The sequence below is a fragment of the Urocitellus parryii genome, chromosome 7, assembly GCF_045843805.1.
Source record: "Urocitellus parryii isolate mUroPar1 chromosome 7, mUroPar1.hap1, whole genome shotgun sequence".
NCBI lineage: Eukaryota > Metazoa > Chordata > Mammalia > Rodentia > Sciuridae > Urocitellus > Urocitellus parryii.
In genome coordinates, this window is record NC_135537.1 from 131,862,130 (window position 1) to 131,934,218 (window position 72,089).

The 72,089-nt window shown below is 42.2% G+C and overlaps 2 protein-coding genes and 3 pseudogenes across 2 annotated transcripts; 3 read left to right on the plus strand and 2 right to left on the minus strand.

Moving 5' to 3' along the window:
* Positions 1-20,656: 20,656 nt before the first annotated feature.
* LOC144255876 (olfactory receptor 1E2-like) lies at positions 20,657-21,667 on the minus strand (annotated as a pseudogene).
* An 8,276-nt stretch (positions 21,668-29,943) lies between these two features.
* LOC144256180 (ras association domain-containing protein 5 pseudogene) lies at positions 29,944-30,891 on the plus strand (annotated as a pseudogene).
* A 1,161-nt stretch (positions 30,892-32,052) lies between these two features.
* Positions 32,053-32,758, plus strand: LOC144255942 (bcl-2-like protein 1 pseudogene; annotated as a pseudogene).
* A 13,602-nt stretch (positions 32,759-46,360) lies between these two features.
* LOC144255783 (olfactory receptor 1468-like) lies at positions 46,361-49,840 on the minus strand. The gene is made up of 2 exons (XM_077800683.1): positions 49,830-49,840; positions 46,361-47,318 (listed from the first exon to the last, which is right to left on the minus strand). Exons 1-2 carry the CDS (start codon positions 49,838-49,840, stop codon positions 46,361-46,363), a joined length of 969 nt encoding a protein of 322 aa, XP_077656809.1.
* A 4,787-nt stretch (positions 49,841-54,627) lies between these two features.
* On the plus strand, positions 54,628-55,569 carry LOC144255886 (olfactory receptor-like protein DTMT). The gene has a single exon (XM_077800930.1). It carries the CDS (start codon positions 54,628-54,630, stop codon positions 55,567-55,569), a length of 942 nt encoding a protein of 313 aa, XP_077657056.1.
* The last annotated feature ends 16,520 nt before the right edge of the window (positions 55,570-72,089 follow it).

The window sequence follows — 72,089 nt, forward strand, 5'->3', positions numbered from 1 at the left end:
CCTAAGGATCCTGAGCACTGCTTGGCAAAGATGTCTATCACTAATATCCTAGGGGTATTGATTACTCCTGTGTGTAAGGCACTATTTGCAAGACCCTGAGTTGTCTGAGTACTGCTTGGGAAATTCCTTTGTCAGTACTTAATATCTTATTCCTCATGTGAATTCAGCACTCAGTGTTCTCAGATGTCTCTTGTTCTGATGTGACATTGGCCCTGATCTCTAGGTTTTTTGGGTTCTTCTCTGTTCATGTAAACAGGGCCTTATGTCCTGTGACTCACTGTGTCCTCTCCCCTGGTGGTCTGAGAAGTGTCTCCAGGTAGTCTGTTGGGGCTCTGCCCACCCTCTCTCCTTTGTATCCAGGATGTTATTGATGTCATAATGGGTGGGGGAGGGGCAGGCACAGCTCATTGGAGAGGTGTCAGTACCCTCAATACTGACTGTCCTCCAGTCTAACCTTTCGTTAGACCTAATGACCTCTGCCCCCACTGGTTCAAGTCTGAGACCTGAAGAGCCCTGGCCAAATTCAGTTTCTGATTCTTATCCCTTGAATTGAATGATTCCATTGGGGGTGCTGTCCTGGGCATCAGGGGTTTGGGGTCACAGTGTAACTGTGGAGTGTGAGAGCCCCAGTTTCCCATCTAGTTCCTGCTGGTGCCAGGGGCATCTCTGCCTGCTGCTTTCTAAATAGGGACCCCACACCTGGGCTCTAAACCTTGTTTCCTCTGTGCTCAGCCCCGGGAAGCCTGGGTCTCCCCTTTCTCTTCTCCCCTTCTCCAGCCCTCCCCAGGCACATGCAGACTGCCATGCTGCACTGGGTCTTCTGACCCCGACAGGAGTCCCATAGGCTCCTGTGTGGTGCTCATTGAAGGGTGGGAAGAAAGTCCCACCACAGGCCTGGGATCTCTCATAGTCCTCAAGCTCCTCACCAGTGGCACTTGTGACCAGGCAGAGCCTGCCCCTCCAGCACAGGCCAGCCCCAGTGTCCCCAGGGCTACAGAGCTGGGGCATGTCCTTATTACCAACTTTCACCCCCGCCACAGACTTCCCCAGGGGGCTGTGGTTTTAAAGGAGCCCTGAGGTGTCTGGGCCCCATGGGGATGGAAAGAGACCATGGTTTGGCTTCAGGGACCACAGCTCAACCACCAGACCAGCCTCTGCCAGAAACCGCAGCACTGAATCAGAACCCACCTGAGCAGACTTCCCGGAAGTCCCAGAGCAACTTCACTAGGATGTCCACGGCTGCCTTGCTTTCGTCCTTTTGTGCTTATGGGTTTGGGGGGTTTTAGTGATAAATTCACCCTTTGGTTTTGCACACTTAAATTATACATCTGTTTTGTTTCAAAGGAAGCTTTGGCTCTAGGGCCCTCTCTGCTCCTTTTCTGGTAAGCTCCTCTTATTCAAGGTTACTTAGGGGACTCTTCACCAATCCTCAAGTTAACTAGCCTGCACCCTTGAATGTGAATCTGCTTTCCTAAATAAATTGCCTCTCTGAAAAGAAAGGAAGGAAGGAAGGAAGGAGGGAAGGAAGAAAAAAATTAACTCTCAGACTGTTCGGGCATGGAAGACTTTGATAAAGACTTGCACATAGTATCCTAAAGTTAAATCATACAACCACATGACCTCAGCTTGTTTCAGCAGATCACAGCATGACTCAGATCTAACTGCCTGTGTATAGACTTGGTACTTACATACATGGTGCTTTGACTCATGGCTAAAATCTTAACCAAGCAAGATCTCTGACAAATGGGTTAATTTCGATTTGTCACAGACAATAAAGTCGACTTCAAAACTGAAACACGTTTGTTTTGTTTTGTTTTTGTTTGGGGCTGGGGGTTTCCTGCTGTTCAGTATTATTACAGCAATTTTTAGGGTTTTAGGTTAAAGTATTAACAATGCTTCTCTGGCATCTCAAAATTTCATGAGAAGGTAATCAAGAAATAACTTAAAAAATAAATTTGGTGGCCAGTCACTATGGCACACGCCTATAATCCCAGCGGTTCAGGAGGCTGAGGGAGGAATGTGAGTTCGAAGTCAGCTTCAGAAACTTAGCAAGGTGCTAAGGAACACAGTGAGACCCTGACTCTAAATAAAATACAAAATAGGGCTGGGGATGTGGCTCAATGTTGAGTATCCCTGAATTCAAACCCCAAACCAAATAATGATAATAATAACAATAATAATAATTTGGTGAGGATAAATATATGTGATAGGAATAAAACATCAAAATAATTTATAAGTGAGTTAAAATACTAAGCCATCCTCTGCTAAGTATGAATCAAGTACTCAGATTCATGAAGTCTGTTGAAAGGCACTGCATTTGGGTCTGTTCCATGTGGTTCACAGATTCTTGGTACAGAAAAACACTGATGTCATCAAGGATAATCTGATCTTTTGAGAATTACTATTCTAGAGGAACAATGTAAGTATCTAGAAAAAAAAACTTTAATTAGAAAGCAATCTCATATGGAGACATACTTCAGTGGACTTTGAGCAATGAAGTTTTAAGATATTTAAGGATCATTTTTGTCATCCATTTTAAAATATCTGGAAGTCAATAATTTGTAAAAGGACAAGTTATTGAATACTTAAGCTTTAAAATAGCCACCTTCTATTTTAGGTAGCAGTCAGTTTGAAGGAAACATATTTTGCTTTGTGGTAGATGGGCTAAGGAAGGCTATTCTAATAGAGGCAGCAGCTCTGGCTCTTCCTGCCTGTTGAGAACCCTTTACTATGTGGCCCAATGCCAGCAGGGACGGCAGGGACTTCTCTGCAAAATGTCAGCTTCTGCTTTATTTCTATCACTCCTTTGCTTACATTAGATTCTTTAAAATGTACTTTTTAAAATCCATTTGGTGTTTCAGGAACGTCTTGCAGGATTCAAAAATAAAAATCTTAAGCTAGGCCAGGTGGCACACGCCTGTGATCCCAGCAACTCGGGAGGCTGAGGGAGGAAGATTGTGAATTTAAAGACAACCTCAGCAACTTAGTGAGACCCTGTCTCAAAATAAAAATGAAAAGGGTTGGGGATGAAGCTCAATCTCCAGGACCAACAAAAAACAAAAATCTTGACCTTTTCATACCCAAATCTGTTGTGTGCTGTTGCTGTTGCTGGTGAGTGACCAGCATTTGCACCTGCACATGGCACTGGTCCATCTGGAGTGTACACATGGTAGGCATTAGAGGGTTTGCAGCTGAACTGTCCCCTCAAAGTCCTGTGTTGAAGTCTTGGTCCTCAGGGCAGCAGTGTTCAGAGTGGGGCTTGGGGGAAGTGATCAGATCAAGACAACTCTGACCTCACTGACAGATCAGTCCTTTACTGGGTCATCTTGGAGGAGAATACTGGAAGGTGGGGAGGAAGGACGAGGGGCGTAGGGAGAGGAAGGGTGATCTCATCCCCAGGCCCTCCCTCTCCCTCTCCTTCCCAGCCCCCAAGAAGCCAGCAGCTTTCCTCTGCCAGGAGCTCCCTCTCATGGTGCTCTACCAGGGGCCCAGAGTCAATAGAGCCAGTGACCATGGACTGAAACTCTGGAACTCTAAGCCAATATAATTATAAGTCAATTTCTCTGGTGTTTTGTCACAGGGACAAAACTCTGAGTAATAGCGTCTGCATCGCCTTACAGGACCATGGACAGCTCCTGTAATGTAACTTGATGATGGGTTCCAGGTAGGTTCAGCCTAAGAACCACTCCTTCTAACTCTGTCACCCAAGTTAGACCCAAAGGGCCTTTCCACACTGACTTCCCCTCTGATGTGGGACCACATCAGACTAAGGATGAGGCAAATCCCCTTGGCATTGAGGGACCAAACCACCTGGTGGAAGATCAGCAAAGTCTTCAGAGAAAGCCCCTCAAGAGGAGGAAATTGTCAAGAGTCAAAATGGAGTCACTGGTGTCAGCCCAGAGTCCTGAGGCATCCTGCACCAGGCACAGTCACTGGGCTTCCTGGGCACCTCTGTGCCCGGGCTCCTTCTTGCCTCCTGCTCTGCAGTTGGTGACAGTGCTCTGTGTTCAGGAAGGAACATCTGCTCTGCCCCAGGTGCCTTGATAGGGTTCCCACTGCAGTCCAGCAGTAAATGGCCAGTCAGATGACAGCACCTCCAGAGCCCTCAAGACTGAGGATGGGAATGGGGAGCGGGGTGGACTGTAATGGTGCCAATTTAAAGTTAGAAAATTTCTAAGAAAGATTTTTTTTCTCAGTCCCCAGGCATTTCAAGAAAACCTGTTAATCCTAAATTGGTGTTTGGGGCTACTGGAAGAGAACAAATGAATTCTACATGTTCGAGAAGGATGTGTACTTTGGGAGGAAATACATGGCCTTAATGCTTCCTGACCTCCTCCCCCAATTGAATGTTGAAATTTGTGGAGCACTGGAGAGAGGATTCGGTCTGGGGGGCAGAGGCTCTATGGGTGGCATTAGTGCTCTCCTGAAAGAGGCCCAAGGAGCACAGCTTCTGCCATGTGAGAGCACAGCCAGAGGTGATGTCTGCCAACCAGAAAGTGGCCCTCTCCAGACACCAAGTCTTCCAGTGCCATGACCTTGGACTATGAGCCTGCGGAACTGAGCATGAATGTCGGCTGCGTGTTAGTCAGACTTGGATCACTGCACAAAATGCCCAGTGCAGCTAACTTTATGAAAAGAGGAGGCCAATTAGCTCAGTTTTGAAGGTGGAAAACCATGGCTATTGCCTCAGCTCAGTTCTTGTGAAGGCCTCATGATGATGGCGATGGGGACCTAAACAGCAGGGGTGTGTTGGAGCAAGCATCACATCTCAAGTGGGGGGCAGGCAGGCTCTGGCCACTGACCCAGGGATTGCCCTAGTGTTACACCTGGGAACCTTGTTTAGAGCAACTTATTCTTTTATGTCTCCAGATTCCTAAGGCTGTCCACATGTCATCCCTCTCCAGGGCTCTAACTCTAGTCCTGTGGGCCAGCTCTGCTATTCTGTGCCTGTCACATCTGGCTCCCTGGGGATTGCTTCCTGATAAGCAGCCATGAAAGAGCCTTCTGTCACCCCAGGGATTCCTCACCCCCAATCCCATTCTCACCTTCTTCCTCCTGGCACCCCAGGAGCACCCCTAGCACAAGACCACACTTTGGTGTAACTGGTCTGGCACTTCTGCCAACAGGCAGGGACTGGACACAGCCCCTGAGTGTGCATCCCAGGGGCTGCTGCTTTCAGCCCAGAACCCTGAAACACAGGTCCAGGCAGCCTCTGGTCTCTAGCCCTCGGGAACCCCTTTGCATTTCCAGGTTCTGGTGAGGTTTCTGAAGCTGGGCCTTCCCAGAGGCCTGGGCTTCCTGCCTCAAGTGTCTTGGGCCCACAGGGGTCCTGCAGCCACTTGTGGGATTCAACATCCTCTTTGTTCTGGCAGCACTGCCACCAACTCAGCTCCAAAGATTTTCCCCTTTATTTATTTTTATTTAATTTATTTAATCAATTCATTTAGTAGTACTGAGGATTGACCCCAGGGGCACTGACTGCTGGGTTACAGACCTACTTTTATTTTATTTTGAGACAGGGTCTTGAAGTTGCCCAGGCTACTCTAAAACTTGTGATCCTCCTCCCCAGCCATCCAAGGTGCAGGGATTACAGGCCAGAGCCACTCAACCACTGATGGCTTTTTAAAGAATCCTCAGCATCTTGTCCTGACCAGTAGTGTAAGGGTTTGTCAAAAATGACAGAAGGGCAGGGGTCTGGGGGTAGGAAGGACAGTAGAATGAATCGACATTATTACCCTATGTACATATATGACTATAATACCTGTGGGATTCTACATCATGTACAAACAGAAGAATGTGAAATCAGACTCCATTTATGTATGATACATCAAAGTACATTCTACTGTCATGCATAACTAATTAGAAAAAAATTAAAATTATATTTTTAAAATAAAAAACAGGACATTCCCTTAAAATTCTCTTGTTTTCCATTTCAACTTAATAATAAATAAATAAATAAATAAATAAATAAATAAATAAATAAATAAATAAGTAAATAGATAGATAGACAGATAGTAGTAAAGATAAACCCACAACTCACAACTTGCCTTGGCGTCGCCCACCTGGCCCCGGAGGTTTCCTTCCTGAACCGGCCGTCCTCTGGCCTGCGAGGTTTCCTTCTCGACGGTTGGGGGCGCGCGCGAGTTTTCCTTCGGAACCTTTAGGGGTCGCTAGGCAGCGAGCACGCGGCGACCCACCTCCCTGCTCCCCTCTGGACCCCGCGGAGGGCTGCTGTCTACTATGGCGCCCGCTCAGGCTTCACAATGAGACTGGGGTGCAAAAGGTGCGGCGTCACCCACAAGGGATGAAGACAGGGCGGCTTGCAGCTCCCTCCCCCAGGCTTCAGACCCTGACCAGCAGGGCGCTAGCTTGAGGGAATGCCTCTGCTCTTGAGCCTCTTCCTCCTGGCCACGCTTCTGATCCCAGCCACCAGGAAGGCTGAGGCAGAAAGATCTCAAGTTCTGGCCAGCCTGTGCAACCAATCGAGACCCTCTCTCAAAATAAAAAAGGCTGGGGATGCGACTCAATGGGTGGCATTAGTGCTCTCCTGAAAGAGGCCCAAGGAGCACAGCTTCTGCCATGTGAGAGCACAGCCAGAGGTGATGTCTGCCAACCAGAAAGTGGCCCTCTCCAGACACCAAGTCTTCCAGTGCCATGACCTTGGACTATGAGCCTGCGGAACTGAGCATGAATGTCGGCTGCGTGTTAGTCAGACTTGGATCACTGCACAAAATGCCCAGTGCAGCTAACTTTATGAAAAGAGGAGGCCAATTAGCTCAGTTTTGAAGGTGGAAAACCATGGCTATTGCCTCAGCTCAGTTCTTGTGAAGGCCTCATGATGATGGCGATGGGGACCTAAACAGCAGGGGTGTGTTGGAGCAAGCATCACATCTCAAGTGGGGGGCAGGCAGGCTCTGGCCACTGACCCAGGGATTGCCCTAGTGTTACACCTGGGAACCTTGTTTAGAGCAACTTATTCTTTTATGTCTCCAGATTCCTAAGGCTGTCCACATGTCATCCCTCTCCAGGGCTCTAACTCTAGTCCTGTGGGCCAGCTCTGCTATTCTGTGCCTGTCACATCTGGCTCCCTGGGGATTGCTTCCTGATAAGCAGCCATGAAAGAGCCTTCTGTCACCCCAGGGATTCCTCACCCCCAATCCCATTCTCACCTTCTTCCTCCTGGCACCCCAGGAGCACCCCTAGCACAAGACCACACTTTGGTGTAACTGGTCTGGCACTTCTGCCAACAGGCAGGGACTGGACACAGCCCCTGAGTGTGCATCCCAGGGGCTGCTGCTTTCAGCCCAGAACCCTGAAACACAGGTCCAGGCAGCCTCTGGTCTCTAGCCCTCGGGAACCCCTTTGCATTTCCAGGTTCTGGTGAGGTTTCTGAAGCTGGGCCTTCCCAGAGGCCTGGGCTTCCTGCCTCAAGTGTCTTGGGCCCACAGGGGTCCTGCAGCCACTTGTGGGATTCAACATCCTCTTTGTTCTGGCAGCACTGCCACCAACTCAGCTCCAAAGATTTTCCCCTTTATTTATTTTTATTTAATTTATTTAATCAATTCATTTAGTAGTACTGAGGATTGACCCCAGGGGCACTGACTGCTGGGTTACAGACCTACTTTTATTTTATTTTGAGACAGGGTCTTGAAGTTGCCCAGGCTACTCTAAAACTTGTGATCCTCCTCCCCAGCCATCCAAGGTGCAGGGATTACAGGCCAGAGCCACTCAACCACTGATGGCTTTTTAAAGAATCCTCAGCATCTTGTCCTGACCAGTAGTGTAAGGGTTTGTCAAAAATGACAGAAGGGCAGGGGTCTGGGGGTAGGAAGGACAGTAGAATGAATCGACATTATTACCCTATGTACATATATGACTATAATACCTGTGGGATTCTACATCATGTACAAACAGAAGAATGTGAAATCAGACTCCATTTATGTATGATACATCAAAGTACATTCTACTGTCATGCATAACTAATTAGAAAAAAATTAAAATTATATTTTTAAAATAAAAAACAGGACATTCCCTTAAAATTCTCTTGTTTTCCATTTCAACTTAATAATAAATAAATAAATAAATAAATAAATAAATAAATAAATAAGTAAATAGATAGATAGACAGATAGTAGTAAAGATAAACCCACAACTCACAACTTGCCTTGGCGTCGCCCACCTGGCCCCGGAGGTTTCCTTCCTGAACCGGCCGTCCTCTGGCCTGCGAGGTTTCCCAACTCACAACTTGCCTTGGCGTCGCCCACCTGGCCCCGGAGGTTTCCTTCCTGAACCGGCCGTCCTCTGGCCTGCGAGGTTTCCTTCTCGACGGTTGGGGGCGCGCGCGAGTTTTCCTTCGGAACCTTTAGGGGTCGCTAGGCAGCGAGCACGCGGCGACCCACCTCCCTGCTCCCCTCTGGACCCCGCGGAGGGCTGCTGTCTACTATGGCGCCCGCTCAGGCTTCACAATGAGACTGGGGTGCAAAAGGTGCGGCGTCACCCACAAGGGATGAAGACAGGGCGGCTTGCAGCTCCCTCCCCCAGGCTTCAGACCCTGACCAGCAGGGCGCTAGCTTGAGGGAATGCCTCTGCTCTTGAGCCTCTTCCTCCTGGCCACGCTTCTGATCCCAGCCACCAGGAAGGCTGAGGCAGAAAGATCTCAAGTTCTGGCCAGCCTGTGCAACCAATCGCGACCCTCTCTCAAAATAAAAAAGGCTGGGGATGCGACTCAATGGTTGGACACCCCTGTAAGGTGGACGCTCTCCAAGCCTGTGGCACACCCGGCCAGCCCATTTCCATCCAGGAACCGGCCTCATCCAGGGCCAATGTGGGTGGAGTTTGCCAGCCCCCATGCCTGGCCAGGGAGACTGCACCAGCCAGAGGAACAGGGACTGTCCCGCCAGGAGGTGTTGGTTGTTGCTATGGTAACATTAGCAGTGACCCCAGTAACTGTCCCAAATGGGGTCACCTTTGCTCAAGCAGCAAAAGCAGGGGCAGTGCCTGCGAGGATAGTCACTCAGCCAGTGGGCCAGTGCTCGCTAAGTCGCACTACCCTTCAAAGGGACAGTGAGACTGTGCAGGGGTTGACAGGCAGGTAGGATGGGTGTGAAGGTGTGAGAAACACAAAGTCCTGTGGTCCATTTTCAGAATGAGTATTTAGCTAATCTGGTGTAAGAGCCAGTTGCTGCCATTTTAACTACAGCCCTTCCCTTTTCCACAGTTTTAAACTGAGCCAATCACATAGATGGTAGGCCCTGAGGGCTTCTTATCAGAGCAAGGGGCAGTGCTGCCTTAGGGTTAAAAAGAGGCAGCCTGCCCAGCCAGGGTGCTTTCTCACTGAACTGTTCCAGAGCACATCCTTCTGCAGAAGTAATGTCTGCCTTGCTGAGTAACTTGAGCAGTGCCTGATTTCTTGCAGCACAGGGTATTTCCAACAAGGGGCTCACCAGCCTGAAGGCCCAATGCAGCTGCAAGGCAGGCACTGCAGGGAGACTGAACATGGGGTGGAGACACTGTGACTGAACCTGGAGCCTTTCCAGCTCAGACTCTTGCCTCACTGGCTGCAGGTGCCTCTGAATGTCAGCTGCCCGACCTTCACCATGCACTCAGCACCCTGGCCTGAGCAGGGAGACAGAGCTGGGTTTCTATTACTGTTTATGCATTGTCTCGGTCTAATATTGAGATTCCAGCTGGAGTAGCCAGTGTCCTCCTTGAGCAGCAGTTAAGTTCAGTCCCCAACCACTTTCCTCCTCCTGTTAACAGGAAGCTCTGCCCTAATAGCCCCAGGGCCCAATACAGGACAATTAGGGGCAGTCCTATGCCCCTTTGTCCACCCAAATTGTTCAAATTAACCAACCAACAGAGAGCAGGAAAAACCTAGCTACCCCTACCCTGTGAGCCATTGTCAGCCCCCACAGCTCCAGAGGGCCGTCACCCAGCCCCAGGGACACCCCCTGTGGCCCTACCTGGCAGCCTCCTCTTGGTTAGAGCTCTGCCTTCCATCTCCCCAGGGTCACTCTGGGAGTCCACATTGAAAGACCCTTTAAGTCTTCTGTAACAGGGCTCTGGGCAGCCTCTGGCCCCAGCCCCAGGAGGATGAGGCAGGGTGATCCACAGGAAGATGCCCCGAGTGTGAGAAATAGAAAGTCTGGTGGCTCTTTTTCAGTTTGGTATTCAGCCCTTATTGGATCCAATCACAGCCCTTTCCTTTTGCCCACCCTAATTCTAAAATTAGCCAATCATGTAGATTACATCCTGGAACTCCTCTGAAGGATGTGAAAGGAGGGTACAGGTAAGAACAATGGAAAGAACCCATATGGATAAGTCTTCTTTTCCTTTAAAGAATTTTAGGCAAGCAAATGAACAGTGGCAACAGGGTGTAAGAATATGTAGTTAGTATTCTTCAGTTACAGGAAGCACACCTGGAGGCTAAGGGTAGACATTAATGAACACCATCAAGGCCTAATTCAAATGTAAAAGACCTGAGGCTCCCCTGTGGGCTGGACTATCCTATGGAACAGTCCAGCCAACTCCTTTATCCCAGAGGTGGAAAACCAGAAGGTGGGGGTGAACCCAGATGGAAGTTATAGGAGGACGTGGGGGTGAACCTGGATGAAAAGGAAGACAGTGGCTTTGATTCTGAGTGTTTAACATAGCTTTTGCTCCATGCTCTATCCAGAACCATGTATAAACTCCTAAGTTGACACACCAAAATGGGTTTTTCTGCTATCAGGCTTCCTCCCACATGGCGGGACCTGTCCCTTCTCCCTTAAGTAAATCCTGATCCTTTTACTCTTCCCTTTTATCATTGCCTGTCGATCTTATTCTTCAATATTCAGGTGACAAGAACCAAGAGGAAATTGGCAAAGTCCTCCATGAGGCCACTGGAAGCCACAATCTTGCTGGGCACTGGCCCCACCAACTGCCATGGAATCCTGTGATGGACACTTGGGCCTTGCCTTATATGTCAGTCTCAGGGGCATTTCTTGTCTGCCACATGATGTCCTGTGGACACAGGATCATTGCCATCACCATAACTGCCATTCGCCAGCAGGATGGGTGGCACCAGCTCTGCTCAGCTTGATCTGAGGGTCTGACTGTGCAAAGGCATAGTGTCCCTGGAATTGATGAACAAAACACAGAGACACACATCAGGCAAACACACACCTCCTTACACATCACACAACCCAATACACACATCACACACACCCACTCAACATACAGTACTACAACTCACATGCCACAAAGCACACCATCCTGTCCAAACTGTGCTTCACAAACAACACACGACATGCACAGCACCCAACTATCCACACACAAACACAGCACACACATGTCATGCACGCAGCTCACACACACTGCACACACACCACATACATAAACATTATACTACACACCTATACCATTCTTTGAACATTATTAAAGCTTTTTTGTGGCTCATTAAATGATCAGTGTTTGGAAAGGTCTGTGCATGTGTGTCTCTGTGTCCTGCGGCTGCGCATCAGGTTCCGGGGCCATGTGGTGTGACTATGGGGGGTCTTGGGTCCCATAGTCACATAGAGGAGGGGCTCATGCCCCTGGGGCCTACCCTCCTGGGCCCTGCTGAGCCCCTCCCATCCCAGCTGCCTCTGGTGATACACTGAGAGATCAGGGCTGAGCTTTCATGCTACCTGTCAGCCAAGGACACCCCTGGGCACCCACAGGACAGAAGCCACACCACACAACTCAGTATCCCCATGCTCTAGAGCTGTGGGCCAAGTCCACCCATCACCCAAGTGGCCTTTCCTTCTGCTGGTCCAGATTCCAGGGACTTCCCTCCCAAGGACTTTGCCTGGTGTCCTTCACATTTCTCCAATGCTCATGCCTCCCCCTGGAATGCAGAACTGGAGAGGGGAATATTAACCATGGGGTGGTCCTCCAGGGTGGGCTCAGAGGCCCTCCTCTCTGGACTCTCTCTCCAACTCTAACTGTGCCTCAGCGACCTGCCCAAAGCCCAGGAGCTGCTTGGGGTGGTCTGGGCAAGTGGGGAATCCATGTTTTTAGGGGGACATGCTTTGGGGGCCTGGTACAGGGGGAGAAGGGATGAAAGGTGGGGAGTTCAGGAGGGGACTAAGGAGACCCTGGAAGCTGGGACATCGCAGGCCCAGGCTGCACATAGCCACACCTGCTGTGCAGGGGACATGGACAGCACCTCAGTGAGGGGCCCAGGGTCTGTAGACTGGGGACCCTTGGGAGCCCTAGAAGGGGAGCAGGCACTGGGGAGGAACTTTTTTACTTCTGGACCCAAGAATCTGGAGTCCCTGTTGACTGACTGGGGCATTCACCAGTGTCAGAGAAGACAATATAAAACAGAAAAATGAATTGAATCACAATTTGGCCAAAATGGAGCATGAAGCTGATCTGCCTCTGCCTGTCCTTCCATCTGCAGGAAGGAAGCCAGGAGACAGAGGGAGAATCTGATCTTCCTCTTCTGTCCTACAGAAGCACTGCCATCCACAGGAACAAAGCTGGGAGATCAGTTGTGTAGGCTCAGGGGACCCTGCTGGGGACATGATCAGTTCCCTCCAGCCCTACATTCCTTCCTGGGCCAGGGCTTTGATCTGGCCAAAGCTTCCATCCTGGGCATGGGACGGTTGACTGCAGGGAGCTGGGATGTTGGTAGGAAATGGCAGGGATTGAGAAAAGGGCAATATGGAATTTCTTTGAAATTTTCTGATTTTTATTGGGCCTTGTCTCAGTCTCTTTGTCTTGTCCATCCTGCAGTCTTAAGGGATGTGGGGCTCCCAGTCATCTGGCCCTTTATTGAGATCCCCTCAAGGGCACCCTGAGCTTGTGAGTGAAAAGAGCCAACCTGCAAAGATGCTCACTGCTTCCACCTAGTGGAAAACTTGGGAAACCTGCTCCGAAGCCTTGGCAATGCCTGCTTTGGGTAGGGTTGGCACCTGCCCATCTTTATTTGACAATTCCCCTGTCTCTGAATAACCTTTTCTGAAGACATTACTGATTGTGTATCAAGTAGTCTGGGCCCATGTCGCTGGAATGGACTTGTCCTGTCCTTTGGTCTGATCTGGCCCCTCATCAGAGGAGAAGTGACAGACTGTTAAGAGTCAGTGTCAAAAGACCCTTTCTGAGCCAAAATTGAGCAACAAAACAGGCTTAGAAAGAGTGGATCCCAGGCTAAGCTTTTACCTGGAGTCGTGAAGCACTTGCCTGGAGTCCATCAGGTGAAGCACCAGGAGGGCTTGCAGTGGAGATGGGGCCCTGGTCAGCATCTGCCCCCCTGCCCAGCCCCAGATTCCAGGTTCCCTGGCTGCCATCACTGTCCTGTCCAAGTTACCAGGACCCACTTTCACCTTATGGGCCTCCTCTTCTCTCCAGGACTCTGGGGCTGTCCACCATGAAGGTCACTGGGGACATCTGTGAGGATGAGGGGCTCAAAACAGGTGCTCAGATCTACCTTATTCCCCCACCCTCCTGATGCTGCATGCATGGAGAATTTTGTTATCTGAACCCTGAACCTCTCCTCATTTGCTCTTGGGGTACTTGCACCCAAGTGTGGTCCCAAAATCCAGACCCTTCCTCCAGTGGTAGAGCTAAGGGGTCCCTCATCTCCTCTGCCTCATCCTCCCCCCATCAAAAGTGTGGATCCTGAAGTTTTAGGTGGGAGACCATCTGAGATCAGAGGCAGGCTCCCGGAAGGCCCCAGCTGTGGAATCAATGAGGCATCACAACCGTGACCAGGTGACCCTGGCTGCTAACTCACACTCAGGGTCTTTGGGAAAACATTCTATCTGCAATTAAATTCTATCTTTATTGTGTTACAAAACAGCACACATCACTGTGGAAACCTTGGGGAAGGTGGAGAAGGTGAGAGCAGGAGGAAGCGGTGGCCTGCATGGAGACACACAGGAGACCTCAGCCCCAGTGCCAGGAGGGCATCTCTGCGGTCTGTGAGCAGGGAGATGGAGGCCTTACACATTCTGCTCCTGAAGCTGACCTGGAAGGTACTTAGCAGATGCCTCCACTCCACCTCTGACCAGGGCTGGACGAGGCCTTCACCTTCTTTCCACTCTGCAGGGCTGAGCAAGGCCATTGTCGCAGATGGCAGTGGACATCTGTAGTCTGGACTTTCCAAAGAGCCAACACTGCCTTTGCATTTGGGGGATGGCATATGTTTTTATTTACCTTTCCCTACAACCTATTCTTCCCTGCAGGGGCAGAAAGATGCACTTTTCAGGTCTATGTCATTCCTCAAACCATGTGGGTCAGATCCTCTTTTCTAGTTAAGGTCCCCATCAATCTGTCCCTTTCATCCATGGACTGAACCCATCATCTCAGCCCTAGTCAGGAGTATATTCTGCAGCCACATTCCCTGCCAAACACTAAAATTATCCCACCCCTGACTGCCTACTAGAAACTCAGGAGACTCCCAGAATCTGCCAGTAGATCACTCCAGAAGAGATGTGGGAACTCACCCTGCAGTGTGCACAAGTCTTCCATTGAGTGTGGTCACCGGGTCAAAACATCCATAGAGCCTGGTGCAGTGGCCACGCCTTAATGCCAGCTACCAGGAGGCTGAGGCAGGAGGATCACATGTTTGTGGCCTTCCTGGATGACTTTGTGAGATCCTGTGTTGAAATTAAAAAGAAAAAAAAAGTCTGGCAGAGTGCCTCTGGGTTCCCTTACAGGTATCACACATCAACAAATATATATATATTTAAAGATCCACACACTGATGTGCCAAGAGCCAACATCAGGGTCCAGGATGATCCCAGACCTGCCTATGGAGGAAGCAAGTACCCAGCACCACCACGCCTGTCCCTGCCTCAGCACCCTGGTCCTGCTGCCTGTCACAGCTGTCAGCTGAGCTCGGCTCAGGTGTGTCTAGGACAAGGTTGTCCTGGCCTTTATCTTGGCATTTGGTTTTGTCTTGACCTGGCTCAGCTCAGCCCGGACTTGGTCTAGGCTTTGGTTTTCATCTTGACAACCCTGGCCATGTGCTTTATCCTGCTCTGTAGAAAGAGGCTTCTATGTGCTCCTAGAATTGACTTAAATCTAGATATGTCCAAGTCTGAATGACCCCATCAACTCACAGTGCTCCCGCGGGGACAACTGCTTGATAGACAGCATCTGTCATCTCACTGGAACACCCAGGCAGAACATCCTCACAGGCAAGAGGACAGGACCTGGCCCCTCCTTGACCAGCTCCTGACTGTGTCCTCCCCTGGAGGGTACTGCTAGTACCACACAGACGATGGGCCCAGGGGCAGATGGGCCTGGGTTCTGGTATATGCCCTGCCCCTTGTTGCTTAGGTACCACTGGCAAAGTCACATAAACCCCTTGAGCATCCTTTGCCATTTGGAAACTGAGGCGATCACTGTTCCCTTACAGACTGGAGGCAGATGGTTCATGACATGAGGTGTGTCGAGCATCCTGTCAGACTCAGGGCAGAAAAGGTGCTGTCAACATAGGAAAGCTCTGTTCTTCCAAAGTCTTACCAGCAGGGTGGAGCTGGAAGCTCCTCCTGCCTTCACACCCTCAAGTCAGCACCCTCACTGGAAGCCTCCTCCCCAGTAGCCTGCATTTCCTGTACCCCAGCCCCCACTTGCTCTGCGCTCACATTCTCTCCCTCTCCCCCTCCAACTTCCACTGTCTGGCTCCCCCATAGCCTCCAGAACACCCATAAGGAGGCTCAGTCCCACTCCTTGGGCTGGGAGCTGGTGCAGAAGCCCAGGGAGGCCCAACCTGGCTAGGAGGGTGATGGTGCCAGCTCTGTGGCTGTGTTCTGGTTGAGAGTGGCACACAGGCCTGGCCAGAGCACTGCTGAGGGATGGAGCCCTGGAGAAGAATGCTCCAGGGCTGCTGGGAGAGAGCCGTAGGGAGTGGCAGACAGCAGTGCAGGGCTCTGGAGGCACAGGGCAAATGGCCAGGGCAGAGCCCTGTGGGGAAAGGACCACTGTCTAGCATCTAGCAGACAGACGTTCCCTGAAGACCCAAATAATGAATGCACACAGAGTACTCCATAAACATATACCTAAGGGCCAATGCATACAACCCACGGTCAAAACCTCAGAACCAAAAATGTGCAGAGCTGGGGTGCTTTGGCCTGAGTTCATCTGACAGGAGGGTCTGTTCCTCCTCCCTGTGACCTTCTGTGAAGCTGCACCAACCATGGCCCTGTCCACTTTGTGCAGCTTCTCAGCTCCTTCACCTTCACTCCTCATCACAGAAGTGTTTCCTCCCTTGGTCTGAAACAGGATTTCCACTTCACATTGCAGTGCACATTTCATGGGCTCATCCTGCCTTACTGGATAAACACCTCCTCTTCCCCTTTCAAGTGCTTGACAATTTCTAGAAGTGGCCAAGAGAGCAGAGTTTCTTCGATTGCTTCATCTGCATTATTGAGCCCAAGACATGTGAGCTTGAGGCTGGGTTGTGTGCTGGTCCAGTTACCAACTTGCTTCCCAAATGCTTCCTACTGGCTTGTTGGTCTTGTAGCATATTTGGAGACAATAACCCAGAGAAAATTGATGAAGTCCTCCATGAGGCCACGGGAAACCACTATCCTGCTGGGCACCAGGCCCGCTAGCCACCTGCCATCTTGACACAGGAATTCTATGATGGACACTTGGGCCTTGCCTTATACATCAATCTCAGGAGTCCCTTGTCTGCCACAGGCTGTTCTGTGGACAAAGGGATCACTGTCATTAACATAACTGCCACTCACCAACACAGGGCAGGTGGCACCTTGACCCTGAGTGTCTGGCTCTGCAAAGGAACAATCACACTAGAATTGACGGACAAAACTACACACACACATACCAGATGCACACACACCTCCTTGCACATCACACAACCCAACACACATAGTCACATATCCCCACTCAACACACAGTATGACAACTCAAATACCAAGAAACACACCATCCTGTCCAAACTTTGCTGTACAAACCACACATAACATGCACAGCACCCAACTATCCACACACAAACACAGCACACACATGACATGCACACATCACACACACACTCCCCATCCACACCATACTTTGAATGTTATTAAAGCTCTTTTGTGGTTCATTATTCAGCCAGTATTTGGAAAGTTCTGTGCACATGTGTCCTTATGTCCTGCAGCTGCCGATTATGTTTCCTGGGCCGTATGGGGTGGCCGTGGAGGCCTTGGGACCTGGAGGAGGGGCTTGCACTCCCCTGGGGCTCACCCTCCTGGGCCCTCCTGAGCCCCTCCTGCCCTAGCTGCATCTAGTGATACACTGAGGGATCAGGGCCCAGCCCTCCTGCTGCCCATCCCTCTGCCACACCTGGGTATCCACAGGACAACAGCCACACCACACAACTCAGTTTCCCCATGCCCTCAAGCTGTGGACTCCCTCCACCCCTCACCTTTCCTTCTGTTGACCCAGATTCTAGGGGCTTTCCAATGAAGGAATTTGCCCCATGTCCTTCACATTTCTCCAGTGAGCTGGACTCCAGCTGCTGCCTCTTTGAATGCAAAACTAGGGAGGGGGATATTAACCATAGGGTGGGCCTCCAGAGTGAGGCTCAGAGGCCCTCCTCTCTGGACTCTCACTCCAGCCCTGACTATGCCCCAGTGATCTGCCCTGAAGCCCAGGAGCTGCTTGAGGGTGGTCTGGGAAGGTGGGGGCTCCATGCCCTTAGGAGGACTTGCTGAAGGGGCCTGGCACAGGGGGGAACAGGGAAGAAAGGTGGGGAGTCCAAGAGGGGACTGAAGAGACACTGGAAGCTGGGATACCACAGACCCAGGCTTGTCATAGTCTCTAATTGTGCAGGGGACATGGTCAGCACCTCAGTGAGGGGCCCAGGGTCAGTTGGCTGGGAACCCTTGGGAGTTTCAGCAGGGGAGCAAGCATCGGGGATGACATTTTTTTATCCCCGGGGCCCAACATCTAGAGTCCCTGCGGACTGGATAGGGGCACTCACCAACATCACAAATAAGAAAAGACAATATAAAAAGAAAAAAAATAAATTCAATCTCCATTTGGCCAAAACAAAGGAAGATGCTGATCTGCCTCCACCTGTCCCATAGAAGCAGTGCCATCTACAGGAACGAAGCTGGGAGACCCAGATGTGTGGATCTGCTGGGTCTGGAGCTCTTGTTCCTCCCCTCAGTGCTGCTCCTCCCACTGGGTACAGAGCAGAACACAGTGAGTATGTCCCCCAAAATCTGGACTAAAGACAGGGAAGAAGAACCCACTCTTAATCCCCAACACTTCCTCTAGGGAAGAGCTGACCAACCTGAGAAAGAGTCCAGGTGACTGAGGAGGCAGACCATGAAGCTGACTGTGGCTGTCATCAGTGAATAAGAGCCCAGAAGGGACAAAAAGAGAGCCTGGGAGGAGGGCAGAGCCCTGCTCCCAGCCTTTCCCAGGGATGACCCTGAGAAGGAGGCAGCCTGGTCAGAAGGAGGCTCAGGGGTAGGTACAGGAAATCTCTGTCTCAGGGCTTCTGAACCTCAGGACAGCCATCTCTGTCTGGCACAGTGCAGAAAGGCACCCTGCAGAAAGCCTGTCAGCAGCTACAGATCTATCTACTAAGTAAGAGGACAGAACAACCCAACCAGGACAGCCAGATATCTCCAGGAATCATCACAAGCTGGGGTGATGAAGGACCACAGCGAGTTGAGAGTACTCCTGCACCACACGAGAGGCAGCCAAGAAATTCAAACTCCCAGCATCTAAGAGCCCAAAACAAAACACATAACAAACTCTTCGAGGGACAGGCAAGAAAGGAAATATGCACTCAACAACAAAGATCAAAGGTGCCCAGGGAACTGCAGGAAAAACACCCACCATATTCTCATAAAGAAGTAACACTAGAGAGAGGGTGGTGCTCACTAGTAGGCAACCAAGAACCAACTGCAATGAAGACACACTGGGGTGAGGCCCCTGGACACATAGGTGCTTTAGCACTGGTGGGCAAAGAGCGCTCACCCACTGGAGGGCGAGGGGCTCTCACCCACAAGACACAGAGGAGACTCATCACTGAGCAAGAGGGTACTCATACTCAGGACACTGAGGAGACTGCATGCTGGAGGGCAAGGGGAGCTCACACAACACAGATTCTTTGAGAGAATATCCTTTAGGGCAATATCTCAGGCACCACAGTGATGGTGGGACAGTGTGGTTTCTCACAGGTCTCAGGAAGTTCTCCATGATGGTAGGAAATGGTCCTTTGCCATATTTCACAATGTCCTGTCAAGGTAGGAATTGCTCCTTATCCACAGATCCCAGTGGGTTTCTACTCTGGTGAAACAATAGAACCTAGAACTCAGAGAATCCTGAGCAATGGTGGGTGAGGGGAGCTCACCATAGGATCAAGAGGAAACTGAACACGGTTGAGCAAGGGGCCCTCACCCTCATGACCCAGAAGAGAATGAGTACTGCTGAGCATGAAGGAAACAAACAGATCAAGGACCAGTGCTGCCAAGAGTTTAAGAAAGATAACTGCATTGTTGGTGGTACAATAACTTGGGATACTGAGACAGGAGGATAGCAAATTTGAGGCTAGCCTCAGCAACCTAGAGAGACCCTACTCAAAATTAAAAATACAGAGGACTAGGGATATAGCTCAGTGGTAAAGCACTTCAGTACCAAAAAAAGGGAAGGATGGAGGGAGGAAGGAAGGAAGGAAGGAAATTAAAAATGGATACTCTTTCTCTTTCAGAAGTGGGAGAAGAATGAGAAGAAACTGTAGAATCAGATGGTTTGTGATTTTACACAGGTTCAAACTGGCCCTCTTTGTGATATAAGAAAATGTTGAACTTTAATTTAAGCCTGTAAAACAACAATGCTATTTTTTCTATTCCCATTGAATTGTCATGAGAGTAGGGAAAAAAAAAACAGAAAATACATTGTCAAAGTCCAAAATACCAAATAGAAGAGAGGTGTTCTTACAAACTAAAAATTTTAACCAATCTCTAGTTACTCTTCCTATTACTGGGGGAAAATAATAATAAAGTTTCATGTTAGGTAATCATCAGGGTATGTACAAAATGAAATATCATAGCAAAAATAAAATATCAATTTTAAGGAAAAAAAAGAAAGATCCATTTATGTTTAGGTCAAGTCAGAACATTTAAACATGAAAATAAATCCAGGAGAGGGAGGGAAGAAGGCTTCAAGATAAAATGATGTGAAAATGTCTGCAGGAGAGCATATGTAAGAGACATTGGGGGAGCACTGGAGGGCAAGGGGCTCTCACCCACAAGGTTGAGATTTTTGTATCTTATTTAATATTAACCTAAGATTATAGAGAACTATTTAAAAATGACACCAGAGACAAAGCAGAGTTCTAGATAAAATTATAAGATCCTGGGATAACTAAGGATGTTAGGCATGAACATCACATCAAACAGTAATTCTTACACCTGGCTTTCCCAGGATCACTTGGGAAGACAAAGAAAGGCAAATCCGGATCACCAAGACCCCCATGCCTAGGTGAACTGCCAAGCTTCTAGGTGAACTGCTAAGCTTCCTCTCTTTTACATATTGAACCACTGTGTAGTGAGTGTGCTACATCAACAAAGGTTCCCAAGGTGAGGGGAAAATTCTGGAATAATATTCCAATATTAATATCCATATATTCACTGAAAAAAATGATATGAAAATCACAAGTGTTTCCATCAAACGCAGAAGGACTTTTTCTTCTTACAAACAACTCTTCCTAGGGCTCCCTTCATGTCTCTGTTCCTCAGGCTGTAGATGAAGGGGTTCAGCATGGGAGTCACCACCGTGTACATCAGAGCCATGATGGTCTCTTTCACAGTAGAATTATTAGTTGATGGACATAAATAGAGGCCAATAATTGTCCCAAAGAACAGTAAAACCACAGAAATGTGGGAGCCACACGTGGAGAAGGCCTTGTGAATACCACAGGAAGAAGGGACCTTGAGGATGGAGGAGAAAATTCATGCATAGGACCCAATAATGAGTAGGAATGGGAAGACAACAACGGGTCCTCCTATGATAAATATCACCAACTCATTGACATGGGTGTCAGAGCAGGCCAGCTTCAGCACAGCAGACAAGTCACAGAAAAAGTGGGGGATCATGTTGTCCACACAAAAAAAGATGGTCTAAGGTGGGGATATAGCTCAGTTGGTACAGTGCTTGCTGCACATGCACAAGGCCCTGGGCTCAATTCCCAGCATCACAAAAAAAAAAAAAAAAAATAGTCTTGCCATGAGCAGAATATGCAACAGGGCATGGAGCATGGTCAGCACCCAGGACAGCACCACCAGGGAGAGACAGAGCTTGGGGCTGTAGTGCAGGGGGAAGTAGGTGGCCACATAGTAGTCATAGGTCATGGCCCCAAGGAGGAAGCTCTCTAGGTCTCCGAAAAACAGGAGGAAGTACATTTGAGTTAGGCAGCCTGCATAGGGGATGGAGGGAATTTGAATCTGCATGTTCTGCAACAGTTTAGGAATGGTCACAGAGGAAAAGCAGAGGTCAGAAAAAGACAAGTTGCTGAGAAACAAATACATAGGCGTGTGCAGATGGGAGTCTAGGCGAATGAGGATAATGGGGAGGAGCTTCCCCAGGACAGAGGTAAGATACATGGCCAGGGACAAGGCATAGAACAGGTTTTGGTGCTCTGGCTGGATGGGCAGGCCTAGAAGGAGAAACTCTGTCATGCTCTGTCTCCAGTTTCTTAAAGAGAAAATAATTAAGTCCTTTAGAAACTCAAATAAAATTACATACTTCTATGATATAAAACCTGTTAGGGATCTATCAAAAAATCTTTATTTCACTCTTTGCAATAATTACCATCTTATATCACAAATGTGTATAATTATAATCTTTTAAAAAAGACATGACATTTGCTTCACTTCTTTTTAACATGGTATAATATTCCATTTTTTTGGTAAACATTTATGACACAAAAAATGTATTGATGTGGTTTTGTTTTGTTTTGTTTTTGCTTTTCTGACAGGCCAGTCACCCTCAGTGATTATAAATGGGTCCTGCTTTTTCAGTTTCTGACATGGTCATGCTCTAGGAATTTTTCTAAACTTTTCAGCCTTCTAATTCAACATATACTCCCAAGAAAAACTCATGTACTTCAAAGTTTCAAATATCATTTAAAACTCAGGTGTTGACCTCTTTCTATCCTACAGAACCCTATTTTAAGACTTAATGATTTTCTTCCCTTGAATGTACCACAGGCATAGTAAGCAGAACAGATCCCAAGTGAAATTCATGATCTCTTCCTGCTCCTTTCCCAACCCTGTCCTCCTGTCTCTCATATTAAGTAAAAGGAATTCAGGCTCATACTCAGAAACCTGAGAGCTTTGTTTCACTCACTCATTTCTCTCACCATCCATATCCAATCCAGCAAGTCCTACAGAGTCTGCACTGCATTCTGAATTCATCCACTCTTTGTTCCAAACATCACTACCTTAGACAAGCTGACCTCCTATGTCACTTGAACTGTGCGAACTGCCTCTTAAATTCCTGCTTCTAAGCTTTAATACCCTTCTCCTCCAAATACTTTCTTTCACACTGTGACATTATAAGATGAAATTCATTCCTCTCTTCTGGTTATATCCAGTGATAGATTCTCAGTGCTCTTAAGAAAAAGGCAAAGTTCCCTTCAGGAGCACAAATGAGACTTCATTACCTGATCCTTTCCCACTTCCTCAGCCTCTCCTGGCTGCACGATGCCTCTTGCCTCCCCTGTCAGCAGTGCTGGGCTGAAGCCATCATTTCTAGGCTCCAGTGTTTCACACTTGCTGTTTGTCCTGCCTCCCACCTGCTTTCCTTGCCTCCCTCTTCACCTGGCCTACCCCCTCATCTTTCAGGGTATTATGTGGCACTTGCTAAGCTAAACCTTCCTTGTATCATGCTACAGTTTCCACAGCATCCTGGACTCATCTCATGGCACTCAGTGCCCTGATCCCTGGTTGATAGCTGACTTCCCATTGATTATGAACTCCATGAAGAAATGTCATGTCTGCCTCATGACTGCAGCAGGGCAGCCCCCGGCCTGGAGCCTGACGTGGTCAGTGTCCCATAAATACTCACTGACTGCCTCTCAGGCTGAGGCACGCATTCCTTCACCTTCAATGACAGCAAAACTCTATCAAGTTAAAATTACCACTACTGTCAATTGTTTCCAGAACAAGAACTCACTTCTTAACTGTTTAGCTGTGCATTTTGACACTCTGTTACAAACTTCATGGATGTAATTTGCAAACATGAAAAGCATTAGGGTATATTAGATCTACTTCTCATTTCACTACTTTGTATTGAGTTGCTCTAAAACTCCCCCCTTTTTTTAAGACCTTAGAAACCTAGGAGGTTTCTAGTCTTATTTATTTATTTATTAGGTTATATGGACACAATACCTTCATTTTTTTTGTTTATTTTTATGTGGTGCTGAGAATCAAACCCAGGGCCTCACACATGCAAGGCCAGCACTCTACCACTGAGCTACAACCACAGCAGCTCGTCTAAAAGTCTTTTATGCTTCGTTTCACCTTATGTCATTGATATTGGTGTGGAGAAAAATTAACATGATGGTAATTTTAGAAATTATGGGGGAAACAAAAACAATTCTACCTCCAAGCCCTTAATTGAGTTCTTCCTCCACTATCCACAGCCCATGTGATGGTTAATTTCATGGTTAGTTTCATTTTGTTTCAACTCGGCTAGGCCCTGGTACCTAATTGTAAGACTTGGTTAGATTTTCATCACTATGACCAAAATCCCTGATATAAGCAACTTAAAGGTGGAAAGTTTACTTTGGTTCACAGTTTAGAGTTTCCGTCCATGGTTGCCTGGCTCTGTTGCTCTAGGCCTGAGGTGAGGCAGATCAAAATGATGTAAGGGTGTGGTGAAGGAAAGCTGCTTAGCTCATGGCAGCCAGGATGCAGAAAGGAGGGAGGGAAGGGCCCAGAGATAAACCCCCTCCAGGGCTTGTCTCCAGTGACCTGCTTCCTCCATCTAGGTCCCACCTCCCTGTGGTCCATTCAACCCTCAATGGATTAATCCACTGATGAACTCAGAGGCCTTAGATCCAATCACTTCCCCAAAGCCCACCTCTGAACACATGAGACTGGTGGCCATTCCAGATCCAAACCACACCACCTTTTTTGGGTCAAACACCAATCTAGATGGTTCTGGGAAGGCATTGTAATATGACTAGCATTCAAATCAATAAAACAAATCACCCTTCATGGGGAGGTGGGTTCATACATTAAGTGAAAGCTTTAAGAGGAAAGACTAAGTCTGCTGAAGAGAAAAGGGTTCTGCTCCAGTTTGCCTTCAGACCCAAGATGGTAGCATCAACATTACGGGGCATCCTCTCTACTGTCCTGCCCTGTAGATTTCAGACCTGCCTGTCCCATGATCATGAGAGTTAATTCCTTAAAATGAATCTCTTTCTCACTCTTTATCCCTGTTCTTCTCTACCCCTTCCTCTTTATCTACACATATTTATCTGTGTAAATGGTCTGGTTCTGATTTCTGGAAAATTCTGACTCTTATATAGCCCATTGTACCCCAAATCTGACAAATAAATCAGAGGAGGGGCATTACGAGATGTAAGGAGCTCCTTAACTAAAAAGACATAATGGAAGCCAACCACTGGGATCTTCACCCTGCTAGTGGTGTTTAATTCTGCTGCATTAGCAGTTTTTACACTTGAACATTATCTGCTGACATTGCAATGGGAAGAAAATGTCTACTGCAAATCATATACCTGGTTTATCATAAGTTTTCTTTCCTTGTAACTGAGGAAATTCCATCCCAGATGTCAAGAGTGTGTCTAGGAATCACAAACAAGAGGCATCACTTTCAGCTGCTGTGCTGAGGATGGATTAACCTTCATGTCTCCCTGACCCTTGAAATCAGGAATTCTCAGTGCGGGGTGCACATAGGAATCAGTGAGGGCAGTGCTTCTAGACCTTAGTGTACATGCAACTCACTTGGGCAAATTGTTAAAATACTTATTCTGACTTCATGGTTCAGATTTTATATTTTTCCTTAATACCCACAGAAAGTCAATGCTTTGGTAGATGGGTTGCACAGGAATAGGAAGGACAAACATTTTCTTTAAACTGCAGATTATTGGATCCTCTCAGAAAAATTTAATCACAATGTCTTAAGAGGGGGGCTGTCCAAAAAATGTTAATTCTTTACAGATGATTTGAAAAGAAAGCAATTGCATTTAAAGCCTATTACATTAAAGCCTACCTAGCTCACAGAGCTGTCATTATGTTGAAATGATATAATCTTGTCGTTGTATCATAAGATATACTGCACATTGATATTTATGAATGTTATCATTAACAATTCAACTTGCAGACATTAGACAAAATACTTATAGAATGTTGGGAAGATGTGAGAGGCAGAGGGTTATAGAACAGATAAGCCATCCCATTAAAAGAAAACATCCTAGAGTATGCATAACCTGGAAAAACTATACCTTCAAAATGAAAAGACACTACAGGTGAAATAAGCACACCCTTCTTGATTTACCTTGGATTTCTAAGAGTGACCTCTGACCTGAGATCCATCTCCCTTCATTCATTGTAGGCATGTGGAGTAAAAACCTCTATAGTCATAATCTGTGTCTACACCACCCCAGCTCATATCTCTTGCTACTCATTGCTGCACCTTAGGGAACCGGCTCCCAATGGACTTCAGATCCTGGGATAACTAATTATAAACAAAGTAATTAATCAGGACCTCATTAAGACAATTCTCTCAGAGTCCTGCCACAGTGAGTGATTATAGCCATTGATCACACCTGACTATACTTTGGGGAACATTGAGGATGGAAACAAGCTCAGGGATGGATGCTTAATCACTGGCTGCTTGGGGAATGGGCAGGAGTTCTGTGCTGGTGCAGCCTGCTCATATATGCCTATATAAGGAAAGGACAGGAATAAAAAAAAAGATGAACACCTCCACATCATGTCCAATACTTTCTCAGGTCAAGTTAGAAAAAGAAGCTCAGATTCCACATTATTTAGTTACTTTTGCCTCCTTACCTCTCTAGGAAAACCTTCATAGCACCCATCATTAACACCATCCCAAATACTCTTCAGATGACTCTATCAGATGACTTCCTAATGTCATGTTCTATGTTCCTGAAATTGATTACAAGGCCATACCATCATTTATATTCCCTTCTTCAGCTGCCTGCTCCATATGGCCCCAGAAATCGGAAGTCACCAACTAAATTAAGTTCTGTGCATGGTGATACAGTGCAAACTTCATTCCTAAGGAATCTGCATCCTCTATAGTCTTATTGGGTTGTTATATATTATATTAACATTTATTTCTGGACATGAAAATAGGATGTGATACCCAAAAATTACCCCAGGTTTTCAGACTCAGTCCTCCCCACTCTAGTTGTGTACAAACAACCTTTTCCTTGGTATCAGTATTAATCACCTCTCCTTTTTGTGCATTGGTTTAGCCAAAAAACAAAATACAGAGAAAGAGACTGTACTATATTTCCAATTTCCAAATCAGTGAAATAGTTGTTACATCCCTGGCAGAAATACATATTTTGATACAACATTTTAGGTTCATCAGTCTCGTCTCTTCGTTCAGCCACAGCTGCAGGAACCAGCTCTGCACTGGCTTCAACCAGCTTGAGTGGATGCAACTTGACATCACCTTCCTTCAATCCTTTCCACCTGTTCTTTAATTTTTGTTCTGGGACTTTTTATTTTATTTTGGTACTGGGATTGAACTCAGGGACACTCAACCACTGAGCCATATCCCCAGCCCTTTTTTGTATTTTATTTAGAGACACAGTCTCATTGAATTGCTTAGTGCCTCACTAAGTGCTGAGGCTGGCTTTGACTCACAATCTTCATGCCTCAGCCTCCCAAGAAGCTGGAATTATAGGTGTGTGCCACTGCACCTGTCTCTGGGATTTTTCTGACTCCGGAGAAAGATGTCATGGGAACTCTCCTCATACTCACACAAATAACAAGGTCTATGATGCATTTTAAGTTAAATTATTTTAGAGGATGAAAGGAATGGAGTAAAGGGTTTTGTTGTTGTTGTTGTTGTTTTGTTTCTTTAGCATGAGAAATCTGAACTTTCCATCATCATTTGTTGAAGGCTATAGTCCATTGATTTGCCTTGGTTACAGTATTAAAAATCAATGGAGGATATAAAAGTAAATCTAGTTCTGAATTTTATGCTATTCTGACTCTCAATAGTGATTTATGTTTCTATCTTTTCTTTAGTATCACACTTCGTTGGTCATTGTCACTTAATAGACTAGAAATAAGAAATGTGAAACTTTCTATTTTGCTCTTCTCTTTCAAAACTGATTTTAATTTCTAGCTTTGCCTTCTCGAATAAATTCTATAGTAAGATCATCATTTTGTACACAAAAGAATCTTGTTAGAATTATGATTGGAATTTTGCTGAATCCTGAGAGAAGTTTTTGAAGAGTCAACATTTTAAGAATATTGAGTCTTCCAGTTCAGACCATAGTATGCATTTCCATTTCCATTTCTTACATCTTTTGTTTCTTTAATCAGTGTTTTATAGTTTTGAGACACAATAGTTCCACTTATCCATGTTCTCATTTTTCCTGATTTCAGTTACTTCCACTAAACCATAGTCCTACAATATTTAATGAAAAACTCCAGAAGTAATTGTCATGTTCTTTTTTTTGCCCTTTCTCATTACATAATAATAAAAGGGTCGATTTTTCAATTCTCAAACAATCCTTAAAATTACTTTGAACTCAATGAAAAGGAAAGTACATCTTATAAAAATTACCAGGATGCAACAAAAGCAGTCCCTAGAGAAAAAACTTATGGCATTAAATGCATGTATTCAAAAGTAAAAAAGATCTAAAGATGATAGTCCGTACTTCTATTTTATCAAGTTAGAAAAAGAAGAGTAAATTAAATTTAAATTAAACAGAATTAAATAAATAATAGAATGAGAATAGAAATCAACATAATTGAAACAGGAAATCGATAAAGAAAACCAGTGAAACTAAAAGCTGCTTCTTTGAAAAGATCTATGAAATTAAGATGCCTCTAGTCAGACTAAGAGAGAGAAAGGAAGAGATAGAAATGACATAAATACTTACATCAGGAATAAAATAATATTGTGAACAATTATATTACCATCAATTCACTAATCTAGATGCAAGAGACCAATTCCTTGAAAAAAAAATCTCACAAGTGCTCCCAAGAAGAAATAGATGATCAGAATAGGCCTGTACCAATCAAGGAACTTGAGCCAATAAGTAATTACCTTCTAAAAGAGAAAGTGCCAAACCCAAATAGTATATTTGGGTATATTCTGCCAACATTTAAGGAGAAAATGATACCAATTCTGTAGAACCTCTTTGGAATAAAGAAGAAGAGGGAATACTTCTTAATTCATTCTATGAGAATAGAATTACTATAATACCAAAACCCAATAAAGACATTACAAGAAAAGTACAGTCAAATATCTTTCATGAATACAGATGTAAAAATTCTCAACCAAAAATATTAGCAAATGAAATACAATCATGTATAAAAAGAATTATAAACCATGACCAAGTGAAATCTATCCAAGTGATATATGAGGCTGGTTTAACATTCAAAAATCAATAATGTAAAATCCATCACATCACAACCTAAAGAAAAAAATCACATGATCAAATCATTAAATGCAGAGAAAATTGCTTGACAAAATCCAGTACCCATTCATGAAAAAAAAAAAACCCTTGGTAAGTTGGATATAGATAGGAAGAACCTCAACTTCAGAAAGAATAGCTACCAAATAACCTACAGCTTATATACTTAATGGTGGGAAACTTGATACATTCTTCCTAAAATCATCAACAAGGCAAGCATGTTGCTTATCATCTCCACTTTTCAACATAGTACTATAATCATGGCTAATGTGATAAGAGGGGAAAAACAAATAGTGATAGATTGGAAAAGTGGAAATAAAACTGTGTCTGATGCTGACATGGTCCTCTAAGTAGTAAACCAAAAAAAGTTCACAAAATAACTCCATAACTAACAAATAGTTATAGGAAGTTTGTATGATTCAAGCTAATATACATGAGTCAATTGATTTCCTGCACTCTAACAATGAGAATGTGGAATTTTATATTAAAAACACAATGTCATTTTTATTCTCATCTCCCTAAAATGTAATATTTTGGAATAAATCTAACAAAAATACATCAAAGATCTATAGGAGCAAGAAATATAAAGCACTGATGAAAGAAATAAAGAAAAATAAAATACACAAATATTCTTTGTTAGCAAGTCATGCATTTGATAAGAGATTAATATCCAGTATATTTAAGGAACACAAACTCTATTGAAAGAAAATAGATAATCCCATTAAGAAATGGGCAAGGGCCCTGAACTAGATATTTCTCAAAAGAAGACATACAAACAGTAACACATAAATTACTGAAAGATTTAAATATGAGAGCTAAGACTATGAAACTCCTAGAATGTAAGAGTAATCTTCATGAAGGTGGATTTAGCTGTGGTTCTGTGGTTATGACCAAAACAAAACAAACAACAATAACAACAACAACAAAAAAAAACCCTCACAACAGAAGCAAGAATAGATGAATAAAAAGCATGTATGTATCAACAAACACTATCTGAAAAGTTAATAAACAACCTACAAATGGGAGAAAACATTTGCATATCAGTTTGTAAGAGTATTAATATGTAGAAATGTATAAAGAATTCTCACAACTAAGTGATAAAGACAAAAAGCCCAATTAAAATGTGCAAAGGAACTCAACGAATATTTCTCCAAACGAGATGTATAAATGGCCCCATGTGGCCCCGTGTCCATGAAAAGATGTTCAGCGTCATCAGTCATCCTCTACAGATCTTTAAAAGTTTCAAGGAAGGCTTTCCAAAATACTAGTTGTACACCAGTTTGATTTTAGCTTTTAAAAATGGAAAAAAATATTGGTAAGAATGCGGAGGAATTAGAACTCCCATACATTGCTGGTGGGGATGTAAAATTGTGCAGCTGCTCTGGAGAATTTATTCGACAAATTCTTCAAAAACAGAGGAGATGGTGCCCCTGGGCTAAGCGAGCTAGCCAGCTGGTCCAGACGCGGGTGGAGAGCAGCATGAGCAGTAAGAAGTACTGCAGCCTAGAGGAGGAGTTGGAAGATTGCTTCTTCACGGCCAAGAGGACCTTTTTAAGGAATGTGAAAAGCAGTCATCTGTCAGAGAACATCTGTAAGATGGTGGAAGAGGGAATCTCGGGAATCTCCTCTGCCTACACTGCAGGAGATCAAGCAGATCAACAGCCACAACAGCCTGGAGAAAAACTGCCTGGGCATGAAGCTGAGCGAAGATGGCACATACACGGGTTTCATCAAAGTGCATTTGAAACTTCTGCGGTCCATGGCAGTGCCTGCTGGGATCAGGCCCCAGTCCATCGAGGATGCCATCAAGGAAGTGAACCTGGGGCGATGATGGGCAAGCAGACATCTTTCTACATGCCACTGGATGTCTTCTAGTATCTGCCCATCAGCAGCACAATCACAGGCTGCTCAAGAGGTTTATGGTTGTGGAAAATCCCTCAAAGTCTGTACTTTTTAAGCAAATACACAAGGATGGTCAAGTGCTCTTCTAGAAACTCTTTGTTGCTGACTGCTCCCTCTATCTGTGCCTCCTTGCTGGCCAGACACAGATGTCCTCAACTTTGTGCTAAAGGAGAATGAAACTGGAGGAGGGAGTGGGACACATTCTCCATCCCTGAGTTCCAGAACTTCCTAAGGATCTTGGAAAAGGAGGAACAGGACAAAATCCAGCAAGTGCAGAAGAAGTATGACAAGTTTAGACAGAAATTGGAGGAGGCTTTAAGAGAATCCCAGGGCAAACCTGGGTAACTGGTCTTGCTTCCTCTCCTCCTAACGCTCTCAGATTTGTTTTTATTAATAATTATTATTTTGCAGCAGATACTTTTTCTCAGGACACCTCTGGTGGGTGTATTTGTACCCACCCAGCTGTTCCAGACTTGGCACAAAGTCTCTTCCATGGACAAGTGTCTGTGTGTGGGGGGGGTTGACTCCTGCCCACTTCCCATGCTGTGCCCCCCAACAGACTCTGCCAAGGATCAGAACTCATGAGATGGACAACATTGGCATCTCTCAAGCTGCAGGCCTTTCACTGACCAAATAGTTGCCTCTTTTGTTACCAAACCAGAACTTCTCACACCAGCCAGCAAAAGGAAATGAGTAAAAGGTTTTAGAACTCTATGTTCTTTCTCTGGCTTTGACTCATCTTTAGTTTCTCTTATTCACCACCTTCAAAACCTTTATTTAGGTCAAGTGTTGTAGCATATTCCTTTAGCAGGTCTGAGCTAAGTTCCTGAAAGCAGAATAATGTTCAGAAAAGGGTTGTCCCACACTGCCCAAGGCACCTGCTGTTCCTGCTTAAGGGAAGTTCATGTGGCCTCTGGCCTAGCTGCTGGGGTAAGGAGCACCAAGGCTGAGGCTGGCTCAGAGATTTGCAGCGAAGTTGCTGCCTGCTCTGGCCCTGGTCCTCATTAGCAAGACTGTGCATGAGTAAACCCAAAGGCGTACATACATGTGTTTGATCATCACATCTTTGTCAATATTGTTTGTTTTTAAGTTACAAATTTGAATTTAACATTGCCATCATCCTCATGTGTTTCCATTAAGGGGAAACTAGCCATTTACCATTTTTAAAGTCTCCTGTTGAGTCCAGAAATCAGGCTGCAAGAGAAAGCCAGAAAGCATTGCAGAGAAACATGTCTAGGGGGAACATAGTGCATTGGCGGTGGCAACCTTACATGCCTCGTCCATCTTGGAGAGGACACCTGTGCAACTGGTGGGTGGCAGCACAGGCGGAGACCCGGAGCAGTGGGCAGGCACTGTGGAGTAGAGTCTGGACGAGGAATTCAGCAAAGAACAGCCGGTCCTCTCAGAACCTTATCTTGGCTTTGGATCTTAGAAGAGAATCATTAAGCAGAGATCAGACACAGTGAGTGAGCAGATGTTTTGGACACTGGACTGATTGAGCCAATCTCTATTTTTAAAATGGCTCAGAGCAACCAGGAGCTAGTGATTCACTTTCTGTCCTACAAGCTTTCCCAGAAAGAATACAGCTGGAGTCAGTTTAGTGATGTGGAAGAGAATAAGATTGAAGCCCCAGAAGGGACTGAATCAGAGGCGGAGCCCACCAGTGCCATCAATGGAAACCCATCCTGGCATCTGATGGACAGCCCCATGGTGAGTGGAGCCACTGGCCACAACAGGAGTTTGGATGCCCCTGAGGTGACCCCATGGCAGGAGTGAAGCAAGCACTAAGGGAGGCAGGTGACAAGTTTGAACTATGGTGGTGGAAGGCATTCAGTGACGTGATATCCCAGCTCCACATCACTCTGGGGACATCAGAGCTTTGAACAGGTAGTGAATGAACTCTTCCAGGATGAGGTAAACTGGGGTCACATTGTAGCCTTTTTGTCCTTCAGGGAACATAGTGTGTGGAATGCATAGACAAGGAGACGCAGGTATTGGTGAGTCAGATCGCAAGTTGGATGGCCATTTACCTGAATGATCACCTAGAGACTTGGATCCAGGAGAATGGCGGCTGGGACATTTTGTGGAACTCTATGGGAATAAAGTTGCAGTGAAGAGCTAGAAGGGCCAGGAGTGCTTCAACCGTTGTTTCCTGATGGGCATGACTGTGGCTGGCATGATTCTGCTGGTCTGGCTGTTCAGTTGGAAATGACCAGACACTGACCACCCACTCACCCTCCCTCCCACTCCACCCCGCCCCACCACATCCCTGTGTCCAACCAGCATTGCCACCAGGAGAACCATTACATGCAGGCCACACCCACCATCCATCACTGGCTTGGGCCTATACCTGGGTCCCTGCAGTTAGTTTTCTAGATCTACCACGATTCTATGACAGCCACCTTCCTGCATACCTCAGTTCTCTTGGCCTTGAAGTCTACAGATTTTCCCTAAAATCTGTCCTATGAAGGCTGGCAGTGGGTAGGGGCAGCTAGGAGCAGAAGGGCCCTACCTGGTTGGTAGAATCCTTACTACCCCTTAGCCTCTAAGACTGCTTTCTTAGAAGCTAGAACAGTTTTTGACCCACTTCCCTAGAAAAAGACTATATTGCCTTTTTTTTTTTAATGTTAGTAACCTCAGAGTTGATCATCATTTTCCAACCCATCTGGACCTATTCCTTCCATCTCTACCCCCAAGAACCATTTAGAGGCCACTTTTGACTAATTAGGAATAGAGGCTGCTTGGGATAAAGAAGCAAGGATCAGGACTTCCTCCTCCCCTCTGGCCTGGACCAAGTCCCCACTCCTAGTGTGAATATTTTCCAAAGGCCTCTGGCTAGAAGCCAGTCCTAATTAGGAGGGAGGGTGCTATTGCTGCAGGAAGTACCCCCATGCTAAACCTAGGGTGGCCCTTGCAGTTTAACACCCCCCGCTAGTCCCTTTCCCTCCTCTCTCCTGGCTCCCATGAACATGACCGAGCGACCATCTGGGCCCAAGACAGTTGCCTCAGAGCTATTTATGGCCTCAGCTGCCTCACTTCCTACAAGATCATCCTGTGGCATCGTTTCCCTGGGCTACTGTCCATTGAGTACAGGGATTCAGGGGACTCCCCCAGATGTAAAGAGGAAATATAGAGAACAGCAGTAGGAGCCCTGGGGTCTTCCCTACCTCAGGAAGGAATGGTGGGAAGGAGACCTTAGGGCACAGGCCAGTGGGTGGGGGTTGACTGGAAGGGCCTGTGTTGCCTGACCAGGTAGATATTGCCCTACTGTCCATCCTGGGCATCCAGGCTGCCAAGGTCAAAGCGGCCTGGCCCTTCAGTCCTCCCTCTACTCCAGCCTTGTCCTGTCTCATCCCTGGGAGTCCCAGCATAGCACTGTCCACCCCAGGCCCTCTGCTGTACATATTCCAGACAAGTTTTCATTCCTTGTGAAGATGATATACTATTTTTATTAAGTGTGTGTGTGTGTGTGTGTGTGTGTGTGTGTGTGTGTATTCATGTGTGAGGAGCTGCTGGCTTGCTGTGAGCGTGCAGGTGGAGAGCTGGTGCCTGGAGATTGGCGGCCTAATTAATGCTCCTTCCCCTGCCCTGTTCCAGGAAAGCTGTCCTAGGGGTCTTAGCTCCTGAGAGGTACCTGCCCCCCCTCTCTCCTTCAGTTGTTGTAGCTCTTTAAAATAGTCTGTGTGAAAGTGAAAGTGCAGGTCAGTAATAAACTGTGTTGACTCAGTGGGAAGAAAAAAGTTAGGCACTGAGGTATAGCTCACCTACCTACCTAGCATGCATGCAGCTCTGGGTCCAATCCCAAACACAAAGACCTGTAAAATGATCAATCATGCAATGTGAATGCTACTAGCATTGCATTTGGCATAAAACTTGCCAAAGTCAATAAAAGGGTCTTCAAAGCTAAAGAGTAGTTTCAACGTTATTTTTGTAGCTTACTATTTCAAGCTTATTTTTTCCTTCAGGATTTATAAAATCAAATGGTGAGATTTTAATCTTCATAATATTTGGATGACGTTGGATTTTTGTACTCTTTATTCAAATTAAATACTAAGTTGTCTAAAGCCTTGCCTCCGTCATCAGCAGAGAAGGGCCTGGCTGCCTTAGGTTCCCCCTGGGCCTCCAGCACGGCCTCCTCCTCCCCCTGGAACTCTCGGGTCTCCAGGTGCTGCCAGAGGTGTGGCCTTGATGACAGAGGGAGATCCTCCAACTGGGCCAACTTGGAGTCCTTGCTGTTGTGAAGCTGGCCAGGCATGTGCTCAGTGAACCTGTGGGCCTGGCTCCCCATTGACCTCAGTGCCTTTTGTTGCAGAGAGATGGGAGCAGGGTGTGTTTGCATGAAGCTCTGCTGCTGGCTTGCTTCTGCCGGGAGGTGGACATCAGCAGTGTGGGAGACAAGGCCAGGGGAGCCCTCACTTGAAGCATAGGGTGAGGGTCTCATACCTCCTACCCATCTGGCTTCCTGGACTTTGACTTCCCAAGAAGTAATATCAGGGTTTTTGACAGGGAGGATCAGATTCCTGACTCTGAATATTTGTACTGGCTCCTTGTTCAGGGTCAAGCTTAAAATAAATTAGCCAGATGATTCCAGCAAGTAGCCAGGACCGCAGAGACGCTCCAATGCAAAGGGAGAAGGACTTGCCATTTCTCAAAAATAGAACTGGTGTCCTCATCCAGCCTCTGAATGACTGTTTATTTGCTGTCCTCTGCTTTCCCAAGTCCCTCTTGAGTCAGTTCCAACCCAAGCTTCATGTAGCCTCAGAATTTTCCTCCTTTACCAAGGCCGAGTCCATAATGTCCCAACCCAGAGCAATGCTAATCCCTTGTCATAAACCCTGTGCATCATCTTCAGAACTACAAAAACAACATGAGCTAACTACAATTTTTTAAGCCACAAAAATCCTGTTTATCTGCTGCCTCATGCTCAGTCTTATCACTTTCCTCCCTTAAAAAGAAAAATCTCTCCCTGTCCCTGCTGCATATTATTCCCTTTGTCCTGCATGTCTCTGACCTTAAAAGAAGGCATGGCTCCTGCTGCAGCCACTGAATGCTGCTGATAGTCTCCCTTGATTGGGATGGCTATTTTATTTTTGAGAAGGAAAAAAAAGTTGTGTGTGTGTGTGTATATATATATATATATATATATATATAGGCATATAGCTATATATAAAGAGAAAGGGTATTTATGAAATAAGAAAATTATGGGAAGATTCTGATTTTAAAGCACAGTTAGACCTGGGACCTATGCTGAGATCTGAGTCTTTGGAAGTCATGTTGGGTTTCCTTCCCTCCCAGAGGTGGTGTGACTGCTGGTAGTGCCTTCTATGGTTGTGTTACTCAGTGTGCAAGTGTTTGTTGAGAGGATATTTTCTTTTGTCCACATATGAAAACTGTTGGTGTAGCTGTATTAAACACCATCAGCAGAGTGAAGGTTCCAGCAATCTGAGCTCAGGTATGAGCTTCCTACATCTCTTAATGCACCTCCTCTGTTTTATTTAACAGTTTGGGTTGTGCAGAAGAAAACAGAAGTGTGTGTGTTTGGGTGGGGGATTCATTTTAAAGATATATTGCACATGGTCCTGGGGACTGATAAGTCTGATATCTGCAGGGCAGGGATCCCTGGAAAGAGGAGAATGTTATAGTCTTGAGTCCAGAATATTCTGGAGGAAGAAATTTTTGTCTTTAAAGACTCAAGATTTTTCTGTTAAGTCCTTCAAATGACTGTCCAAGGCTCATCACATTAGGGAGGGTATTATGGTTTGAGTGTGAGGTGTCCCCCAAAAGCTCACATGTGAGACAATGCAAGAAGGTTCAGAGAAGAAATCATTGTGTTACAAAAGCCTTAACCCAATCAGTGAATTAATCCCTTGAGGGATTAATTGAGTGGTAACTGAAATGGTAGGGTGTGGCTGGAGGAGATGGGAATTGGGATGTGGCTTTGGGTATATATTTGTATTTGGCAAGTGAAGACCTCTCTCTCTCTCTCTCTCTCTGCTTTCTGATCACCATGTGAGCTGCTTCCCTCTGCCACACTCTTATGCCATAATGTTCAACCTCACTTCAAGCCTTGAGGAATGGAGCTGGCCTCCTGTGGACTGAAACCTCCGGAACTGAGCACCTAAATAAACTTTTCCTCCTCTACAATTGTGTTAATCAGGTCCTTTAGTCACAGCAGCAAAAAAGCTGCCTAAAACAGAGGGTAATCTACTTTACTCAAGGTCTAATGATTTAAATTTTAATACTTTTTAAAAATTTTAAATGTATTTTAAAAATTAATTAATTTATTTTAATTAGGTATATATGACAGAATAATAAATTTTGATTCATTGTACACAACTGCAGCACGACTTTACATTTCTGTGGTTGAACATGGATGTAGCGTCACACCATATGTGCAGTCACACATGTACCTAGGGTGATGATGTCCATCTCATAAAATACCTTCGAAGCAACATTTAGAACTGTTATTTGGTATCAGGGTCTAGCCAATTTGACACATAACAATTAACCATCACTTATGGCGTGAACATCTGTAGAAGAATTGAAGCAAAGTCTTAAAAAATGTACCTTTCCCCCGATACCTTACAAAATGGTCATCATATTTATTTTTCCCACATCAATGGAATCATGTGGATTAAAATAGAAGGATGTTTGTTTTGAGTCACTGGTATCACTGAAAAGAATAGCACATTCCATGTACCCTAATATTTTTTGTAAATACAAAATTACATGTGTGACCTTGGTACTAGAATGTCAAAATTTAGGGCTAAATGCGTAAGTCTAGTGAATTCTAATTCTGGGAAGATTTAGCAGGAGAGCAATTCTAACTTAACGGGACTTTGTTACCTTTAAAGTTGAAGGGATCTGTCTTAGCCTGAAGGACAGCCAACAAATACTGAAGAAGCCTTGGCCTCATCAGGCACCATGCCAGGGGCTGCCCTGCTGCAGGTGTGAGGCAGACATGGAGTTTCCTGCATGGAGTTTACAATCTGGTGGGAAGTCAGCTACCCACCAGTGATCAGAACATCCAGTGGTGTGACATGAGTGCAGGAGGCTGTGGCACCTGAAGCAGGACTCACCTGATCTGGGGAAAAGAGCAATGTTTGTATTAGCAAGTGCCATATAACATCCCTGAAGGATAAATCAGGATGGGCCAGGCAAAGAGGAAGCAGAGGGGAGAAAGTGATAGGCTGGGGGAACACTGAGTCTAACATGCTAGAGACAATAATTTGCAACCCTTAGGTCCAGCATTGCTGGAGAGTGGGATGCAAGGGTCACGGTGGGAACAGAGGAGACAGTGGGGGTAGATACAGGTCAAATAATAAAGTACAATTTGTCCCTTGAAAGTGACTTTGCCTTTGTCTTAAGACCAATGATAACACAGTAAGGTACTCACCAGACAAGACTTGATTGTTATATTCAGAAAACACTCTTACATTCAAGTTCAAATCAATGAGAGCTTTATTAACCTGGCCAGGGACTGTCACCCTGGGCCCCAAAACAATGGAATTGGCCAACCAAGGACTGAACCTGCGAAACTGTGAGCTAAAATAAACTTTTCCTCCTCTAAGTTTTTCTTATTAAGTCACAGTTTTTCTTGTTTGGGTCACAGACAAAAAAAAAAAAAAAGAAAGAAAAGAAAAAAACCTAGCACAATGCACAACCTCAAACTCTAGGTTCCAGACAAGTGTTCTCCTTTTCCTTTTCCTCATACAATGATTAACGATATTAACCTCCCGTGTGGTTACCTGAGAAAACACTTCTGTGTGTAAGTGGTGGGGGGTGTATTCACAAAAGTAGATTATGATGATTTGGGGGGCTTTGGGTGCCGCCCCCGATCTGCACGGGCAGCTGAACTTCAGGTCACTTGTAATTTTCAGGGACACCAAATAAAACCCAGACACAAATTACCTTTACACAAGCTTCAGGATAGCTTCTCAACTCTCAGCCTTGGGCTCCCCAAAGAGGAGAGCAAGAGAAAGTCATGAGAGACTGGCAAGAGAGAGAGAGAGCACATTTGGAAGTGGGCTTTTATTGGGGGACTCTTGTTCTTTAGAAAGTTCTATCCAAAAAAAAGGCCAAAAGGGGCAGGGTTACAAGGATCAGGAAAGTGAAATGCAACCCAAGGGCGACACCTACACCTGAAGACCCACCTTTACTATCCGAGCTGGGCAATGTCCAAGTCACCAGGAAATGTAGTGATTGCTCAGAGCCTCCTGCTTTGGGACCGGAAGGCATGGGTCATTCAGAGCAGCTCCCCACATTTGGGACTTGCACTTTCCCCTTGATCTTCTCTAAAACTATCTTGAAAGGGCCCTATTCTGCCATTGGCAATGGCCCCCATTAATATTTCTGCTATCTCCCAGTACCCTTGATCTTGAGGCTGCAAGTGCTTCAGATGGTCAGTATATGTCCTTGAGACCCTCCTTGTGCCAAAGCTGCATTGTGTTCCTTGAAAAGGCAAAGAAAGTCTCTCTCTCTCTCTCTCTCTCTCTCTCTCCCTGCCTGAACACTTTTAACACTTGACCCCTGAGCAGCCCCTGTCTATGTCCTCTGCCTCACAGAGTTGGCTGAAAGCAGAGCTTGTATCTCTTCTCCAATCCTCAGACTCTTTGTTTTTTGTTTGTTTGTTTTGTTGTTGTTGTTTTGAGTGAACCAGGGGATATGACAGATCTCACACTGACCAGTCCATCCTGCTTCCCTCTCTCCCCTGCTCAGGCACGCACCTAGCCCCCACTCCTGTCCCAATTACCTAGTAGAAATAGGTCCCATTATATCCTGTCCCACCAGCATATCAGACCTAAACATCTGTTATTATGGGTTGAATTGTCTCACCCAAAAAGGTATGTTGAAGTCACAACCCACAGCACTTGTGAATATGACCTTACTTGGTACTTTGTATTCAAGTTAAAATGAAGCCATGGGGGTGAACTGTAGGCTAATATAAGCAATGCCCATTTAAGGAGATAAAAAAAAAAGCTATGTGAAGACAGAGACACAGAGAGTACACCATGTGATGCTGAAAGCAGAAAACAAAGAAATGGAGCTACCAGCTAAAAAACCCACGGCCTGATGACTACCCCTAGAGCTGGGCAGAGGCAAGGGAGGGTCTGCTCAGTCTGATGGGGACCAAGGCCCTGCCGACACCTCACTTTGAACTTCTTTTCTCAGGAACACAGAGAAAATAAATTTCTATTATTTTAAACTGCCCAAAATAAAAGAAGCAGACTATGGTTCACAAAATTTTGCACTATACATACAATATTCCTTTGAGTATTATTCTCAATTGTTTTTTTTTTAATTTCCGGTGGTTGTTAAGGTAACACCAGTTTTTATCATAGATAAACTCTGAAATATCAGTGTCAAACTACAACAAAAAAGTATTAGTGACAAGACAAAGGATTAATATTTAAATTAAATCAATTTTTTTTACACCAGAAAAAAATCTAACAAAAAATGAATCCTGTACTCAATTGCACTGAAAACTAGGTACAAGAACTATAGGGAGGAAAAAAACTATCTTCTGATAGATACAAAAGAATATAACAATAAAAGGACACATAGAATGACCTCAGAAATCTTGTAACATTTAAAGATATTTTTTCATTTTTATTTTCATTTATATTAAACTGTCACAGAAAAAAATCATGAAAATTGTACATATTATCAGGACAGCTTGCAACATTTTGACAAATGTAAATATTGTATAATGTTTAAATTAAGATTTCTATGTCCTCAAACATTTGCCATTTCTTTATGGGGAAAATTTTCAAAAATTTTTTTCCAGCTTATTGAAATACACAGTATATTATGGTAACCTATCAGCCAAATAGCACACTGAACTTCTTGTTCCTACCTTACTATAACCTTGTAGCCATTGATCAACGTCTCTCCATTCTTCCCTGCCCCACCCTACTTTCTCCAGCCTTGGATAATCACCATTCTACTCTCAATTTTTATGAGATTGACTTCTTTAGATTCAACATTACAGTGACACTTGTCTATCTTTGCCTAACTGATTTCACTTAACATAATAGTCTCCTGTTCCATCCATGTTGTCACAGATGAAAGGATTTCATTATTTTCATGTCTGAATTGTATTCCATTATGTATATATGCTACAGTTTCTTTACCCATTCATCACCTGGTGGACACTAAGGTTGTTTTCATCTCTTAGCTGTTATGAATAGAACTGCAAGAACATGGGAGTTCAGATGTCTTTTCATCATACTGACTTCATTTCCTTAGATCTATACCCAGGAGTGGGATTACTGAATGTGGTGGTTCTAGTTTTAATTATTTAGGAACTTTAACATTGTTTTCCGTATCAGCTATACTAATTTACATTCCCCTCCACAGTGGGGAGCAAGGATTCCTTTACTTCACATCCTTGCCACCCAGCACTTGTTATGTTCTTTGATAGTAGCCATTTTTACTGGAATAAGGTGATGTCTAATTGTGCTTTTGATATGCATTTTCTTGGTGATAAGTGATGTTGAGCATTTTTTCAAATGTTGGTATGTCTTCTTTGGAGAAATGTCTGTTTAGCTCTATTGCCCCCTTTTCAGTCAGGTTTTTGGTTTTTTGCTATTGAAGTTTTTTATTCCTTATATACTCTGTATATAAAAATATTGTCAGAAGTATACTTTGCAAATATTTTCTTCCATTGTGTTGCCTGTTTCTTAACCCTTTATTCTTTTATTTGCAGTGTAGAAATTTTTTGGTTTGAAGTAATCCCATTTGTTTATTTTTGCTTTTGTTTCATGTGCTTTGGGGATCTTGTGCAAAAATTCCTTGCCCATTCCAATGTTCTAAAGCATTTCCTCTCTGTTGTTTCTAGTTGCCTCGTTTTTATTTTTAAGTTATTAATGTGTTTTGAGTTGGTTTTTACTAGATACAGTCTAAAGAGATAGGAGAGAGAGGGAGAGGGAGAGGGAGAGGGAGAGGGAGAGGGAGAGAGAGAGAGAGAGAGAGAGAGAGAGAGAGAGAGAGAGAGAGATATCTAGGTGGATATTCAATTTTCCTTGCACCATTTATTGAAAACACTGTCGGTCCTCCAATGTTTTCTTAGGACTTGTATCAAAAATCAGTTGGTTGTAGATGCATGAGTTTGCTTCCAGGTTCTCTTTGTATTGTTGATTTATGTGTGTTTCTATGCCAATATCATGCTGTTTTAATTACAACTTTCAGGTCATGCAACACCTCCTGTTATTTTCTTTTTGCTCAGGATAGCTTTGACTATTACGGGTTTTTGTTCTCATATAAAACCTAAAACTACTTTTTCTAGTTATGTGAAGAATATCATTGATTTTTTTATATTTATTTTTTAGTTATAGTTGAACAGAATACCTTTATTTTATTTATTTGTTTTTCTGTGGTGCTGAGGATCAAACCCAGGGCATCACACATGCTAGGTGAGTGCTCTACCACTGAGCCACAACCCCAGCCCCATGTCATTGATATTTTGATAGGGATTGCACTAAATCCATAGATCTCTTGGGGCAAGATGGACATTTTAACAATATCAATTATTCCAATGCATGAACAGGGTATACCATCACACTGTTTGTATGTCATCTTCAATTTCTTTTATCAATTTTCATAAGTTGTTTTATGATTTTTATATAGAAATAGTTCACATTTTGGGTTATATTTATTCATAGGTCTTTTACTTAATCATTTTTGGCTTTTATAAATAGTATTGTTTCCTTGATTTCTAATTTATATAATTCACTATTTGCATACAATGCTACTGATGTTTATTTGATGATTCTGTATCTTGCAACTTGCTAAATTTATTTACTAGTTCTAGTAGGGTTTTTTGGTGGAGTTTTGGGGGTCTTCTATATATAAGATCATGTAATATGCAAGGAGAACAAATTCAATTTCCCTTCCTCCACAGAAGTGGCCAGATACCTTTTCCTAAAGTCAATTGAGACTCTATTTTCTTCCACTGATCTATGTGTCTCCTACTTAACTATTCCTACCTCAAAGTTTTCAACATTCATATTATTTTTTCCAATGATTTCTCATATGTACATTTTCTTTTATCACTTGGCTTGGCCCACAAATGATCTTTAATTTGTTGCATGATCATTGTGCATACATATGGAATACATGACAGTGTGATGTTTCAGTACGTGCATTGACCATAAAATGAACAGATCATGATAATTGACATAACCTTTACCTCAAGCATTTATCATTTCTTTGTGTTGTGAACATTCAATATTTGCTCTACCAGCCATTTTAAAATGTATGATTAATTGTTTTAGTCATCCTACTGTGTTACAGAACATTAGAAAATATTCCTGCTACCCAACTTCTATTCTATGAGACCAACTTTTTTCTACAAGATATTTTGCTATTTACTGCTATTAACCTTAAAATCAACTTTGTTATAAATGCTCTCTTCATTTCTTGCCATAACATACTTTTTCTTACATTGTTACTTATGTTAAACAGAATTCATCCTACCATTCTTCTAGGATTATGACTTTTTAGTTTTGAATTTTTATTTTGATTAACTTTTTGGTAGATTTGAAAAAGAAATGGTTCATGGATGCTATATTTATTATATTCTCATGTATTTTAGACGGTTCTTTTGTATATGTGTTTACACCTAAAGGGTAAATTCACTAGATAAGAAATTTTGTGAATATGCTTTGCCATTGAAATATCATTTTCCAAACCACCTGTGGAATAATCTTTGTGAAGAATGTCTACTCCATCTTTCCTTCACCTCTCACATATCATCTCCTCCTTGATGCTTATAGAATTATTCCTCCAAACCTCCAGTTCAATCATTTCAAACTATATTTAAAATTCTATCTTTCTTCATTTCAAGAGCATTTTCTACTATTATACCTTGGGATATTATTTTTGTTCCTTTTTTTTCTCCATTTAGACCAATAATTTTTTTCAGGAGGTTTTAAATTTTTACACTCCAATTGATAAAAACTAAGATGATAATTATCCTTTTATTAACTCAAGTGAAAACAGAATTTAAAATATTATGTTTCTATAAATATTATCACTGAAGAAGTGAGGTGTATGTATGACTGAACTTAAACCTGTGACATTCAGAGCAAAGGTTACTAGCTCAATGTCAAATTAGTGTTTATTTCTAATACTCTATAAAATCCTCAGGCCATTTTCATTTGTTCATATCATGTCTATCTCTTTGCCTCAATCCATTCTTTTTCTTATTATTATTATTATTATTATTATTATTATTAGTTGTTCAAAACATTACAAAGCTCTTGACATATCATATTTCATACATTTGATTCAAGTGGATCATGAACTCCCATTTTTACCCCATATACAGATTGCAGAATCACATCTGTTTCAATCCATTCTTTTGTTCTTCCCTTTCTCTCTCATTTCTCTCCACATATCTCTCACCCTTTTATCAATTACTGATAATTTTTGACACAAAGACACTTACCACTAACTAGTCCAGGTTTCAGAATCTTCTACAAACAAGAGCAATTTTATACAATGTTATTGTATCATGCATGATTAGACCCAGAAATTTAACATTGATGCAAAAATATTTAATATGCAACTTGTATACCAATTTTCTAACTATAAAAACATTATTCACAAATTTTTAACATACACTAAACATACTATTTCATTCACTGATTTAAAGTGTACATTTAAATAGTAATTTTTTGTGTATTTTCCCAGATTGATGCATCCTTCATCACAACTTTAAAACCTAATCATTACCCCAATTAATAACTACTCTTTATTTCTCCATATGTTCGAATACTCAGCAATTTGCAACAACATTCTATCTTTATGATTTTCCTAGACTTAATATTTCATATGAATAGAATTATGCAATATATGGTCTTTACAGCTGTCTTATTTCAATTAACATATTGTTTTCAAGGTACATGTATGTTTTTTCATTTATTTTATAGGTGCATTAAATTATATAGAATAGTGAGATTCATTGCTATGTATGCATAATATAATTTGGTCACTTTTGTTCCCAGCTCAAGGTACATTTATGTAAAAGTATGTATCAATATTTTATTTTGTTTCTGGGTAACTACATAGAAGTTATGCGAATCAAGAAACAGAATGTAGGATAAAGAATATATGTGAGTAGATAATGGAGCTCAAATTTCTGTGACTCAGAAATCATCAGGTGAAGATATTCATTGAAAAATGAGGATAAAAACTATTATGTTTTGATATTGAGGAGGTCTAGGCTGCAGAGATGTGGAGGTCAGTGGCATTTAAGAGAAGTTGAAATGATACAGTTGGTTGTCATCACTTGCAGGGGACAAGGAAAACTCATGAGCCAATGATAACAATCCAGACAGTGTACATGTAGCTCACATTGGAAAATGTGAGGCTGCATATCCTATTTCTGAGGTGAGGGAGAGGTGAGAAGAACCCTCACAATCAAATATCCTGCAATCTTAAACAGGTTCAGTACTGACACATAGTGGAGCATTGGCATGTTCAAATCTCACATTTTTCAATCTTTGGCCCATATTAAGATTCCCTTTGCTTCATGGATTCATCACAAGAGTTAAGTAAGATCATGAATGTAAAGTTTATTGATAACTTGTAAAACCAAGGAGGGAAAGGTGATCCTTGAAGAGTAAGGTTGAAAAGTGTGTGGGCTCTCTCTCATCCAGCGAGGAGGTCCACGGAACAGGGTAGAGGAGAGTGTGGCTGCAGAGTCACTAACCAAGACCTCCAGAGACCAAGCAGGAAGCAGGTCTGATTTTATTGCACAGTTACCATGTATATATACTCAGGCAGTAGCTAGGCAGATTACAGGCAGCCATCAATGCAATTCTGCTAACTGCTCTTGCAGCAACCAATCGAGTAGTGGGTTGTGGAGCAAGCACAGGGACTACAACACATGGCCTCATGCCCAGGGTTGTGCCTACAGGGTAAATAGCCTGCCGCTTACATGCCTAGCACAAAGGGAGTGGCCTGCCACTCAGATGCCCTTAACGTATGCCATGTATGCAGTACTCCATGCACTTGTCCCCACAGAAAAACAGACTCAACAGCACTTAGCGCCTCAAGGGGACTTCGTTTCCAGCAAATACAAACTAAACTGCTATAACACAGTAAATGGAAAGTTTATTTTAAGTACAGATTGGGTACAAAAGAATAATGCAGACATGGAAAAAAGGTAGAAGTAATAAACTTCTTGTGTTCTTGATGTGAACACTTTCTGAGAAAGAGATAAGTAAAGACTTTCTATTCAGGTATAAAAAGTTCCATTTAGAAGATCAAGCATTGGCCTGAGTTGTTTGAATCTTGGCATTGACGTGGAAGAGCAGTATATCACTTTAAAAAAAAAAGTTATAGTTTTGGGGCTGGGGCTGTAGCTCAATGGTAAAGCACCTGCTTTGCATGTGGGAAGCACTGGGTTTGATCCTCAGCACCACACAGAAATAAATAAAGATACTGTGTGTTAATCAACAACTAAAAAAATTTTTTTACAAGTTATGGTTTTTTAAAAAGGAACACATGGTAAATTATTGATTTAACAGATAGAAATTTCAATTAAAATATTTAAATTATGCTTCCAGGGTCAGCTAGAATTAACAAGCAAGAAACCTTCCTAGCAGATTACTGATAACAGACTTTACATCAACTACCCATCTCCACTTCAGCTCTTTTGTTTTCACTTCAGATTTTTAACATTGGAAAATGATGTGATATTTTATTTGAACAGAAAACTTTGGGATGGGAAGAAAGAACTGCAAAAATATTCAAATGTATATCACAATATTTATACTGGACAAAACTGTAGTACCTATTGCAAGAGTTACCATGATACAGAGAATAGAATTGTCTTCTTACAAAAGACTCTTCTTAGGGCTCCCTTCATGTCTCTGTTCCTCAGGCTGTAGATGAAGGGGTTCAGCATGGGAGTGACCACAGTGTACATCAGAGACATGACAGTGTCTTTCACAGTAGAATTACTAGCTGATGGACATAAATAGAGACCAATAATTGTCCCATAGAACAGTGACACCACAGAGAGGTGGGAGCCACAGGTGGAGAAGGCCTTGTGGATACCTCGAGCAGAAGGGACCTTGAGGATGGAGGAGAAAATTTGTACATAGGACCCAAGGATGAGTAGAAATGGGGTGACAATAACAAGTCCTCCCATGATAAATATCACCAATTCATTGACATGAGTATTGGAGCAGGCCAGCTTCAGTAAAGCAGATATTTCACAGAAAAAGTGGGGGATCATGTTGTCCAAACAGAAAGACAATCTGACCACAAGCAGAGTGTGCAACAGGGCATGGAGCGTGGTCAGCACCCAGGACAGCACCACCAGGGAGAGACAGAGCTTGGGGCTCATGATGGTGGTGTAGTGCAGGGGGGAGCAGATGGCCACATAGCGGTCATAAGCCATGGCCATAAGGAGGAAGCTCTCTAGGTCTGCAAAGCACAGGAAGAAGTACATTTGAGTCAGGCAGCCTGCATAGGGGATGGAGGGGACTTGACTTTGCATGTTCTGCAACAGTTTAGGAATGGTCACAGAGGAAAAGCAGAGGTCAGAGAAGGACAAATTGCTGAGAAGCAAATACATGGGAGTGTGCAGATGGGAGTCCAGGTGAATGAGGATGATGATGATGAGGTTCCCCAGGATGGTGGTAAGATACATGGAAAGGAACAGGGCATAGAAGAGGTTCTGGTGCTCTGGCTGGATGGGCAGGCCCAGGAGGAGGAATTCTGAGACGGGAGTTTGGTTCCTTTCTGTCATGTTCTGTCTACTGTATCTTTTTTTAAAAAAGAAAGACTTGGGTCCCTTAACAATTCAAATAAATGAACATTTTTCTCTTATATGTCATCTGGTACTCATTCTACAATAACTGATCCCACCTTGATTACAATAATTATTATCTTTAAAATCTAAGTGTCCATCATCTCTATAATCATGAATGCCTTTTTCTTAACTTCTTTGTAACATGTTTGAATATTCCATCCTTTCCTAAACACTTACCTATTGGTTTCTGAGACAAAATGCATTACTTTTTTACATACATGCCTGGCTGGTAATCCTAGGGAACCATAATTGGCTCCTGTTCTATCAGTAACTTGTATGTTGATATTCCTCATGGATTTTGCTAAACCCTATCTGATCATAACTCTACATGAAACTCTCCTAATAAACCTGATATGCTCCAATGGCTTATATCAGTATTTAAAACTCAGACATGAAAGCTGGGGATATAGCACAGTGGTGAAATGCTCATCCAACATGCACAGGGCCCTAATGCAATCCCCAGCACCTCAAAAAATTAATCAATTAAATAAAAATAATAATCAGTAAATAAAACTCAGGTATAGACGCCCCTAACCTATAAATTTCTATATCCCATAACAATTGTCTTCCATTCAATGAATCATAGGTTCCTTAAGCTCAACAGGTCCCTAATGAAAATCATCAGATTGCACTTCCTCTGTACCTTTCTCTTCCTCCTCTACTCTCATATTGTAAAAAAGGAATGCAGCATCAGATCAGAAGTCGTGAATTGTTTCATTCATTCTTTTCTCTTACTGTCAACTCCAACATACCATGTCATGTATATTCTACACTTTGTTCTCCTGCTACTTCATCCACTTCTTATCACAAGGCCAAGTTCCTCATCTACAATGGCATCTCATTTCACCTGGACTATTGAAGCAGTTTCTCAAGTCTTGTCCCTCATAGGGAAAATTGTGCACCTGGTTTCTCAGAATTCTGAGTCCCTTCTGAGTGAGTAGGATGATCTCTTGAGTCAGGAGTATATGCTGGGATCACAAATGGAGACATCACCTGATATTGTCACTGCTGACCCAATCAACTATGATCTTCTCCTGTGGGAAAATCCATAATTCACATCCTGCACTGACATAAGAAACACATATGGCACTATTTATAAATCTTATATATATGCAAATACCTGGGGATTTGTTTTAAAAAATTCATTCTGATTCTATTGCTCGACTTTTACATATTAAATGAACATCCAGGTAATGGCAATACTGTGGTCAATAAACTGCATATAAGTAACAAGTACATCCACTGCCATCAAAATATATATTACTGTCAACTTCAGATAAAGTTTAATAATAATCTCTAAGAGAGGTTTGTGAAAAGCTTCTTAAATCTCTGAAGAAAAACGCAAAGAAGAAAGAGGAGGAGGAGGAGGAAGAGGAGAAGAGGAAGAAGGAGAATTAAAAATTACAACTTTCTACCCAAACTTAAAGAGCTATTATTATTTCAAACTGATAGAATTGTCGATATTATTGCACAATAAGTTATAGCAATAAACATTATTATTAATAAAACATAAAATGTTAAACATTAGTCAAAGTATTAAAACCATGTGAAAAAGTCTTGGAGGCAGAAAGATGGAAACTTAACAGACCTGAAAAATTATTCTGCAGAACACCACACAACCTGGGAGTTCAAGACAATCACGTTTGAAAGACAGACAAGAGTTCATTCACTCTGCTACCAACTCATCCAGGTGGCTGAGGGAGACTCCAGGGCCCAACTCAGGATCCTTTTCCCCTTTATTCACTAGAGACACAGGAAGTAACAGTCTCCATAGTCTTCACCTAACTGCACCATCCCTTCTCATTCTTCCCCTTCTACACTCAGAAGTCTGAGGAGCTCTGCATCCCAGAGGAGTACCAAGGCTGGAGGAACTCATTACAGACAAAATAATTAGCCAGGACCTCTCAGAGACTAATTCTCCCAGAGTCCCGTAGTGGTGACTCCTGACAGCCTCTGTATACACCAGACCATCCTTTGGGGAAGGTGAAGATGCTGAGCAGCTCAGGACAAATGCTTTCTCATTGCCTGTGTGTGGAGGGGGCAGGAGACCTGTGTGGCTGCAGCCTACATTTCAGAAGATGAAGGTGGATGGCTGCAGAAACCATGAAGTAACCAGGGACCACATTGTGAATGTCCCAACCTATCTTAGGAGTTTAAGAGTTTAGGCTTTATCCTGTGGATAACAGGGATCCATACACCATACAGTGGTCTTTGAGTAGAGTACTGCCATGAAATTCATGTTTCAGAAACATTGCAAGGATGGCAGAACCTGTTATTTCTCCCATATTTCTGCCCATAGTCCCTAGGACAGAAAGAAGTGCATTTAACAAGGATCAGACTTCTATGATTAAAGCACATGCAGATATAAAGAATCACAAGAATAATAAAAAATAAACTTACCTGAACATGTTCAACCCTTCCTCATGCAGATTTGAAAAATGGACCTTTGCATCACATTTGGCTCATTTGTATGAAAATCTTTAAGAAGCCCCAGCATGACCATCGTCCCTTCCTCCATCTATGTCATGTCACTTCCCACTGCCAAGATTATTCTGGCCCTGTATTTGATTGTGAAGCCAGGTTTGGCATATATAATTCACTTTCCCACCATCCACTCATCTTTAGTCATCATCTGCTGCAGGATCTTTACATAGTAACACATTGCAACTTTCCATTGTAGGGACCTGAATCTTTATTGGTGTTCCTTTATTGGGATTTATACTTTTCATTAATATTTGTCATGGACTTTGAATTGTAAAGTGGTGCCCAAACAATTCTGCAAGATTTCAGATGCCACCTTCTCTATTCCAGTTGTGTAGAGTAACAAAGTTTCCCCTCGGTGATCAATATCAACTAACCCACGCACAATAGCAACTCGCTGTTTGCACATTAGCTCACATCTGAAACAGAAAATGGTCAAATGATAGCCTAAAGGATGGTTATGTCCCTTGGCAGAATAGCATGTCCCTTCAGAACTACACACTTCTAATGCACTGTTCTAAGTTTTCTCAGCCACTTATTCCAATCAGTGTTGCAGTGATCTCAACTGACTTCCGTAGCTACCACGTAAAAGCACTGCACATCTATCCTGCTCCATCTCACCATGGCCTTTGCTTTGAGACATCTCTGGCTCCACAGAGCAGGATGTCATGGGGAAATCTCCTCAGCACTCAGACAAACATTAAAATCTACCATCCATTTTCTATGAACTGTTGTACAGAATGTGAAATGTGGAAATCCAATTTTTCCAGGACCAAATATTAAAGAGACTACTGTACCAGCTTTCCACCAATACAATGAAATATCTAGCACAGTCAACTTATAAACAGGTTCATTTAGCTCACAGTTTGAAGAGTTCTAATGGCAAATGGCCTAGTGCAGCCTTAGCCAGGTCAGCCCTGGCATAATCACCTCACAGTGTGGATAGGGATGGCAGAGGCTGGATCACATCTCAAACTAGAATAGAGATTCCATGATCTTTTTCAAATCATCCTCAATGACCTAAAGACTTTCTACAAGTTTCTGCCACTTAACCATAGCAACTCCTATACTGCAATACTTAGTCTAGACCTTTATATATATGAGCCCTTGGCAGCAGCCAACATTAAAACATGGTAAATTAGCACAGGAAAAGATTAACAACAATATCTAATCATAAGCTAGAACACTTAAAACATACTATAATAAATTGTCTTAGTGATCTGTCTCTCTCGCTAATATCTTTAGTTTTTAGTTGTATATGGACAAAATACCTTTATTTTATCTATCTTTTTATGTGGTGCTGAGGATCAAACTCAGTGCCTCACATGTACTAAGGCGAGCACTCCACCACTGAGACACAACCTCAGTCCCTCCCCCTAAAATCTTACTGTACTATATTTACTCTTCTTCGTGTCACATTGTATCATGATAAAATTCCTACAGGGTGAGATGAAGTGAGGTGAATGACCTAGACTTTTTTATGTAGCACGTGCTACATAATATAATGCTCACTTGAAGGTTCATTTGAACCTTACCAAGTAAATTTCATTATGTGAAGTTTACTTATTTCACAGCAATGCAAAAAAAGGGCAATCTGATGCCTCTTGTATAAACTGCTGTACTACCAAGATATTTCAAATCATTCACAGTCTAGTATTTGATTTATTTTTATTGATTATCCAACTATTTTTCTTCAAGTCCCCAATATAGCCTCCAACAGCACAGGATTTCTGTCCATTCCCTAAATGGGCAATGATTCATCATACATCCCTGGGTTCTCTATCCCCACCTTTCCCCAAAGTATAGTCAGGTGTGATCAGTGGCTGTAATCAGTCACCATCCAGAACTCTGATAATTTGCCTTGAAGAGGTCCTGGATAATTACTTCTGCCTAATGAGTTAGGCCTGAATCTGGACTCCCCTGAGATGCAGAGCCTCTGGGGCCCGTGGATGGCTAGAAGGTGAGACATGAGAAGGGATGGCAGAGAAGGGATGGCAGACACGTGATGCCTACAGAGGACGTTACTTCATATGCTTGTAATGAATAAAGGGGATCAAGATCTTGGATCAGGGCCCAGAGTTACCCTCAGACACCCTGGGTAAGTTATCAATATGCCAGGCTGTATGATGTTCTGCCAGGTAAGTTTTCAGGTGTGACAACTTCCCTCTTTTCCATCGAGCTGCCTTCCAAGACTTTGCCACAGTATAGAAATATTTTGAATAAAGTTCATCACTTATAACACTTTTTATTAATAACACTGCTCATTAATGTTACTTACTGTGCAGTGAATCCTCAAAGGTCACAGCATTTTGACATGCCAGGCCTGTAAGACAGGGTTCATGCTGTAACAGTTCTTAACCTTTCTTTATTTCACATTCACCTAAGGAGCTTTAAAAAGCTTTGCACAAGCCACTTCACAGAGATTCCAATTAAGTTATCTGAAGGTGCTCAGTAATCTGAGTTAAATGGCAATGTGTGTATTTGCTATTCAAGTGCAGCCCACTGATTACAGTATTGACACCACTACTACAGCACCAGAATGAATGTCTTAATGGCAGGCAATCTACATTTGTGTTAAGTGTAGAAACACTGCCCCACATGATCCTATGTGCTTCCCAGAGTGAGGATATTGGATTTAATGGCCAAAGAAGAGGAAGCTCAGTGGATAGCAGCTGCTATCTCTGGTTTTGTGATCCCTGCGCAGGTTCTTGACACAAAGATAGTCCCACAAACTCAAAAGGTAAGAAACAGGCTGAGAAACCAGGTACATGATTTTCTCCTCATGTTTCTTCCCACTTTGATGCCAACACATGGTGTCCAAAGGTACAAACTGTTAATGCAGTTCTGTTAAACACCATCAGCAGTGCGGTGGACTTCCCAGCTGTAGGACTCATTTATATCATTTAGTGAATGAGTTTCCCACATCTCTTAATGTTCCTCCTCTGCATTTTTGATGACCTGGAGATAGACTGGGTTTTTGTTTGTTTGTTTGGTACTGGGGATTGAACCCAGAGGAGCTCAGCCATTGAACCACATCTCCAGCCCATTTTTTATGTTTTAGTGGAGACAGGGTCTCACTGGGTTGCTTAGTGCCTTGCCAAGTTGCAGAGGCTGGCTTTGAACTTCTGATCCTCCTGCCTCACCTCCCAAGCTGATGAATTACAGAGACATGCCATTGTGCCCAACCATACTGAGCTTTATCAATCAAGGTTACCCCAAAAAAGTGGTGTGTGATGTGTGTGTGTGTGTGTGTGTGTGTGTGTGTGAGAGAGAGAGAGAGAGAGAGAGAGAGAGAGAGAGAGAGAGAGAGAGATTGAGATTTAAGGATATAGCCTACATAGTACTAGGGATTGTTAAATCTGAAATCTGCAGGGCAGTTCTGCCGATTTTTTCTCATCCTGAAGCATTGGCCACATCAGGCACAGTGCCAGGGGCTGCCCTGCTGCAGGCAAGAGGCAGACATGGCCTTTCCTGCGTGGAATTCACAACCTAGTGGGAAGTCAGCCATCTACCTGTGATCAGGACATTCACTGCTATGGGATGAGAACAGGAGGCTGTGCAGACAGCAACAGAACTCACCGAGGGTGGGGATACAGGGAGGTTTAGTTTCGCAAGTATCATAAACATCCCTGAATGATAAATCAGAATAAGACAACTGAAAGAGGAAGCAGAGGGGAGAGAGTGATAGATTGGAGGAATATCAAGTATGATATTCTAGAGGCAATAAATTTAGATTTACAGTCCAGCAGCACTGGAGAAGGGAAGGCTTGTGTCACTTGGGGGCAAGATGAGACCATGGAGGGAGACACAGCTCAGGTAATGAAGCACCATTTGTACCCTTCAAAGAAACTTTATCTTTATCTTAAGAGCAATGAGAATATCCTGAAGCATGAATCAGGAGAGATGACCTGATTTCCATCTCAGAATGACACAGTGTGAATGAATCATATTGAAGGAGAAGGTATTTAAGGTGTGGGAAACAGGGAACTGACTTGAGTCTCACCTGGACTACTAGGAATGTGGGTTTTGTGATGAGGAGTGGATGAAGTAGCAGAGGAATGAAATGTAGAATATATGGGATGTGATAGATATGACTGGATTTGATGGTGACAGAGAAGAATGGAAGAAAAAAAGTTCATACGTTGGCAATTGGATCCTGCCTTCCTTTATTGGAATGAATGTAGAAGAGGAGGAGAGTAGAATGGATGCAACACACCATGGTGAGTTTCATTAGGGACCTGTTGAGCTGAAGATGCTTTGATATATCCAAGGGAAGAGGACCATCAAGCAGTGGCATGCAGAGTTCTGTGGGTGAGAGAGACGTCTCTGACCAAGTTTAAATACTAATCTAAGTATTTGGCATAGGGAGAGATTTTTGGGGGGTTCTATATAGAATTATAAGAGAATGAGATTTACAAAAATATTTGAGGAACATCACCCTATAAGATATTATAAAGCAGAAACCAATTACATTTGCTAAGAATGACCAGTCAGGCAGGGAAGAGAAAATCCAACACTCCTTTTGTGACAGAAGCAAACAGATAAGTATTTAGGAATGAATGGGCTACTGAAACATGTTGAAAAGAAGATGAGAAAAAGTAATAAATGATCATAGAGATTAAAGACACTTGAAGGTTTTACTTATTGTGATGGTGGTGGGATCAACTATTGTAGAACACGTAAACACTGTGTATGAGAAAAACATGATCATTTTCACTTGGGTTTTTAAAGGGCCTTATTATTTCTCTTAAAGGTATTGGAGACAAATAATAATGGGAAAAAACCAAACTCTCATCTCAGAGTTCCTCCTCCTGGGCCTGCCCATCCAGCCAGAGCACCAGAACCTCTTCTATGCCCTGTTCCTGGCCATGTATCTTACCACTGTCCTGGGGAACCTCCTCATCATCACCCTCATCCGCCTGGACTCCCATCTGCACACACCCATGTATTTGTTTCTCAGCAACTTGTCCTTCTCTGACCTCTGCTTTTCCTCTGTCACCATGCCCAAATTGCTACAGAACATGCAGAGTCGAGTCCCCTCCATCCCCTATGCAGGCTGCCTGACACAAATATACTTCGTCCTGTTTTTTGGAGACCTTGGGAACTTCATCCTCATGTCCATGGCCTATGACCACTATGTGGCCATCTGCTTCCCCCTGCACTACACCACCATCATGAGCCCCAAGCTCTGTCTCTCCCTGGTGGTGCTGTCCTGGGTGCAGACCATGTTCTATTCCTTGTTGCACACCCTGCTAGTTAACAGATTGTCCTTCTGTGCAGACAATGTGATCCCACACTTTTTCTGTGAAATATCCGCCCTGCTTAAGCTGGCCTGCTCTGACACTCAAGTAAATGAATGGGTGCTATTTATTATAGGAGGAATTGTTGTTGTCGTCCCATTCCTACTCATTCTTGTGTCCTATGCAAAGATAGTGTCCTCCATTCTCAAGGTCCCTTCTGCTCGAGGTATCCGTAAGGCCTTCTCCACCTGTGGCTCCCACCTCTCTGTGGTGTCACTGTTCTATGGGACAGTCATTGGTCTGTACTTATGTCCAACAGCTAATAAATCTACTGTGAAAGACACTGTCATGGCTCTGATGTACACGGTGGTCACTCCCATGCTGAACCCCTTCATCTACAGCCTGAGGAACAGAGACATAAAGGGAGCCCTAGGAAGGGCTCTTTTTAGAAAGAAAATTTCCTTCTGTGTGTGAAGGGCTTTTAACATAATTATTAAATTAATATTCTTAGTGATATTAATATTGGAATATTTTCTCAGAATTTTCCCTCACCATGGGAACTTTGGTTGAAGTAGCATAGGATATAACTGTTCAATAGGCAAAAGAAAGGAATTTCAGCAGATCAGTGGACTAGGGAAGGTGGTCTTGTGGGTCTAGCTTTGCTTTCCTCTCTGTCTTTCCCAGCTGATGCTGGAAAAGCTTAGGTAAAACTACATTTTATGTGCTCTCCAGTTCTTACATTCTGAAGTTATTCCTAGATCTTTCAATTTTATCTCAAGTCAGCTTTGACTATGGTATCATTTTAAAATAGTGCTCCATAATCTGAGATTAATACTCAAGAACTTCCCAATGACTCAATCTCCCAGCAAACCTCCAATGTCTCTTACATAATATTCCTGCACAAATTCTGTCATCATTCCATCTCCTAACTTTCCTACACCCCTTTTTTATTTTTATGTCTACATTGTCTTTTATTTTCTATCATGTCAATAAATTTTTCTAACCTTCTGTTCAATAGTGTCATTGAACAATTTTGTGTTCACTTGTAATTAACTAATCCAGGAACCCTAGAATTTATTGACCCAGCATGGGGCAAAAAAAAGTTAAAGATCATGGGAAATTTTCTGTTTTTAAAGTTGCCTCTCTTTTGTGTAATATTTTGACTTTGCAGAAGGTCCTTGTTTGTTTTTTATTGTACCCCCATGACAATTGGAAGGAAGTAGAGAAGCTATTATGACTTATTTTCAGACTAAAATCTAGGAAGTTCAACAACTTTTCATGCCATCGAGTGGGTCAGTTGTTAAGTCTGAGTAAGATCAGAGACTGAAAAGTCTTTTCATTTTCTCCCACTTCCAAATGAAGGGGAGTAACCATTCTTTTCTAAAATTTTAGCACCACCAAGACATGGACTGTTTCTGACCTTGGTCCATTCATTTATTTAATCATCCTCTCTAACTGATGATATTCAGATCCATTCCTTTCATATAGTCTACTGATCTCACTACTTTATCTTAAGGCCAGATCTTTCTTCAAAGCTCTCAGCTCTCCTTTTTTTTAAGCTTTACGTGCTATATTTTTTTATTTATTCATTTTTTAAATTTATTCTTTTTAGATATACATGACAGTACTCTGTATTTTTTATATATAAACTTTTTAAAAGCTTATTTATTTATTTATTGAGAGAGGGAGAGAGAGAGAGAGAATATGAATCTTTTTTGTAGATGGACACAACACAATGCCTTTATTTTTATGTGGTGCTGAGAATCGAACCCGGGTCCTGCCCGTGCTAGGCGAGTGCTCTACCACTGAGCCACAATCCCAGCCCAGTACTGTGTATTTTGACATGTTATACATTCATGGAGCATATCTTAGTCTAATTAGGATCCCATTCATGTGGTTGTACCTGATATAGAGTTTCACTTGAGTATTCATATATGAACATAGGAAAGATATGTCCAGTTCATTCCACTGTCTTTCCTGTTGCTATTTCCACTCCTTTCCCTTCATTCCCCTTTGTCTAATCCTCTAAACTGCTATTCTCTCTCTCCTTATTGTGTGCTAGCATCCACATGTCAGAGAGAACATTCAACTTCTGGTTTTGGGGAGATTGGCTTATTTCTCTTAGCATGATAATCTCCAGATCCATTCATTTACTGCCAAATGTCTTAAAGTCTCCTGGGTTCTGGCTCTGGAGAACACCTGACTCACAGAAGAAACTATACTTTGCAGGTGCTGTTGGGCACCCAGATGTCTCTAGCTCCACTGATGCTTGAAAACAGATGCAGAAAAACTTGAGATAAAAGGTCTTAGGTGAAGTTTCTTAATTAGACTAAGATATGCTCCATGAATGTATAATATGTCAAAATGCACAGTACTGTCATGTATATCTAAAAAGAATAAAATTTAAAATGAATAAATAAAACAATATAGCACATAAAGCTTAAAATGTCAAATGGTGTTTTTTTATTATTTTTTAATTGTTGATAGCTCTTTATTTTATTTATTTATTTATATGTGGTACTGAGAATCGAACCCAATGCCTCACACATGCCAGGCAAGTGCACTACCACTGAGCCACAGTCACAACCCCTCAAATGGTGGTTGTTAGAAAATATATGGTTCAGTTTTTTGGACATAGTCTTGAAGCCCAAGCTTTCTGTCCTCTTCTAGCATCTCATACAACCATGTCATGACCCACATGTGAAACCTTAGCCCCAGTGAACCCATAGCCAGCTAGTGGCAAAGCTGAGACTAGAACTCGCAGCCCAGGGTTCTGTCCTCTGCACCAGCTGTGCAACTGATGGAGAAAGTGGCTGGACCTTCCAGGTTTGGGGGAAGCCATGTTGGGAGGTGCAGCACCTGGTGGGTCCTTGGTCTCTGCTATTTTCTGTCAGGAGGGCTCTTCTCTTGGATTGGTCAGTGAGGACCCTGGGATTTGAGATGAAGCTTGAGCAAAGAGAATGGAGAGGAAAAGGGATTCCAGGGAACTGCTCCTCAGTGACCTCTGCTCTTCAGCTCCAGTCTGTAAAGTGGCAGAGGCCAGGACACAGATGCAGTTCACCACCCTCAGCCTCCTTGCTGCAAATTAAGACAGAAGGTGATAAGAGAAAACTGTCTCATTTCTCTCTTCATAGAGCCAGTCCTCCTCTTGTGTTGCCTGGGGAATGAGGGGGGAGTGTTGGTTTCATTGCTGGTCCTGATCCAATGGTGCCTCTCTGCACATCGGCAGGGGCTCTGTGGCTGATTCCAGAGACCCTGATGGTTCTCTGAATTTAGAATGTGAATTTGGTGGATCATTGTTATGGTGTCTCCCCTCAATAATTTAATGGTTCACTTTGACATGCCCTGTTTATGAGAACCAGAGTAAGATTCCAGAGAGAAAATACAAGACAGTGATATCACCTAAGAACAATGATCAGAGAAGAGGACTTTCAGTCTCCATTTCTCCAAGTAGAGATGATGCCTCCTGGGAGTCAGGGTCTGGAGAAATTTGTAGAAGTTGTCTTTAATTTTAGACCAGACCCATGGCTGAGTCATTCTCAGAACTGATACTGTTCCTTGCATGAGTACCATGCAGGGAAGCCTTCTTCTCTAGCAGTTCAGCTTTAGGGTGGATAAAAATTACCCAGAAATATTGTTTTAAAAAATGCAGATTTCACAAACTTTTCTAGAGGTTATAATTCAACTGATCTGGGTGGTGTTCAGGAATCTGTATTTTAAACAAGCACAGGGGGATTCTGCTGCAGTCTTTCACTGACCCAGGACACAGTCTCTATATAAGTATTTCCTATCATGGTAGCCTCAGTTTCTAGTCTGTCTTGACTAGTTTGAGGAACTGAAGATACAGTGGTGAGCAAGCCAGAAAGGGAACTTATTTCCAGAGGGCAGGGTGAAGGCAGTGGAGAAAATAAACATCAACAAGATAACCTTAGCAAGTAGAGAGTGCCATGAAATTAACAAGCACACAATATGATGGAGAAAAACTCATAGGTGAGGGTGGCTTTCTTATGTTACTTATTTAGTTAGTTTTTTGGTGCTGAGGATTGAACCCAGAGGTGGGATCTCACTAATTTGCTCAGAATCTTGCAAAATTGCTGAGGCTGGCCTTGAACTTGGGATCTTCCTGCCTCAGCCTCCCAAGTTGCCGGGATTACAGTGTGCACCATCATGCCTGGTGAGGTAGACTTCTTTAAATGAAAAAGTCAAGAAAGACTTCTGTAGAAGACATTGGAACTGAGAACTTTAAAGTTGAGACTTATTAATAATTTAATTGGAACTGTATTATATTTATATTGTTTTAGTTGTCAGTGAACCTTTATTTATTTATATGTGGTGCTGAGAATCGAACCCAGCGTCTCACACATGCTAGGCAAGTGCTTTACCACTGAGACACAACCCAGCCCCTTGTATTTATATTCTGATTTAGAGAGGGTAAGAATTTTTGTGATAATACATTTTCCCAGCCTGGAACATGGCATATTTTTTCCATTTTTTATATCTTGTGAGTTTTCTTCATAAATTTCTTTTTTAGCTTTCTTTCTATAGGTGTTATGCTTTACTTGAACTTATTCTGAAGTATTTTATAGTTTTCATTCTTGCTGCTTTGCTGCCGTATTTAATTTTTTTTCCATCTGTAGTTGGAGGTTGCTAAAATTGAGAAAATCTGTTTCATATATATTTCTTGTATCCAAGTTCCTTTGAGCAAATAATGTCTATCTACAGATACTTACACAGTCTACCCTCAGTAAATGAATGAATAGTCTTACTGCTAGTATGGGAAACATCAAATGTTCTGCCTCATGGAAGAGTTCCCATTTGGGGGAAGAGAGTCATATGAGTTCATGGAGAAAATGGGAGGGAGAGGTCCATTTGATACAGACAAAGACAGGAGCTCAAGTTTAGAGTTTGAGAAAATAGGGTTTGAATCTTTATTCTACCACTAAAAAGCTGTGTGGATTATGCAAGATCTCTGAACATTAATTTCCTCACCTGTAGTTGGACACAATAAATGGTTCCTTCTTGGTACAAAATGAAGGCTAAGCAAGATAAGACAGGTAGAGCACTTAAGAAACATCCTGACAGTAAACTCTCAATATGTACTCTTTAGTATTTAATAGTTTGATGACTATTTCTCTTTGAAATTTAAAAAACCCAGGATGTATAAATGTATGAGTCTTTTTTAATCCTTCAGAAATTATGTGCAGAGTTCATAGAACCATTTAGGTTCACAAATGTGTGACCCTTCCGTTTTAGTAAAAATTGCTTCTGGCTCTAATATTTTACTTCCTTTGGGGTTTCTCAAATTCTCAGATTGGATCTTGGGTCTCTATTCCCTTTAACTATGATTTATTTTCTCGTTATTTTAATTTGTCTCCTTCATCTGAATTTTTGGGAGGAGTCTTACATTTGTATTTTATTGCTAGTATGGGAAACATCATCTGTTCCTGCCTCATGGAAGAGTTCCTGTTTGTGAGGAGAGAGGGCATATGAGTTCATGGGGAAAATGGGAGGGAGGGGTCCATTTGATACAAAATAGACCGTGCTTTCTCAGAGTGTCCCTACAGATATTATCTACACTCCATGCAAGTTTTCAAAATTCACATTTTTATGCTAAAATATTGTAAAGTAAATAATAATTATTGTAGTATCAGTCCCCTAAACATTTATCCTACATCTTTAAAAAAGAAGAAAAACCCTCAAACCTTTTATATCCCAAATAACATTTTTACAACCAATTAATGAATAATTAATCAATAACTCTTTATTATTATCTTATCTCTAGTCCATATTCAACTTTCTCCAGTTATCCCCAAAATTGTTGTTTCCAGTTGGTTTGTCAAAATAGGAATCCTATCCAGGACTGTGCATTCTGGCTGGTTGATAAGATCCCTGCTGTGGATTTTTTCAGTCTGTGACAATTCATTTTTCACAGCAGCGACTGCATGAAGAGATAGACCCTGTCTCCTCTTTTTCTTAGTCAAGTTCACTGACTGCAGCATCAGCATCACCTGCAACTTGTTTTCTCAAATTTTCAGGTCCCAGCCCAGATCACTGAACACAAAGCCATGTTGACCTCCATGTCCATGGTGACATGGGCAGTCAGATCCTTCTGAACATTTCCTTCTAGCTTGTTCCTTGGGATCCTGTATTCTGTAACCAGGAGTTATTGCTAGAAGTCTGATTACATTTAAGTTACACATTTTGGACTAAAATTCATCATAAGATGTTGTGTGCCATGATTGACTAATGCTAAGAACTCCTACTGGATTTGGGGAATACATCTCTGTTTCCTTCTGTGACCAGGTGGTACTTGATGTGATGTTAGTTTGGTATCCTACAAATAACGGTGTCTCCATCAGCCATTCATTGAATAGTGTTAGCATCATTTTATAATCTCATTTATCTTTCTTGAACTGATCCTTTAATTAGAGTTTGAGAGTTTTCTCTCATAGGTCTTGAATGCCTGTTTTGAAGTTTCCCCCCCTAGGTATTTTGCCCCCCTCTCCCTTTTGGTTCTTATTTGAAATGAGTTCTTCTCTTTCATCACATCTTCTATCTGGGTGTTGTGTGTATATGTGAAGAGGATTTTTTTGTATATGTTGATTCAATAATTTGTAACTGTTATCAATGTTCTTTGTTTTTCAGGTTTTTTGTGTGTGTAATTTAGAAAGTCTTTTCATCTGTAGATAGAGATAATTTGTACCTCTTTCTTTCTTTTTTTTTTTTTTTTTTTTGCAATACTGGGGATCCAACCCAGGGATACTTAACCACTGGGCAACACTACCAGCCATTTTTATTTTTTATTTTGAGACAAGACCTTGACAAGCTGAATAGGCTGGCCTCAAATTCTCAATCCTCTTGCCTCAGCCTGCCCAGTCATTGGAATTAAAGGCATGCACCTATCTTTGGCTTTCCATTTTTTATCATTTTAATTGATTTTTCCTATCTAGTTATTTTATTAGTTCTCTAAAACAATGTGAAATAGGAATTTTAATTTAATTTTATCCTCATATTATTCTTGACTTTAGTATGAATGTCTTCTTTGTTTCACTGAGAACTTAGCTTTTTCATGATTTTTTTTTTTTTTTTGGTCCTGAGGATTGAACCCAAGAGCACTTAACCTCTGAGCCACACCCCCAGCCCTTTCTAATATTTTATTTAGAGACAGGATCTTGCTGAGTTGCTTAGAGCCTTGCTAAGTTGCTGATGTTGGCTTTGAACTCACTATCCTCCTGTCTCAGCCTCCTAAGATACTGAGATTACAGACTCCCCTACTGCCACCTGGCCCCCAATAATTTTTTTAAAACAAAGATTAAATGAGTTAGAATATATTAAGTATTTAAAATATTTATGTAGTATACTCTCAATAAATATATGAATACACAACCAATATAACTGCATATCATGTATAACTACAAGAACAGGATCCCTAATTAGAATAAGTTATATTCCATGTATATGTCAAAATATACTCTATTGTCAGTATATCTAAAAAGAACAAATAAAAAATATAAATAACAGACAAAATTTTTTTAAAATAAAAGAAGTTGACTTTTTAACAAAGATAAGCATATTTTTATCATGTTAATGAAATATTCACTATTTTTTTAAATCAGACGTGGGTTGAATTGTGAAGTATTCACATGTGCACATAGCATAATTTGATCAATTTCATATCACATTGCATTCCACTTTTATGTATAACTATAATGCATGAATTGAAAGTAAATAAATAAATAGAAGGAAGATCAATAAAGTAGAGGATGGGGTCCAGGGGGAGGGAGAGTCGGGCAGGAAAGAGGAAGTTTGGGGATTGAAGTGGAGCATTATATTTCATGCATGTAGGATTGTGTCAAAATGAACCCCAATATTATGAATAACTATAATGCACTAATACAAATATTAAAAATTAAAATATTTTTAAAAGGGAAGTGATTGTTCAGCCTGCTTGAAGCCCTAATCATAAAAGCAACATTTGACTACCCTTTCTCCCCAAGAAGTACATGGGTGTTGAATGGTGTTAAATGTCTTTTCACCATTCCCAAGGATAAGAATATTATTTTTTCTATATTTAACCAGCTCTGCATTCTTGGATTTATCCTCTCTATGGTGAAGATGTAGTATTTTTAAATGTTCTGTTGGATCTTGCTTTTATTTTCTGAGACTGTGTGTGTGAATACTTAAAATTAAGATTCTTCTGTGGTATATTTTTTGTATAGTTCTTATTGATATTATACTTTGTTTATTACCTTTTTTTTGTACTGTTGATTGAACCCAGGGGTGCTTAACCGCAGAGCTACCTCAACATCACTTTTATTTTTATTTTGAAACAGGGTCTCACTAAGTTGCTTAGAGACTTGATAAGTTGCTGAGGTTGGCCTTGAACTTGTGATCCTCCTGCCTCGGCCTCCAGAGCTGCTGGGATTATAGATGTGTGTTATCACGCCTGACCAGACTGTATTTTTGTCATCAGTTGTTTTCTTCCCCACCTGAAAGAGGATTATAACCTCCCATTCTTTGCCTGAATGTGATATGTGCCCTTTCCAGGCAAAAGTTATTATGTTTCTATTAAGTTCTTTTGTTCTTTTCTTCTTTTACCAAAGAAAGGCATCCCAAAGATTTTTCAGCTTGGGTCCCTGAATGAAGAGGGCACATGAAACAGTTAATCAAGGTACACAGAACTTCAGTTCATATGTAATGTAAGTGAGCAAACAAATCTTTCTCTTTTTAAGCTCCTGAAATTTCTGATCATTTTCTATCACAGTTTAAATAAAAGAAAAAAATGATAAATACAATCACTTATTTTCCATTGCAGCATGTAGTTGGCTTAGATTTTCCATCCCTTTCAGGGTTATTTTTGGTGTATTGCCTTCTTCATAGATTGTTTATTTCATCTAGTGTTATACATTTATTTGCACGGACTTAAGCAAAGTAATCTTACGATTGTACAAAACATTTATAGCCCCCTGCCATTGTTTTCTTTTTCCTTTCTTTCTTCTTGTTGTTTGTTTGTTTGTTTTTAATGCAGACAGAGTCTTATTTAGGAAAGTAAAGCCACATTTAAGGGAGAATGTGGGCCAACTTCAGAGGGAGAAACAGCCCCCCACCCCATCATTTCTTAGTTTGTCTTCTTGTGTTCTCTTTCTCTCTTCCTTTGATTAATAAGTGGCTTCTCTCTTGTATTAATTTTTTTGAAGAAAAAATGTTCAGATAAATGTTAAGAGTTAAATTAGCATAGCCATCACTGCAAATATTTAGCATTTCTCTGTGGTGAGAACATTTAAAAATCCTCTCTTACAAAATGCTTTTATTAGTGCATTATAGTTATACATAATAGCCAGGTTCATTTTGACAAAATCCTACATGAATGGAACACAATTTGCTCTACCTCAATCCCCAGTCCATCCTCTTTCCCTCCTCTCCTCCCTCCCTGGTTCCCCTTCCTCTATTCTATGGGTCTTCCTGTTGTTTATTTATTGTTTTTTAATTGGTGCTTTATAGACATACATAAGGTGAAATTCCCCATGGTCTATTTATTTATGCACATAGCATAATTTGGTCAATTTCATGCACAGTTCCTCTCTTTTCATGTCCCCTCTCCCTCCCCCCCTTACCAAATCCCCTCTTTTAGCTATTGTGAAATATGTAGGACATTAGTAGCTATAGATCCCTAGGATTTATTCCTCCTACCTAACTGTAACTTTCATTCTGTGATGTATATACATATGGAAACGTCACATCATACCCCATAAATATGTACAAGTATTATTTGTCACTTAAAAATAAATGAAACTAAAAAAATATTTAAAATGATGAAATTAAATGATAAAAAAATATTAACAGCTTTATTGAGATTTAACCCCCATACCATACCCATACAACAAAATCCCCCTATTTCAATATATAGCCAATGGGGCTGGGGATGTGGCTCAAGCAGTAGCGCACTCGCCTGGCATGCGTGCGGCCCGGGTTCGATCCTCAGCACCACATACAAACAAAGATGTTATGTCCGCCGATAACTAAAAAATAAATATTAAAATTCTCTCCTCTCTCTCTCTCTCTCTCGCTTGCTCTCTCTTTAAAAAAAATTCTTTAAAAAATATATATATAGCCAATGGCTTTTAGTGTATTTATGGAATTGCAGAACAATCACCATAACTGAATGCAGAGAATTTTCATCACCCCAAAGAAACCCCTCATTCTTCATCCATCTCCCTCACTTGCCCACCTTTCCCAGGCCCTGGCAATCAGTCTACTTTCTATCTGTAGATTCACCTGTTCTGGACACTCATGTAATGCAGACATACAGTATGGCCCTTGGTGACTGGCTTCTTTCACGTGGCATAATGTTTCCAAGGTCCACACAGGATGTAACATGCATCATTCCTCTCTATTGCCAAATATTATTCCATTGTATGGATAGGCCACAGTTTTTTCAGCCATTCACCGGTTGGTGGGCATTTGGATTGTCTTCAGTTTTTGTCTATAGTGAATAATGGGGTTAGTAACATTATGGCAAGTTTTTGTGTGAATGTACATTTTCATGTCTCTGGGATACTCCTTGGGATAGAATTGTTGGGTCACAGGGTAACCCTACACTTAGCCTTCTGAGGAACTGCTAAACTATTTTCCAAAGAGGTTGAGCTGTTTTATAGTCCTCCCAGCAGTGTATGAGAGATCTGATTTCTCCACATCCTTGGTAACATTATCCAACTGGCCATCCTGGAGGGTGTGGAGTATTATCTCACTGTAGATATGTCTGCCTTTTTCTCCCTTCTTTTTTATTTGCATGTGAGACAATTTTATTTCATAGTTGTCTACAAAACCACAGACAGACACTATTTTCTTCACACAAAAACATTAGTTCAGGTACCCATAAAAGATGATTATATAGAATCACTTAAATAAAAATGCACCATCCCATTATATGGGATCAGAGAGATTGCTTGGAAAAACTTGTATCTGGACCAATTTCTTAAATATATCATTGTTAATTGCCCTTTTATTACTGAATTATAATTGCTATTTGTATAGTCTAGATTAAAATCCTTCATCAGATAAATGATTGGCAAAAATTTTCTCCCACAATCTATAATTTGTTTTTCCCCCTTTCTTGATAGTGTCCTTTGAAGCACAAATGTTTTAGAATTGATGATATGCAACTTATCTTCTTTTTATTTTGTGGTCTGTGCTTTTGGTGTCATAGCTAAGAAACCATTGCCTTATTTGAGGTCATGAAAATCTATACCTCTATTTTCTCCTATTACTTTCACAGTTTTAGTTCTTATACCCAGGCTTTTGATCCATTTTTAATTAATTTTGTATATGATCTGAGGCAGGGGTTCAAATCTATTATTTTGAAAGTGAATATTCAATTACCCCAAAATGATGTGTTGGTGGGCGACACCCGATCCATCTGTAGTTTCCCATTTTATCCACCTATCACCCTACAATATGGGGCCTCTATTTGCTATTGTTGTTATTAAAGTGAATTCAACCTCAGTCCTTTCCAAATAGTGTGGTAATACATCCCATAATTAATAATTCCCTTCAAGGTGGTGAACAGTTATGAGTTGGAAAGATTTGAGTAGAAATGTAGTATAACAAAATACAGTCCCCAATACTGTAGGTTGTCCCAAGGATGTAATTTAAGGTCATCATCTCCACTACCCATTCTAAATTTCCCTTACCTAGGCTGTCACTTTGGCAGATCTGCTATAATGTCTTTGGTCTTCATCCATACAGGCCTGAGTTCTTAGCTATCCTGCTCTTTTTGTGTTATAATGACTAAACTTTTCTTATTAACATTTATTACTCTTCATGGAAATACTAAGAGATATCCAAGTGAATGCTCTAAGTTTAAGACATGTCACTTCCTGTCCTAACTATGTAGCAGCAACCACAAATCTTCATGAAAATCAATATCAATTACACTGGTTAGAAAAGTAACACCTATCTTTTCCTGTAGTTCTACTTCATGAGGAGGACAAAATGGTCAGAGGGTAATTACAGTTTCTATTTTAATGGTTTCCTTAAATTAAAGTAATATTTGTAGATTTTGTTTGAACTGCTAAAATGATGAAAACATTAGAATGTGGTAAGTTTTGTATAGTATAAATGCCCAGAGAAACCACTTAACAAGCTATATAAAAAGTACACTCAAAAACACTATAGATAAATCAAACATTTGAGTAACTCACAAGAAGACAGGAAGAAGAAATCAGAAAAGAAAAATAGAGAAGACAAATTCAAACAAAAAATAAATTGGCAAATGTTAAGTCTGAACATTCTAACAACTATGTTAAATATAAATGGTCTAAATACACAAATTAAAAGACAAAGATTGACAGAGTGGGTTTGAAATGAACATCATCCAACTGCATGCTGTCCATGAGAAGCTCTCTTCAAATATTAAAATGTAACATTTTAGCAGTTGTAAGAGGATTGAAAAATACATGCAAATGTTAATGAGAAGAAAAAGAAGTTGTCATATCAATTTCTTATAGGGTAGATTTTTTAGAGCAAAGGAAATTACCAGAGACAGAGAGGGATATATCATAATAATAAAAAGGTCAATCCATTACAAAGACATACCAATCTGAAATGTGTATTCATTCAACTGAGAAGCAAAATATGTGGGGGAAAAACACTGAGAGAACTGAAGGGATACATAGACAAATCCACAATTAGAGTTTGAGAATTCAAGATCCCCCTTTCAACAGTTGATTGAACAACTAGACAGCAGTGAGCCACAGGATCTATTTGACATTTATCAACCACTCCTTTTGATAATAACAGAACAAGTATTAACGTCAAGAGCTCATGGAACATACACCAAGATAGACCATATCCTGGGCTATAAATCAAGCCTCAACAGACTAAACATAATTGAAATCATACACAAGGTGTTCTCTAAACACAATAAAATCCAGCTAGAAACCAATAGCACAAAGATAAGGGGAAAATTTCCAGGCACTTAAAAGCCAAATGTCTCACTCCTAAATAATCCACAAAGAAGTTACACGTGTAATAAAACTGTATTGAACTGAATTAAAAGGAAAATACAATATATCAAAATGTGTAGAACATAACTAAAATGGTGATGAGAGGAAAATTCATGGCACTAAATAAATGCATTAGAGAAGAAGAAAATCTTCATCAGTAATTTCTAGTTTTCTACCATTTTCAACAAAGCTGAAATGACTTTGCTTATGCATTTTTCTTCAGGCACTTGAATGAAGACTTTCCAGGGTACATAGCTAAGAATGGACTGTTGGGAGGAAGACCATTTGCACCTCACCCCTTACTAATAGATGCTGTTGGTGCCTTTCACTGGCTGGTTGCAGGAAGCCATCCATGAATCACTTGAATATCTTCTCTTGGCATGGAGGCCAGGGAGGTTTAGGTTTGGCCTTGGAGGTTTAGGTGTGGCTCTCCCATGGCGATAGATTGCCCAATGAACATGACCTTTATCTCTGCTCTTCTAGGAAGAGCCCTCATCGTAGCTCCAGAAACAGGCATAACTCATTGGGAACTGGAGAGCCCAACTTCAACAATTTTTTGGTGAAGAACATTCTATGGAAAGCCTTTGATGTATCCCCATATAAATAAAGCAGGCACAGGCTCCATTTTGGCCATAGTCTAGAAGTTCTATCCATCTGATCAGCATGCCTGTCCTGCCCCTATTTTTGAAACTATATTTCTGTGGTTCTGTGGGTTTTTTCCTCCATTCTATTTTTCTTAGCTTTTATTTCTCAGCCATCCCATTCCACTAAGAGGAACCCCATTTCCACCATGTGCTCAGGACATGGGCAAGAGCTGGTTCACCCATCTCCCCACATCCCCAGCCGCTGTAATTGTTGGCTGCTAATGCTCATAATTTCTCCTTTTGGTCAGAGAGCCCTCCCCAGCTCTCACTGCTCTGGGAGGTAGGAGGCAGGCATCCAGTGGCCAAGAACTGACTGATACAGGTGTCCCAGGATGGCTTCTTGACTCTAGGTGGGACTGACTCTATGGGAGCAATTCATGTTCCAGAAGCCCACTCAAGACCAGGGTGAAGTTGATGTACTGAACCTGCATCCTCCTTATTTCCATATTGTTCTGAAAGGGCTCTTCAATGCCCGCTTTCTCCATCCCCATGAGTTTCTCTGCTTCTAGGGAACCCTGACCCAAGATGACTAGTATTGCTGAAGTGGTTGCAAAATGGTTGCACCAATATACATATTTAAGCTGAAGCTCAAAGGCTGAGAAACAAAAAGCCATTTAGTGTTGAGGGAAGAGCTTCCTGGCAAGGGGATAAACAAAAGCCCCAAGACTTTGTGAATCCAGAGGATTGAAATAAAGGCAATATGGCTGAAGTACTGGGAACAAAGAAAAGAGAAGATAATGGTTGAGATTGTAGATATGTGTAGGAGCAAGACCAGGTGAAGTCTTGTAAGCTGTTTTCATTTTTTGCCTAAGTGTGATGTTAAGTGTGAAGTCATGATTTAAGCAGTGAAGTGAGAAGTTCAATTTAAACTTTAAGAAAATTACTCTGTGTGTAAAGAGTAGATTGGAAAGAGATAAGAAACAAGGAGAAGGATCACACAGCAAGAAAAATGGATAATAAAAATTAGCATTCATGCGAAAAGTAAGAAACTTAATTAGATGTATAGCACAATACTATTTATGTAAATAAAACACAAAAATGCTCAATGATAACGTTTTCTTCAAGGATACATGCGTATATTAAAATGGCCGCCATATATGAGAGAGAAAGGGAATGGCCGCCATATTTGAGAGAGGAAGAAAACGGAGATTTGGGCAAATAAAAATAATAAAACCAGAGGTGTAAGAATAGATAATGTGCCATGAGCTGAGATACAGAATTTATTCTACTTTGTACCTAAGAAAATAAAAAGCAAAACAGCAGCAACCACTCATCTCCCCACCCATGTATTTACTCTCCTCATGGAGACCCACGTCTGTGGAAAAAGTGTAGAGAGAGAATAATAGTGCCTTGCTGTTGAGGGACTGCAGGACCAGGTTGTTCAAGAGACATTGAAAATAATCCAAACTTTTATTCACCAAGCGGGTTTTACTGGGTTGCATAGACTTTCCCTAGGGATTAATTCAGCATCTGAGTCAAGGAACTTGGAGGAAGCAGAACCTCCCTGGAGGCTCATTAGGGAGGAAACAGATAGGAGCACGGATGACTGATGGTGATGGGATGTTCCTAATGTAACGTCTCAGCCTCATTTCTTCTTTCCCTGGATGATTCCATGGAGTCCGGTCCCAAGACATCTTGATATTTCCCCTTTGCTCAAGTTTATTTCCCAGTCCCACTAGACCTAGAAACCAAGTTTCCACCATGTCTGATTAAAGCTCTGTGCTTGCAGCACACAGGTCAGGGATAAACCCTGTTGGGTGTCAGTAAAAGTCTGTGGATAGAAAGCAATTGCTTCAGTGCTTGGTGAAGACGAGAACTATTTATAAATATATACTATTTCCCTCTCTGTCCACAGAAGAATATATCATATTCCTCAAAAGCATTTGTCAAATGTATTTGTTATTTTGTAATTTATGTTGGCTCTTTTGTTTCTCTGTCTAGCCTTTAGAGAGAGTCCTGGTGGCTGGAAAGTATGTTTGGGGAGGAGAGCATGTCAGCTCTGTTCAATGGCATGCTGCTCTGAGAGGCTTTAGAGCCTCTTTTCAGACACCATACAAAAATCTACAGAACCCAAATATATTTATTGAGCAAAATTTCTTGGACTGTTGTAGTTTTTTTGTGATTAACCTCTGAACTGAGCAGCATAGAGGAGTGAACCCTTGCTGGAATCTTAAACAAGGAATCTCTCAATAGATATACTAATGTCTGGGGGGTCCCAAGTCCTGAGCTGAGCCTGGGGACATTGGAAGGAATAAAAGGGTCTTGCCCAGGAGAAGCCCCAGATCTTGGTTCATGGGGAAATAGACATAAATAAAAATCATATCTGATCTCAACAACAGAGATAACTGCATGCAACATATTGGTATATTTACTTTAAATATTTTTCTGTCCCTGAAGAAAGTTTTGCTTTTTGTCAACATCTCATAAGAAATTTCTTATGCCCAAACATGCTACATTAAATCTCACTTGTTTTGGTATCACTAGGAAGCTGAAGCATTGTTCCATTGGTGAGCATTTGGCCTCTTCATTTTAAAAAATTACAAATAATTCTGTAATGGACATCTTCACTTATAAAACTAATTCCATTTTGGATGATTTAATAGGTTATCTATCCCTGGGAGTATAAATGATAGAGTCAAATTATACACATAGTAAAATTTTTAATATCTTAGTTTTTTAAATACTAAATAATACCCAATCTTGGTGGTACACTTGCAGGTTTTTCTAATAATGTACAAGTGCATGTATATCAACTTCACAAATAAGATCACACGAACTTGTATTTTTTTATTTGAAACTTCATGGAAAAAATTTTCACATCCCCATCTTAAGATTCTTTTTTTACAATGATATAGCATTCATTGTATGCATGTACAATATTTATTCAATCACTTATTGATAGATATTTGATTAACTGCAAATATTTATAATTAGAAGCAAAATTCTCATAAATTTACTAATACTTTTTTATTCTTTATACTGCTGATAGAGTGAGTCTGATAGGTGTTCTAAATTGCTAATAAGCTTATATGAATAATATTTTTCTCTAAAGTTGACAAGTGCCCATTGTTTTTACATTCTTTCTAGAACTCAATCTTTTTCTATAACTCAGCTTCATCAGCTCTTTTTCCTGAATTCAGAAGGAAGATGTTAGCAATATATTTCCTAACTTTGCCATCTAAGACTTCCCTATTTTGTTTTGATGAAGTGTTCAAATATGCAGACACATTTTCTGAGCTCTCCTGGCTCTATTTCTCTTCCACAATTACACCTGGATCATGCCTTTGTTTATCTTTTTCTTCCTGTACTACTCTATTTAGGGTCTATTCTCAGCAACTCCTCTTCA

Bases quoted from the DNA above. Each gene is read 5' to 3' on its own strand.
- LOC144255886 (XM_077800930.1), top strand. From the start codon at position 54,628: ATGGGAAAAAACCAAACTCTCATCTCAGAGTTCCTCCTCCTGGGCCTG.